This window comes from Balaenoptera acutorostrata, chromosome 21 (genome assembly GCF_949987535.1).
Source record: "Balaenoptera acutorostrata chromosome 21, mBalAcu1.1, whole genome shotgun sequence".
Lineage (NCBI taxonomy): Eukaryota > Metazoa > Chordata > Mammalia > Artiodactyla > Balaenopteridae > Balaenoptera > Balaenoptera acutorostrata.
This window is the reverse complement of record NC_080084.1, coordinates 13080105-13150516: the sequence shown is the minus strand read 5'-3', so window position 1 is coordinate 13150516 and position 70412 is coordinate 13080105. Positions and strand designations below refer to the sequence as shown.

At 44.8% G+C, this 70412-nt stretch overlaps 4 protein-coding genes and 1 non-coding gene across 9 annotated transcripts in view; 2 read left to right on the top strand and 3 right to left on the bottom strand.

Annotated features, from left to right (window-relative positions):
- Positions 1–5161, top strand: part of MAK16 (MAK16 homolog) — an 11841-nt gene extending 6680 nt beyond the window's left edge. Inside the window, exons 7-10 of the mRNA XM_007170091.2 lie at positions 623–697; positions 1435–1548; positions 2302–2367; positions 2529–5161. Coding sequence (XP_007170153.1) covers positions 623–697; positions 1435–1548; positions 2302–2367; positions 2529–2723 — 450 coding nt within the window. The 3' untranslated portion in view covers positions 2724–5161. The remainder of the gene's footprint in view (positions 1–622; positions 698–1434; positions 1549–2301; positions 2368–2528) is intronic.
- Positions 3159–16196, bottom strand: TTI2 (TELO2 interacting protein 2). Its single transcript, XM_007170089.2, has 7 exons — positions 15156–16196; positions 13899–14085; positions 13291–13383; positions 6366–6553; positions 6144–6287; positions 4297–4459; positions 3159–3372 (listed from the first exon to the last, which is right to left on the bottom strand). Exons 1-7 carry the CDS (start codon positions 15800–15802, stop codon positions 3268–3270), a joined length of 1527 nt encoding a protein of 508 aa, XP_007170151.2. The 5' UTR covers positions 15803–16196; the 3' UTR covers positions 3159–3267.
- A 336-nt stretch (positions 16197–16532) lies between these two features.
- Positions 16533–16636, top strand: LOC114236297 (small nucleolar RNA U13). The gene has a single exon (XR_003622265.1). It is a non-coding gene; the product is annotated as a small nucleolar RNA U13 (small nucleolar RNA).
- Positions 16637–36851: 20215 nt separating this feature from the next.
- On the bottom strand, positions 36852–53522 carry RNF122 (ring finger protein 122). Of its 2 annotated transcripts, none has more exons than XM_007170092.2 (6): positions 53084–53522; positions 46008–46164; positions 40409–40454; positions 40061–40102; positions 38318–38400; positions 36852–38047 (listed from the first exon to the last, which is right to left on the bottom strand). In XM_007170092.2, exons 1-6 carry the CDS (start codon positions 53106–53108, stop codon positions 37933–37935), a joined length of 468 nt encoding a protein of 155 aa, XP_007170154.1. In that variant the 5' UTR covers positions 53109–53522; the 3' UTR covers positions 36852–37932. The 2 variants fall into 2 exon arrangements, with proteins under 2 accessions (XP_007170154.1, XP_007170155.1); XM_007170093.2 differs by having other exon boundaries at positions 38318–38397.
- Positions 53523–69496: 15974 nt separating this feature from the next.
- Positions 69497–70412, bottom strand: part of DUSP26 (dual specificity phosphatase 26) — a 6861-nt gene continuing 5945 nt past the window's right edge. For all 4 annotated transcript variants that reach the window (XM_007170096.3, XM_007170095.3, XM_028163487.2 and 1 more), the window contains one exon: positions 69497–70343. In XM_007170096.3, the coding sequence (XP_007170158.1) occupies positions 70144–70343 (200 nt within the window). In that variant the 3' untranslated portion in view covers positions 69497–70143. The remainder of the gene's footprint in view (positions 70344–70412) is intronic.

The window sequence follows — 70412 nt, the reverse complement described above, 5'->3', positions numbered from 1 at the left end:
TATCATTTCCTACAAAAGACCACTGAAGAGATTTTTTGATCTACTTTCTATCTATCACATGGAATCTAACGTGGTTTTAGAAAATGTAAATGGGTGAAGGTCTCTGTTTCCTTTGCAGCTTTTATGGAGTCTGCTTCAGGACTTCTAATTTTCTGAGACACTTAAATGTATGTAGACCTACTTGCTTTGTGTATCTGTCAAAGGCTTTGTAGAATGTAATTTAGAAATCTATTCGTAAGGGACCTCCCTGGTGGCGCAGTGGTTAAGACTCCATGTTCCCAATGCAGGGGGCCCAGGTTCGATCCCTGGTCCAGGAACTAGATCCCACACGCATGCCACAACTATGGAGCCCACGAGCCGCAACTAAGACCCAGTGCAACCAAATAAATAAATTTTAAAAAAATTAAAATAAATGATCAAACTATTTAAAAAAGTCTATTCATAAAACCATAGGAATTCTTAAAAAGATATATATATATCTGGTTGGACAGGCAGAAGTTCCTATTACAGTAAGAGGGAAAAGGGGATTACACGTTTCACATAAAAACTTGATTTCTCCGACTTCTGCAGGCTGAAAAATGAGTCTAATGAAGTAAATGGGTTTGCTCTTTTTCTCTTATAGGAAAAGGCATTAATAGCTGCTCAGCTGGACAACGCCATCGAAAAGGAATTGCTGGAGAGACTGAAACAAGATACGGTGAGAAAGCTAGGAACTCTGGGGTGCAGATTTTATTTTTTAGGTGGTAATATGCTAGGAAATGTAGGAATAGTGGGAAATGTGTTTTACTTTTAAAGATGCTAGAAAGATCTTCACCTTGATTCTATTACTGGAATAAAATAAATATCATATAGGCCCTGGCTTCCTCATTTTAGTTCCTTGATCAAGCACATAAAATACTTTAGTTACCCTTGATACTTCAGTAGAGAGACCTTTCCTTTTTGCCATTATTCCCAACTCCTCCTCCCAAACACAACAATTCCAGATCTCTCTATAAAAGCCACACAGTGTTGGTCCTCCTGCCTAGTCATCCTAGTCTTTTAAGGTTCTTTAAAATGAATTTTTATTGTCTTTTGAAAAATTAATGTCATTTACAGAAACAACATGAATAAAATTTACTTTTTCCTTACTATTTCCCCTTTATCAGCAAAATTACATTTGTTCCAATCCATGGGTTTTATAGACTATTAAGTTTTAAGTGATCTGGTATCCATCCTTCATGGAAGGTGCCTGTTTGGTATTGATCGCTGATTATTTAAATGTCAAATATGGGTTTTTGAAAGACACTGCTGGCTCTAGGCCTGAAAATAATATAGTAAGTAATATTACTAATTATTCTTGTTTAATCACTGAGGAAAATAATACACTTGTTGGACAGTGGACTTCAAGCATAAGATCCAAATGTGGTTAAAGCTGACCCACTTTATGTTCTTTAGTATGGCGACATCTACAACTTCCCCATCCATGCCTTCGACAAGGCCCTGGAACAGCAGGAGGCAGACAGTGACTCTTCAGTTGCTGAGGAAAAAGATGATGAAGAAGATGAAGAAGTAAGCTTTGTGTTTTTGCTGTGTCAAGCAGTAATCTATGGGATGAGATCTATTTTTATGTAATTGAGACAGAATATCATTTTCATTTCCCTAATCCAAAATAGATATTTGATTATTTTTTCCTATCATTTTTGATTAATTTGGTTCAGTAGTGGCTGCTTTGTTCTCCAGCTTCAGCCAACAAACTATTTATGCGTTGACAATTTGATCTTATTTATTAGCATTCTAAAATTTTTCCTGCAAGATGACAAATGAAGGGTCCTTATTAGCTGAGGGAATATAACATTAAGGAACCTACTGAAATTTACAAAGGGCTTAATTTTACTGTTAATATAGGAGAAGTACTTAAATGATAGTATTTTTAGGTACAGGGCAAATTTAACAAGTAGATTTCACAATAGACTCACACAGGTACACAGGTGTAACTTTTCCTAGTAGTAAACTATTTTTTAATATTTGAACTTAATAGTTTTCATTGAATGTGCAAAGAATTGTTTGTTCTTGTACTGTTATTGACTTTAACCATTTAAAATTAGGATGTTTTATCTCTAATGATTTAAATCAGGCATGAGAATTGATATCCCTAAAGTGTTTTAAATTCAGAAGTATTAAACTTGGAAATAAGTTGATTTTGGTTGCCTAGTAAGTAGACTCTCATTCTGTTTATGTTATTGATGCACTTATCAAAGAATAAAACCAGATGTCTAAATTTTCATTATGTATCTTGAACATAACAGTTACATTTTATTTTAGGATGTGGGAAAAAGAGAGTTTGTGGAAGATGATGAAGTTGATGAGAGTGACATAAGTGATTTTGAGGTGAGGTTCATGGGTAAAAATCTGTCCTTTGGCTTCAGACAAAAAAGAGGAAGGGAAGTTCTGGTCACACAGAGCAGATAAATTCTCTAATTTTAGTTCTAAATAGGCAGTTTGGGGAATGAATCTAGTGTCTTTCCCATTTTTTTCCCTCCCCATATTAGGACATGGATAAACTGGACGCCAGCGGTGATGAAGATCAGGATGATAAATCCTCCAGTGAGGAAGAAGAAAAGGCCGTTGACACTAAACACAATGGCAAAGCACCCTTGAAAGGACCTTGGAGGAGGAAAAAAGCATATGTAGAGATAGAGTACGAGCTGGAGACAGAGCCCGAGGCCAAGGCCAAAACCACGTGATTTCCCTTCAGACGTTTATAAACAGGACTGGACATCTTGAACTTCTTCCCTTTTTTTTATCTTAAACACATACACACTTCTGGGTTTTGCTCTTTATCTTGTTTTTAACACAATATTTGTGTTTTTAATATTTATGCTACTTCTGTGGGGCAAAAAATCTGGGAGGGAGTGGAGAAAAGCCTAAATTGTGAACAGAGTATTTTTATAGCATTGTTACATGTGCTGAAGTAACAGCTTGAGCCCAAGAAACGTAACAGATGAGTTTGTGGGTGTAAATATTTCTAAATTTTAAATGCTACCCACCCGTTTCCTTGGTATCCTCCCCCTGCATTCCTCCCCCTCCCCCCTTTATTTAGAAATGTCCAGACTTCAATTTTTTCATGTTCTCTTTTCCCTACTTCTATGGGAGTAAAAAGGAAAGAAGGAAAAAGAAGATCTAAGTTATAATGTTTAATATAAATATACATTTTTCCTGAAATAATTCCATTTAAAACAACTGGAACAGAAAGAAAATCTTTTCCTCTTCAGGAAAGTAATACAAGTCTTAAGTTGCATTGTAGGGAGCGCCTTCAGAAACCTGCTGCACTCTTCGGATACAGTTCCCCACCTTATTGTCTTCACAGCTTTGGGGGATTTTAGCCAGGAGACCCTGAAACATCAAACCAAACAGTCTTTGTTTTTTTTTGTTTGTTTGTTTGATATGTGTTTTCCTTCTACCTTGGTTGTTCTTTCTTGGTACCATACTCAAAGAAGGGAAGGACGGATGACACTAGGGCACAGTTCACGGAACAGGTGTAACTTTAGAAACGGAAATGTCCTACTGGAGCACAAAGAAGCAGCTTACTACCAGTCAGGGTGAATCAGATTAAATCTAGGGCTTGAAAAGTGGCCAAGATTAAAAAGCCAAGATGAAATAATTTGAATAAACCATGCTACCCCTAAATATTTTTAGGATATGAATTTCTTTTCATGCTGCCTTATAACTTTCAAGTGAAGATTTCTAAATGGGGTAAGAAATGAGACAATAATTTATAAATTATGTATACGTGGATACACAGCTATTATATGCTATGGCTTTGAGAAGTTAACTGCTGCGGAATATGAGACCAAACGAAGAATTCCCACGTGGATAAATAAGCATGTGGAAAACACAGTTGCCTCTGAAAAAGTGGAAACATTTCTGGTAACTGAATTACTTATTCTACCTAAATTATTACTCCTTGGTGGTTTATAGCCCATTATTTCAACCTTTTTATTTTTTCACTCAGACCATTAGAACAGAACTTAAATTTTACAAATTCTTGATCATGATCCTTTTGCCCATTCTCTGTCCTGGCTCCAGAAATATCCACTGATCCTCTTGCCTTTTGGTCTAAACAGTTCTGAATAGCTTTAAAGGAAGAATAAGGTATTAATCAAACTCCATTGAAGGCTAGAAGGCTCAGAGGTAGAGACGCGAACCCCCCATGTTCATTTACAGACGTGGTCAGGCACATAAATGTAAATTAGAATCACAGGAATTACCTGAGGATGAAGAAGCCTATCTGAAACCAAGTCGCAGACTGTCCCTTACCTTCACCTGTCCTTGAGAGCAGCGGTCCAGGAGAATCAGGCAGTCTGTGGCCTCTTCTAACAAGGTGCTCTTAACAGATTCGGGTGTGAGGCTTGAATCCGTTGCTACGTCACATATCAGTTTCAAGAGAGCCTTCAGTAAGACCACAAGTCTACAGGGAACTCTGGAATCAAGAAGAAAAATGATATTCAGGCTCCGAATCAGGTTATTAAAACTGAAAGAGACTTCAAAGGCCATCCAGTAGAAAACCCTCATTTCATAAATGAAGGAACTGAAGTCAAAATTTAAGACCACAAGCTGGAAGCAGAACTAGAGACCAGACTCCAGATTTCTGAACTTTAAGGCCCTTGTTTTTTTCTACAGCACGCTGCCCATACACACTGACATTCTGGCCTGCCCAGGGATACCTAGTTTCTTTCCAGGAGCATGGTCCTACCGTAAGGAAACAGCCCCTCCTGGAAAGGGAGAACTGGGACCTTCCTTACCAGGGGCCTATACTTTTGACCAGAGAACAGGAAATGGCCCATAGTTCTTTAGCTTTAATGCGGTCTTAGGCCTGGAGATTAAAAATACAGTGAGGGAAATAAGCTTGGCTTTTGAGACTTGTCAGTTTGAGTTTTCTGTCACTATATTTCTAGATCCTAGATTACCACCAGTTAGGCCCAGTCTATTTACTTCTACTTAGTGTTTCTAAAAGTTTTTATGATAATGATTACACAAAATTGTAAATGCACTTAATGCCACTGAATTGTACACTTTAAAATGGTAAATTTTATGTATTTTTTAACCACAATAAAAAAATAAAAAGCCTTAAGGAAGCTGAAAAATAATTTAACTTGTAGTGTGAAAATATAAATAAACTATATTTGTGGGCAGAAATGTGACTGGGAGAAGAAAAGTTTGCATCCCTCATCTTGATCTAAAAAACATCAAGTGGTTTCCTGTAACTTGTGTGCTGCTCAGCCCTCCACCTGTCATCACTCAACACACAACTTGCTGTTTCCCACTCCCCAGGCCCCGCCCCCTCCATAATTGACATTCATTTTCTGACCTCTACATTTGCTTGCTGACCTCTTCTACTTGGACAGTATTAGTCTGATTCAATTTCATTCATGCATCTATTCCAGTCACTTTAAAAATCTGTGTACTTAATACCAGGTTGTGAGTAAGTTCTGGAGTTCTCAGTGTGCTAAAGGGGTCAGTCCTCCATCCTCCTGGAGCTTCTCGTTCAGCAGAGGAGAAAGACAGTCAGCAAATAAATGCAACCTCGTTACAAATGTGACTGGGGGGTACATTATGAGGAGATGAGAGAATACGGCTCAGAACAGAGACACCCACGTGTTGCTGAGGCACTGGACTCTCGCTGAATTAAACACTGTTATTTCATGCAAGAGGGCCTTCTGCAGACCCAACATGTTTGGGTTCCAGCTTGCTGTTCGGGACACCCACCTCGAGCCAGAGTTGGAACGCTAAGCAAATATATCCCAGGTCAGTATTCTGATCACCGCAGATGTTCAGTGATGTGCTGTGAGTGCTCCATTCTCAATCAGGTTTAAGAAGCATCAGGGTGAACAAAGTTAAGCACGTCTACTGTAGCACTGCTAAACGGCCTTTAAAATTCTAATATGCATTATAAATCCAGAGGAATGGGCACCTGAAGGAACTGACCGTAGCTTTTCAGCGCCACTGCCCCAGTTCAAACCCCAGCTGGCGCGGAACAACAGGAGGCGTTCCAGTACATGGCACGTCCTTGCTGCTCAGTACTGAACGCGCCCCTGGGCAAGTTCTGAAGGGGGTATGGGCTGAGGTCTGCGCCTCTTAGCACACCTGTCTGCTGCCTGTCATACCTGGGCCACGTGTACCGCATGAGAAGTTTTAGGGCTTCCAATATCTTCAATCTAGCCTCCTCCTCGGGTCCATCATAAACCTCCAGATAACCAATGATGACTCGCTCCAGCCTCTTCAAGTGCCGGACAGTTAAGATCCCCAACCTAAAAATGACAGAGAAAATGTGACTCCAAAGAGTGAAGTTGAGGACTATGGCCACGCCCAGCTGCCCTGGGGCTCACCTCTTCACAAAAGCCGGTAGGCTTCTTGCGTAAGTCCTGCGTAGGAGAAGGCGGTGCTCGGGCTCCATGTGCATCAGGATGAGCTGCAGGACCTCGTCACAGTGTGTGCTGGGTCGGGCTGCATCTCCCTTCCAGTGCAGGGCTTTCTCCAGGATGGGGAATAAATCCAGCAGACACAGGAGCACAGCCTAGGAGGAAGTAATACAAAGGACCTGTAGTAAACTAATTTGTGTTCACAACACTCAGATTTTTCTAGCAACTTCCACTAATCTACCATCCTTGGGGTCCATGTCATAGAATTCTAAAACAGTCTAGTAATAAGTTTAATGTATATTACTTTACATTTTCAAACTTTTTTTACATTCTTTTATCTCCATCGGACCGTCTCAAGTTAATACCTTCTCCTCAGGATGATTCTTTGCTAATCTATAAAATTGGAAGAATAGCAGAGCTAAGACTTTAATCCAAAACTTAGGAGTCTAAGTCTACTGTCAGTCAATTCCTGAGTCTAACTGATATTCACAAGTATTTACAATAAAACCACTCCCAAACAGAATCTCAGATGATCCTATTTGTATCCACTTTGACAGCCCTATCTGAAATTTCAGTGTCTAGGCACTCCCTTTTAGCTCTCCTGGGATCTTTGTTTATTTCTTTTACGTCTTTTTTCCTTTTTCCTTTTTTTTTAAAAATCACCATCTCGGGCTTGCCTGGTGGCGCAGTGGTTGAGAGTCTGCCTGCCAATGCAGGGGACACAGGTTCGAGCCCTGGTCTGGGAAGATCCCACATGCCGCGGAGCAACTGGGCCCGTCAGCCACAACTACTGAGCCTGCGCGTCTGGAGCCTGTGCTCCGCAACAAGAGAGGCCGCGATAGTGAGAGGCTTGCGCACCGCGATGAAGAGTGGCCCCCGCTTGCCACAACTAGAGAAAGCCCTCGCACAGAAACGAAGACCCACCCAACACAGCCATAAATAAATAAATTAAAAAAAAAAAAAAAGAATATGCATTTAAAAAAAAAATCACCATCTCAAGAGCCCTAACACCTTTCTGGCTGTTAGCACAGCCTGGGTTCTCAAAACCAAAAATAGTATTTAAAAAAGAAAGGTGACAGACTGAGGTGGGAGGAGGGAGACTAGGCATAAAATAAGAAACAAGGTAATTTCGACCTCTGATTTTATATAACTTGTTTCTTCTGTCTTCAGAATGTTCTCTGCACACCCCCCATAGCGGAAACTTTTTTTTTTAACATCTTTACTGCAGTATAATTGCTTTATATTGTTGTGTTAGTTGCTGCTGTATAATAAAGTGAATCAGCTATACATATACATATATCCCCATATCTCCTCCCTCTTGCATCTCCCTCCCACCCTCCCTATCCCACCCCTCTAGGTGGTCACAAAGAACCAAGCTGATCTCCCTGTGCTATGCGGCTGCTTCCCACTAGCTTTCTATTTTACATTTGGTAGTGTATATATGTCCATGCCACTCTCTCACTTCATCCCAGCTTACCCTTCCCCCTCCCTGTGTCCTCAAGTCCATTCTCTACGTCTGCAACTTTATTCCTGTCCTGTCCCTAGGTTCTTCAGAACCTTTTTTTTTTTTTTAAGATTCCATATATATGTGTTAGCATATGGTATTTGTTTCACTCTTTCTGACTTACTTCACTCTGTGTGACAGACTCTAGGTCCATCCACCTCACTACAAATAACTCAATTTCGTTTCTTTTTATGGCTGAGTAATATTCCATTGTATATATGTGCCACATCTTCTTTATCCATTCATCTGTCAATGGACACTTAGGTTGCTTCCATGCCCTGGCTATTGTAAATAGAGCTGCAATGAACATTGTGGTACATGACTCTTTTTGAATGATGGTTTTCTCAGGGTATATGCCCTGTAGTGGGATTGCTGGGTCGTATAGTAGTTCTATTTTTAGTTTTTTAAGGAACCTCCACACTGTTCTCCACAGTGGCTGTATCAATTTACATTCCCACCAACAGTGCAAGAGGGTTCCCTTTTCTCCACACCCTCTCCAGCATTTATTGTTTGTAGATTTTTTGATAATTGCCATTCTGACTGGTGTGAGGTGATATCTCATTGTAGTTTTGATTTGCATTTCTCTAATGATTAGCGATGTTGAGTATCCTTTCATGTGTTTGTTGGCAATCTGTATATCTTCTTTGGAGAAATGTCTGTTTAGGTCTTCTGCCCATTTTGGATTGGGTTGTTTGTTTTTTGCATATTGAGCTGCATGAGCTGCCTGTATATTTTGGAGATAAATCCTTTGTCAGTTGCTTCATTTGCAAATATTTTTCCCCATCCTGAGGGTTGTCTTTTCGTCTTCTTTATGGTTTCCTTTGCTCTGCAAAAGCTTTTAAGTTTCATTAGGTCCCATTTGTTTATTTTTGTTTTTATTTCCATTTCTCTAGGAGTTGGGTCAAAAAGGATCTTGCTGTGATTTATGTCATATAGAGTGTTCTACCTATGTTTTCCTCTAAGAGTTTTATAGTGTCTGGCCTTACCTTTAGGTCTTTCATCCATTTTGAGTTTATTTTTGTGTATGGTGTTAGGGAGCGTCCTAATTTCATTCTTTTACATGTAGCTATCCAGTTTTCCCAGCACCACTTATTGAAGAGGCTGTCTTTTCTCCATTGTATATTCTTGCCTCCTTTATCAAACATAAGGTGACCATATGTGTGTGGGTTTATCTCTGGGCTTTCTATCCTGTTCCATTGATCTATATTTCTGTTTTTGTGCCAGTACCGTACTGTCTTGATTACTGCAGCTTTGTAGTATAGTCTGAAGTCCAGGAGCCTGATTCCTCCAGCTCCATTTTTCTTTCTCAAGATTGCTTTGGCTATTCGGGGGCTTTTGTGTTTCCATACAAATTGTGAAATTTTTTGTTCTAGTTCTGTGAAAAATGCCATTAATAGTTTAATAGGGATTGCATTGAATCTGTAGATTGCTTTGGGTAGTATAGTCATTTTCACAATGCTGATTCTTCCAATTCAAGAACATGGTATATCTCTCCATCTGTTTGTATCATCTTTAATTTCTTTCATCAGTGTCTTATAGTTTTCTGCATACAGGTCTTTTGTCTCCTTAGGTAGGTTTATTCCTAGGTATTTTATTCTTTTTGTTGCAGTGGTAAATGGGAGTGTTTCCTTAATTTCTCTTTCAAATTTTTCATCATTAGTGTATAGGAATGCAAGAGATTTCTGTGCATTGATTTTGTATCCTGCTACTTTACCAAATTCATTATTAGCTCTAGTAGTTTTCTGGTAGCATCTTTAGGATCCTCTGTGTATAGTATCATGTCATTGGCAAACAGTGACAGTTTTACTTCTTTTCCGATTTGGATTCCTTTTATTTCTTTTTCTTCTCTGATTGCTGTGGTTAAAACTTCCAAAACTATGTTGAATAATAGTGGTGAGAGTGGGGAACCTTGTCTTGTTCCTGATCTTAGAGGAAATGGTTTCAGTTTTTCACCATTGAGAACGATGTTGGCTGTGAGTTTGTCATATATGGCCTTTATTATGTTGAGGTAAGTTCCCTCTATGCCTACTTTCTGGAGGGTTATCATAAATGGGAGATGAATTTTGTCGAAAGCTTTTTCTGCATCTATTGAGATGATATGGTTTTTCTCCTTCAATTTGTCAATATGATTTATCACATTGATTGATTTGCATGTATTGACAAATCCTTGCATTCCTGGGATAAACCCCACTTGATCACGGTGTATGATCCTTTTAATGTGCTGTTGGATTCTGTTTGCTCGTGTTTTGTTGAGGTTTTCTGCATCTATGTTCATCAGTGATACTGGCCTGTAGTTTTCTTTTTTTGTGACATCTTTGTCTGGTTTTGGTATCAGGATGATGGTGGCCTCATAGAATGAGTTTGGGAGTGTTCCTCCCTCTGCTAAATTTTGGAAGAGTTTGAGAAGGGTAAGTGTTAGCTCTTCTCTAAATGTTTGATAGAATTCGCCTGTGAAGCCATCTGGCCCTGGGCTTTTGTTTGTTGGAAGATTTTTAATCACAGTCTCAATTCCAGTGCTTGTGATTGGTCTGTTTATATTTTTTGTTTCTTCCTGGTTCAGTCTCAGAAGGTTGCGCTTTTCTAAGAATGTGTCCATTTCTTCCAGGTTGTCCATTTTATTGGCATATAGTTGCTTGTAGTAAATCTCATGATCCTTTGTATTTCTGCAGTGTCAGTTGTCACTTCTCCTTTTTGATTTCTAATTCTATTGATTTGAGTCTTCTCCCTTTTTTTCTTGATGAGTCTGGCTAATGGTTTATCAATTTTGTTTATCTTCTCAAAGAACCAGCTTTTAGTTTTATTGATCTTTGCTATCATTTCCTGCATTTCTTTTTCATTTATTTCTGATCTGATCTTTATGATTTCTTTCCTTCTGCTAACTTTGGGTTTTTTTGTTCTTCTTTCTCTAATTGCTTTAGGTGTAAGGTTAGGTTGTTTGAGATTTTTCTTGTTTCTTGAGGTAGGACTGTATTGCTATAAACTTCCCTCCTCGAACTGCTTTTGCTGCATCCCATGGGTTCTGAGTCATTGTGTTTTCATTGTCATTTGTTCCTAAGTATTTTTTGGTTTCTCTTTGATTTCTTCAGTAATCTCTTGGTTATTTAGTAATGTATTGTTTAGCTTCCATGTGTTTGTATTTTTTACAGATTTTTTCCTGTAATTGATATCTAGTCTCATAGCGTTGTGGTCGGAAAAGATACTTGATACGATTTCAATTTTCTTAAATTTACCAAGGTTTGATTTCCGACCCAAGATATGATCTATCCTGGAGAATGTTCCATGAGCACCTGAGAAGAAAATGTATTCTGTTGTTTTTGGATGGAATGTCCTATAAATATCAATTAAGTCCATCTTGCTTAATGTATCATTTAAAGCTTGTGTTTCCTTATTTATTTTCACTTTGGATGATCTGTCCATTGGTGAAAGTGGGCGGGATGGGGTTAAAGGAGCATCTTATTCGGGGGCTCTGGGTCACTCAGGCCGGGGGGAGGGAGGGGTACGGATGCTGGGCGAACCTGCGGCAGCAGAGGCCAGCATGACATTGCAACAGCCTGGGGCTCGCTGTGTGTTCTCCCAGGGAAGTTGTCCCTGGATCACGGGACCCTGGCAGTGGTGGGCTGCACAGGCTCCTGGGAGGGGAGGTGTGGAAAGTGACCTGTGCTTGCACACAGGCTTCTTGGTGGCGGCAGCAGCAGCCTTAGCGTCTCATGCCCGTCTCTGGTGTCCGAGCTGATAGCCGCGGCTCGCACCTGTCTCTGGAGCTCGTTTAGGCGGTGCTCTGAATCCCTTCTCCTCGCGCACCCTGAAACAATGGTCTCTTGCCTCTTAGGCAGGTCCAGACTTTTTCCCGGACTCCCTCCCGGCTAGCCGTGGCGCACTAGCCCCCTTCAGGCTGTGTTCACGCAGCCAACCCCAGTCCTCTCCCTGGGATCCGACCGAAGGCCGAGCCTCAGCTCCCAGCCCCCGCCCGCCCCAGCTGGTGAGCAGACAAGCCTCTCGGGCTGGTGAGTGCTGCTCGGCGCCAATCCTCTGTGCGGGAATCTCTCCGCTTTGCCCTCCGCATCCCTATGGCTGCGCTCTCCTCCGCGGCTCCGAAGCTTCCCGCCTCCGCCACCTGCAGTCTCCACCCGCGAAGGGGCTTCTTAGTGTGTGGAAACCTTTCCTCCTTCACAGCTCCCTCCCACTAGTGCAGGTCCTGTCCCTATTCTTTTGTCTCTTGTTTTTCTTTTCTCTTTTGCCCTACCCAGGTACGTGGGGCGTTTCTTGCCTTTTGGGAGGTCTGAGGTCTTCTGCCAGCGTTCAGTAGGTGTTCTGTAGGAGTTGTTCCACATGTAGATGTATTTCTGATGTATTTGTGGGGAGGAAGGTGATCTCCACGTCTTACTCTTCCGCCAGCTTGAAGGTCTCTTCACAGCAGATGCTGTGCACCGCAGCCTGCCCAGGACCCTATCGTTTACATCTGTCCTGGTGTGATTCCAAACACCATGCCTGAAACTCTTATTCATCCTTTATAAGCAAATATCACCTCCTTACCCGATCCTCTTAAAACCACCCCAATACCATCAAACCTCGTTAGCTGCCTACTGTTCAACACCCACTGCACTTTACAGAAACCTTTTAATAGATTTATTACTCTGTATTGTATTTACATATACAGTACATATATTTGCATAAATGTCTCTCCAAAGGATTTCTTAAAGTCAGAAACCCTGTCCGACTCATTCATTCTTGGAACCTACAATGATTACTGGCACACAGTAGGTACTCAATTTCTACTGGATGAAAGAATAAATGACACAAAAAACCCAACATACAAGGCGCTCCCAGAGTGTGTGTTGATATAAAAGCAGCCCAGAAGGAAGGACACTTAAATTAATAAAAATGGAACTTTTCTGGGAGTTCCTGGTCAGCCCAGTGGTTAGGACTAGGTCCTTCCACTGCAGGGGGCTCGGGTTCAATCCCTGGTTGGGGAACTAATATCCTGAAAGCTGTGTGGCCAAAAAGAGAAAAAAAAGAAAAAGGAAAGAAAAAAAAAGAACCCATCTCTCTTTTGCTCATAAATAGGTGAGACTAAAAAAAAGTTAAAAATAAAAAATAGAACTTTTTCAGACATAAAGCTGCCCCCAAGTGATATATAATTGACCCAGATGAAGACAAAACACTGGCTTTTCTGTGGAGACTCAGGAATGTGGATGCCTCTTGGGACTGAGACATTTTCACTAGTCACTTGCTACCCCCATATTTTCAACTTGTCAATGGCTCTCGGTTATCATCTTCACCTTCCAAGAAGACAAAAATGTGTACCAACTATTCTTATTCACATAGTGCCACCTTCTACTCAAATTTGAGAGCTCAGACTCAAGAGTTATGAACAAATCTTATCATTACCTGAATGAGGTGGTGCTCCCGTGTGTACAGGTGGTTGAAAAGGGCATGGTATAGGACTTGGGCCCTGTTGTACTGCAGCAAATCAGCAGCTGGCTGCAATCAAACAAATTACCCAATTAAAAGCTTCCCAAGGTTGGCAAAATGTTGATAATTTTTGAGATTGAACATGGTACATGGGATTCATTATACCACTCTCTCTACTTCTGCGTATATTTTAAAAGATCCATAATACACAGCTTAAAAAAAAAAAGCAGTTTCCTTGAGTAATATCTTGCACATTTGGGTATAATCCCTTTCAGCTTCTGAATTTTTTGTTCCTTGAAAGTCAGTTGTTAATGACTCAAAGTCTGGTTCTTCAGTTTGACGATGGTCTATGTTTCTTATATATATCACCTATGAGATACAACCTACTAGGTTGGCAGAGGAAAATACAGAGAGAAAAATATAAATTAGTGAATTGAGAGTCACATGACAGCATTAAATGAAAGCCAGTTAATAAAAGATATAGACATAGGCAACAGTAGAGCAGTGACGACATGAACGAGGAATGGCCATGATGACTCAGCCTGCACCATCGGTACAGAAGACAGAGAATGGAGGCCACTTACCACATTTAGCACAATGTGATGGAGGCAGTGGACACCCAGGATTCTGTTCTCGGTTTGATAGTCATCTGAGATGAGCAATGATGGGGGAAGTACCCTTTCCAGATGTTGGCTCAGCCAGGGTCGAGTGACCTTTTGCAGAGTCCATGAGAAAACATGTTTGGTGGCTGGGTTATTCTTCCAGGAGTCCCTAAACGGAAATGTGAAACCACATTAAGTGACATGGTGTCCAGTTCAAGCTAAATGTATTTTCTTGTACTTGAAGAAAAAATACATCCCCCATAAGATAACTCTTGATGTTAACAACATACATTTTTAAGATTTAGATCAAAATAACTTACAAAACTTACACTAAATACATTTATCACCCAGGGCTCTGGGTCTAAAGAATATCCGATGAAAAGTAGCCAGTTATAACCACAGCTATGTAAAGAAGCTGTGGTGATGGTGGTGTTTACAGTGAGAAAGTGTTGAGAAGGGAGAGAGGAGGAAAGGAAATGTCTTCAGTATCACTATTATTATTATTATTACCACATGGGAGCAAATGAATCAATATTCAAACAGCAATTTATAGCTTATGAAGTGAGTTTACACACATTACTCAACCAATCTTCAAATACGGTGTAACAGGTAGTGTTATCTTTATATTGTAAATAATGAAACTGGTCCTATTCAGAAGCAATAAAAAGAAGCACCAGACGTCCTCAAAACTAAGGCTTTTACCTCCACGTTCCTGGTAAAAAAACAGTTATGTACTCACTTTTTTCTCATCGCTCCAGGGTCACAAACACAAATGTACAAAGTAGCAAGTGGAAACTCACAGAAAATACTTTAGCTAACAGCAATCTAAAGGACTTTTATTTTTTCATCCCAAACATGCTTCCATATCTAATAACTAGCGATGAGTTCCAAGATCCCTAAGTTTAAATTCAAACCGTAAGTTTAAATCTTCTCAAAGTTTAAATCTCCGAATCCCCAACCCCACCTAACTTCAGAAAGTTAAGTCTAAATAAATGGGACAGAACTTCCAATTTCACGGCAGTTGTCAGGACTGGAAAAAGCACTAGAAAATCAAGTCTGAAGACCCGGGTTCTAATGTCGAACTTGCCACTACCGAGTTAATGTCATCACAATCACAACCGTTCTGGGCTTACAACACCTTTATGTCGCTGATGCAGAAACAAGACTCCTTTGAGCTCTAACCGTCTAAAACATTGGGCTGAAGCTTAAGTCGGTGGCCCTTACGGCCGGAGTACTCACTTATTCAAATCGGGTTTGAGAAGCCCCATGACCGCAGTAAATCTCCCTTTCTCATCTTCATTTTCTCCGTGGAGGAATCCAGCCACAGAACCACACTCAGTAACCTGAAGCAGTAAGGCGAGCACCTGTCCAGCGACGCCCTGAGATTTTGGGCTGATCCATGGTTGCTCCAAGTTGTGTGTGACGGCAAAAATATAGACGGGTCCTGCCAAGTGACGGAGGCCTGCCTTCCATGCAGGGCAAACCAAGGAATTCTTAGCGGTCTCAACTTTCCTCAACAGCTTAAGGAAGAGTAACCCAACTGCTGCCGCTTTCTCGGCCACTTCGGAGTGACGATCACTTCCCCCTTCCGGCCCCTCGGGAGGAGCTGCATACTTCTCCAGGGCTTTTGCCACCTGCCCCAGCATCTCGGGCATTCCACGGAGCGAGGTGTCACTCCCCTCAAACAACTGATCACATTCTTTGGCTTCTAGTAGAGCACTGAGGTCCCGAAGAGCTGCATTTCTGGCCTTGCCCCGTCGGGATTCCTGGCCGGCAAACTGGTGCAAGATGTGAGAGAAGGCCTGTCCGAGGGCGGAGGAAGGCCACCGTCCAGGAAAGGAAGAGCCCTCCCGGGGTGGGGATTCCCGAGAGCCGTGCGGTTCCATGCCTCAGACCGAGGACGAGGATGGAGGCGGGCGGGGATCCGCTAAAGAGGGAAGGAAAGATAACTCCGGGGCTGGGATTCTCTCAAAGAACAGAACTAAAGTCAAATAAAACGGCGAGACGTCTTGGAGGACCGAGGGAGAGTCTAGCCCGCAGAAGAGTAAAGGTATAAAGGAAAAGATGCGGGAAAGGGGGTTCTCTGGGAGTAACAGAATCTCAGATTCCCAACAGTGGAGGGGAGAAATTACTCTTGCCTCTCTGAAGACTCAAACAAACAAACAAACAAAAAATCCCAAAGAGCCTAAGAAATAAATCTCTAAGGCGTGACACTAACACGACCGCCGTTACCTGCAGCCTTTCCCACACGCCTGCACCTAACAGTATCCGACTTAGCAAACGGTGTTACCGCAAAGCACAAGGCTAGCTTCCGCCCTTACCGCGGCTACGCTCCGTCATTTCACGACATACTACCGTAAAGCAATAGCGACCCGGGTTCAAGAGAGGGTGGAGCTATGGAGAGTATATTTGCATGGATAATAGCCGCATCGCTATTTTGCTTCTGTTTTCACTTACTGAGGTAGAAACAAAAGAAATATCAGGCAATATCGGTGATCGTGATAAAATATACAGGATTTTTAATATCAAGTCTAAGTAAATATGCACTACATCTGTCACCTTTACTGTAAAGTTAGTGGGTCGTACCCGGGGCTCCTTAGCCGAGCAGTCACGTTGATCCTTTTGTAGTTCATAAGCGTGATGATTGGGTGTTCACGCGCTTGTGTGACGTGTGCCTCCTTCCAACCTTGTTACGACTCTGGCACATTACCCGTCTGACGTGAACTATGAAGGATCTTTTAAATTTTGCGATGATATAGATATCGCTTGGTTGCTGATGTTAGTTATTTTTTTGTGTCTAGTACGTGGTTGCAAAGCGTGCTTGTCGAGTTCTACGTTGGCTTTGGTTTTAATTCTACAGCTAGCTGTTTAATGTTGATTACCGTGGGCTTTCAAAAAGGAAAAAGCTTAAGTCGCTGGGAAGCGAGAAGTTTAAAAATCGTCTGCGACGACGGGAGTTTAGCTAGAAACGCTGCTAATCGGGGTGCGGCTTAGGTTCGCCCGCGGGTGTCCCGGCGGCTCTCGGGGCGGGGTTGGCACTTCGAAGTGATAGGGGAGGGGGGAGCGGGAGGAGCTAAGGGCCCTGTGCGAGTCCTTGTCTCGGCTGGTCTCTTGCTGCGGGTTCTCTGACGATGAAGCTGAGAACTTTACACCTTGGGTTCCCCATGGGCCGGTCACCGTCCCCGGCCTTCCCTGGGCGTTTGCCGGTGACTTCTCAGAACTTCCGTTGTGTGGTAGGTGCCCGGGGAAGCACACTGTATTTGCGCCAAGGCGTGGGTGGGAGCGCTGAGAAACGGGCGGCGGACACGGGGAGGAGTCGGAGAGCAGGTCTCGTCGCTTCTCGGGGAGGCATTCGCGGCATGCGGCCCCCCGCCGAGGCTCAAACCCACGCTGCCCGGGCGGCCGGCTTAGTTTCCGCCCCCCGTCCCGCAGGTTGCTTCGGGGCTTTAGAATTCTTCTGGTCTCCGACCCCCAAGGCGTCTAGAGCATGACCTGCGGGGTTTTCGGATCTTGGGGCGGAGGGGCCGCGCCGGGGGTGTGTCAAGAGTAGGCTCTGGTCCCCAGGGGGCTATTGGAGTGAAGGGAGACTTAAGGGCTTTCGTCCCGCCTTCGAGACGGCACCGCTCACAGATATTCTATCTGCGGATCTTGACTGCAAGTGCTTCCTTGCTACCCACCCCGCGCCCGTTCTGTGACCTTGATGGAAATTTCGGCACCCTCTCCGTGCCTGAATTTTTTTAAAAGGTAAAATGTGGGTAGTAATAGTCCCTACTTCTTAGAATTGTTAAAGTTGAATATACTTAAACGGCTTAGAGCAATTTTTGGTCCGTGGTAAATTTTATACAGGTGTTAGTTCTTATTGTTAAACCACAGCTTCTGTATTAACTTACATTTTATCTTTTCAGGGGAATTTTATGGTTAGGACCCTTCCTCTCTACGTCTTTCCCTTGGTCTTCCGTTCTCCGACCAACTGGTGGCACTCATGAGTTTCTAAGCAATATCAAACATTGATTAAAAACTCCTCCCAAGGGGATTCTCCCATATCAAGATTTCCCAGATATTGACCCCTATGGGAGCAAGATGGCAATCCACAGACAGTTACTGTATCCCTCCTGTGTGGGACACTGTCTTCCCTGTTCCACGTGCCCTTTGTGCTAAGTGGATCCAAGATCTCACTCCCTTAGGAAAGTACTTGTATTGCAAGCGTTCACCCCCTCTACACTCTGAGTTTCCTGAGGCCAGACACCATGCCTTGCTCTGCAGTGCCTGGCACAATTTAGTTATGCAGTAGATGTTTGTTGAACCCATATGTCCATCCACAGAGGACTGGCTGAATAAAGCACGGTACAGCCACACAATGCAGTTCTGTGCCGCCGACAAAGGAATGAAGACCATCTCTGTGGAGGCCATGGAACGCTAGGATATATTGTTTAAGTGAAAAAAGCAAGGCTGAGACCATGTATATGTCGCTTCTCTCCTAAGAAAGGTGTGGTGCATTTGCTCACATTTTAAAGAAGCAGCAATGGCAGACTAAATTACAAACTAATAAAAAAGGGTTATATGTAAGAAAAGAACAAGGTGAAAAAAATGGGTGTGGAAGCTAGCCTTCTTTCCATATACTCTGTCTTATAGTTTTGACTTTGGCATCATGTAAGTACTTTACATAATTATTTTTTAAAAGAAAATGCAAAGTATTTCCTAAAAGAAAAAGTCATGAATCAAAGTATATTTCAAGTTACTGGCATAGCTGCATGGAAAAATAAGAAACTGACTTTAAAACTCATGATTTTGACTGTATATCCTTAGTGGGACTTATCCTCAGAACAGAAAGGAATGGCAAAGAAATCAAACTGCATTTAGTAATAGTAACTGTTAGTAATAATACCGGTATTGTTAATTATATGCTGTCGCATGTATATTTTACAAATATCTGTGTATATAAAATAGGAGGTAAGTATCTTAGTGTTGTTAGAAACCAAGGTCTGCGGTGAAAGATAAAGAGATAACAGGTATCAAATCAATGAAATTAGATGTAAATTCTATAAGCAAAAATTTGAATTGACAATGGTAGTATGAATTCCTGATTAATTTTTCTCTATCTACAAAATACATATATCCTAGCTGTGTCCACTGAAAAGGCCAAGAAGCAGAGACAATCCAATGGCTATGAGCAGCCCTAGTGTCCAAATTCATAATCTAAATGCCATTGCCCGCTAAGAAGAACCAGGACTCCTTTAGGAAATGACTGATTTTAGAACGGGGGCAAGCAAGGATTGTGTAAGATGAGCTTGTGGCATTTTATTATGACAGAAAGCAAAGTAGCTATCAAATACTCCTGAGGTTATGTCAAAAGAACCCAAGAGCAAGGTTGAAGGGGCACCCTTTGGCCAAAGTGGAACAGTTTGGGCTTAAAAAAAGAATAATGACTAATGGATTGAAACATAATCTAATATATACAAATCCATTAATTCATTCACAGTAATACTAACAAAGAAAAAAAATCATCATTCATGCTTGGATCACCTAAGGAACCAACTCTTTTTTTTGGAAAATTGGTAAAAGGAAAAAATCAAGCATTTATTCTGCTATATATTTCATGGTATCCAAATAGTTTGTAAGGGCAACAAATGACACAGAAGTAGTAGAATTAGAAAGTTACTGTTCACAGGTCCTAATGAAGCACTGGGCCTAGGCAACAATCATTCATGGCTATTAGAATTATGAAGTGGAACATTGATGGGAATCTTTTTTTTTTTTTTTTTAATAAATTTATTTATTTATTTATTTATTTTTGGCTGTGTTAGGTCTTCGTTTCTGTGCGAGGGCTTTCTCTAGTTGTGGCAAGCGGGGACCACTCTTCATCGCAGTGCGCGGGCCTTTCACTGTCGTGGCCTCTCTCGTTGCGGAGCACAGGCTCCAGACGCGCAGGCTCAGTAGTTGTGGCTCACGGGCCTAGTTGCTCCGCGGCATGTGGGATCTTCCCATACCAGGGCTCGAACCCGTGTCCCCTGCATTGGCAGGCAGATTCTCAACCACTGCGCCACCAGGGAAGCCTGATGGGAATCTTATAATAGCTGGATCAAGCTAACAAAACCTGAACCCATCGATTTATCTTAACATCACTAAAAGTGAGACAACCAGATACCGCGTGCCTCTTGATGCAATGCAACGGTATATACCCACCATCTATGAAATACTGTTGCACAAAAATTGACCCTAAACCTAATCAAACATCTAGATCTAACTACAAAATGGCAAGAAATAGGAAGGACACAGAGACAGATTAAGACACCAAGACGATATGATCAGCCAAGCTAAGGATACAGGAAATTCCACAAATTACCCAGTTTCTTCAATAAATAACTAGCATGAAAGAAATGGAGTGGAAGAGAGAATTGATATAGTTTTTAAAGACACCTCAATCAAATGCAATGTTGGATATTGTTTTCAATAAACATATTGTAAAAAGATATATTTAAGACAACTGGGGAAATCTGAACATAGTTCTGTTACAGGGTGTTCATATAATTATAATTTGTCATCTAAACAGGGCATATTGAGAGTAAAGGAGACACTTTTAATAGTTATGCTGGTACAAAGGTGTAAATTGGGTCTGTCCTAGGCAAGCTTGATTACCCAGTATCACAAAACTTTGTGAAATTATTGTTAATTTGATAGTGTTATTATGTTTATTTTTTTAACATATTAGTTTCAGCTGTACGATGTAATGATTCAATATATGTATATATTGTGAAATGATCACCACAAGAAGTCTAGTTAACGTCCATCACCACACAATTAAATGTTTTTTCTTGTGATAAAAACTTTTAAGATCTACTACTCTCTTAGCAACTTTCAAATATACAATGCAGTGTTTATTAATTATATCACCATGCTGTACACTACATCCCCAGTACATATCTATTTTATAACTGGAAGTTTGTACCGTTTGACCACCTTCACCCATTTTGCCTGCATCCTTCCCCACCTCTGGCAACCACTAATCTGTCCTCTGTTTCTATGAACTTGTTATTTACAGAAAATGCTTTCATGTTTTTTTAAAGTTATTTGTTAGAAAAACAATTCTCAAACACTTTAGCCTCAGAACCCCTTATACGCTTTAGAAATTATTGAGTCCTACAAAGATGACCAGAATCAAAAACACTGAAAATAAATTTTGGTAAGGATGTTGAGATAGTGAGACACTCATATACTGGTGGTTGAAATGTAAAATGGTGCAGCTGCTGTGGAAAACAGTTTGATGGTTTCTCAAAAAGTTAAATATAGAGTAACATAGAGTTAATCGAATGACCCAGCAATTCTATCCCTAGGTATGTAGCCAAGAGAACTAAAAACATGTATTCATACAAAACCTTAGACACTAATGTTCCTAGCAGCATTATTCATAATAGCCAAAAGTGAAAACAACCTACAAGTCCACCAACTGATGAATGGATAAACAAAATGTGGTATATAGGTACAATGGAATATTATTCAACCATAAAAAAGAATGAGGTTTTGATATCTGCTGCAATACGAGTGAACTTTAAAGGCACTATATTAAGTGAAATAAGCCAGACACAAAATACTTCATTTATATGAAATGTCCAGGATAGACAAATCAGTGGAGTCAGAAAGGGGCTGAGGAGAGGGAAGAATTGACAGTGACTATTAACAGGTATGGGGCTTCTTTTTAGGGTGACAAGAATGTTCAGGAATTAGCTAGTGGTAATGGTTGCCCAACTTGTAAGTATACTAAAGCCTACCGAATTCTACTGGAAAGTGGTGAATCCTATGCTATGTGAATTAAATATCAGTTTAAAAACTAATTTTAAAAAGTATTGAGGATCCCAAAGAGCTTTCTTTACATTAAATATTTTGATAGATATATTTTTTCTACGTTAGAAAATAAAACTGACAAATTTTTAATATATCCATTTAATTATTTTAAATATAGCAACAATGAACCCATTACCTGTTAACTAAAAACTTATTTTTATGAAAAGTGGTTATATTTTTCAAGACAAAACAAAAATAGAGGGGGCTTCCCTGGTGGCTCAGTGGTTGAGAATCTGCCTGCCAATGCAGGGGACACAGGTTCGAGCCCTGGTCTGGGAAGATCCCACATGCCTCAGAGTAACTGGGCCCGTGAGCCACAATTGCTGAGCCTGCGCGTCTGGAGCCTGTGCTCCGCAACAAGAGAGGCCGCGATAGTGAGAGGTCCGCGCACCGCGATGAAGAGTGGCCCCCACTTGCCGCAACTAGAGAAAGCCCTCGCACAGAAACGAAGACCCAACACAGCTATAAATAAATAAATAAATAAATAAACCCAAAGTTTAAAAAAAAAGACAAAAATAGAGAAGAGTAGCATTATTTTACATTTTTTAAAACAGATCGGTAAAAGTTTGCAACTCTCATACCTGGTTTAGTAGGAGAAAGCTGGATTCTCAGATCTGTTGCTGCATTCAGTCTGTGTTGGAAAACTCCACCATACATTCATGAGAGAATGAGAATGAAAAAGACAAACAATATATTAATATTAGTATAAAAATAGTTCTGACCTGGCAGACCTCCTGATAGGGTGTTGAAAACCCTCAGGGTTCTCCAGATCACACTTTGAGAACTGCAACTGGAAATTTACACAAGTATTTAACAATTGATATCATGTGATATCTGGGATTCACTTTATTTTTTTTATTTTTTTAATTTTTTAAAAGATTTGGAGTTTTCCATACTCTAGTCCTTTTTTTTTTAATTAATTAATTTATTTATTTAGAATTCTGTGCTTTCATTGCTGAGGGCCTGGGTTCGATCCCTGGTTGGGGAACTAAGATCCTACAAGCTACAAGGCAGAACCAAAAAAAAAAAAGCAAAAAACCAAAAGGTCATCAATGTGTTGACAATGTTGAATGTGGGAGTGGGTCATGGGTGTTCTTTATATTAGTCTCTCTATCATAGTGGAAGTCTGATATTTTCCATAATAAAAGAATTGTTGTTCTTCCTCTCATTTTTAATCAATGCTGGTTTAACTGGGCAAAAGACCTTAAGGTAGTTGGTAGAAGGGAAAACCAAGTGAGGGACTGGATATATAAAGATGCAGCGAGGAGACTTCCCTGATGGTCCAGTGGTAAAGATTCCGAGCTTGCACTGCAGGGGTTGTGGGTTCCATCCCTAGTTGGGGAACTAAGATCATGCCATGCAGCTGAGGGTGGGGGGAAAATGCAGCGATGAATTCGATGCAGTTCCTGCCTTCAACAAGTTTTCATCTGCTGGGGGAAAAGATATAATGAAGGCATCTGAGAAAAAGTGGCACCTGTAAGGAGCACCAGGCACTCTGCTCAGGGCCTCCAGTCCGTTGCTTCCTCGTCACAGCCACCCGAGGAGGCTGGCATCATTATCTCCATCCTGCAGATGAGGAAACTGAAGCTCTGAGAAGCTGAGAAACTTGCCCAAGATCTCACAGTGGAAAGTGGTAAAGATGCAATTAAAGCTGAGTCCGTTGGACTTCCAAGGCTTTGCTCTTCCCGGTTCTACCCCTTTTTTGTAGACCCCCCAGGTATACAATCCCAAATGTCACTCCCACTGTGTACCTCGTGAATGCCCTCCACCAGCAGAGACCCAGGTGGTGACCTGGGGAGCCCACAGTCTTTAGGAAAAGAACTAATAATAATTGTCAACTGTATTGGTCTTTACTCTGCACCTGTCCCTTCATTCAATCCACACAATTTAAATTCATGGAGTAGGCGTGTTATCCACATTTGGCTTCCTTTCCTTGACTCTCCTCCTCCAGCTTTTGGAAACCAATCTGCCAACATCCCTTAAAAGAATAAATGAATTCAGTGGCAACTGTAGTCTTGAGACTCTATCAGATACAAATAACTCTATGTAAGGATATGGGTTCAAGACCACAAGGATGAACAAGTAGGTTCTTTGCGTGACTGTTCATAGGGCAAAAACCTGAAAACAAAGTGAAGGTTCATCAAGGACACATCCCCACTGGAGAATCATCTAGCTATTTACTAAAAGAGTAAAAAGTGGAGCTAAGCCAGAGGACCAGGAGGAGTTTCCACAAGACATTGCTCGGTGATGAGTGTAAGATGCAAGAGATGCTATGATATCCCAGTTATAAGACAATGCCTTAAAAAGTGAATGCCAGGACTTCCCTGGAGGTCCAGTGATTAAGATTCTGTGCTTCCAGGACTTCTCTGGTGGTGCAGTGGTTAAGAATCCGCCTGCCAATGCAGGGCGCACGGATTTGAGCCCTGGTCGGGAAGATCCCACATGCTGCAGAGCAACTAAGCCCTTGTGCCACAACTACTGAGCCCGCAAGCCACAACTACTGAAGTCTGTGTGCCTGGAGCCTGTGCTCTGCAACAAGAGAAATGATAAGCCTGCACACCACAACGAAGAGTAGCCCCCGCTCGCCACAACTAGAGAAAGTCCGTGCACAGCAACGAAGACCCAACACAGCCAAAAATAAATAAATAAAATAAATAAATCTTTTAAAAAATTAAAAAAAAAAAAAGACTCTGCGCTTCCACTGCAGGGGGCCCAGTTTCCATCCCTGGTCAGGGAACTAAGATCCCACATGCCGTGTGCTGCAACAAAAAAAAAGTGAATGCCTTCAGGTCTAAGAATACTTGCATAAGGAGGACATTTGCGAGGCTACATCCCAGGTTCTCTGCACAGACAAACTTGGGTGCTGTTGTGAGGTAAAGAAGGGACAGGGGAAGATGGAGGAGATCAGCAAAACCAAACCAAACAGAAAGAAAAAATGACCGCATATTTTTACAAAGCATATATGTGGTTATATTTTTATACTTACGTAAATTTATGTATGAATGTGGTTATGTATAAAGAGATTAGAGTTTTAAATCTTTCTTTTAAGGAGAAATGGAAGAATGCAGTAAATTCCAGAGATTTTGTGGCTAAACATTTAGTAATACCTCTCAGTTTTTCAAAGACCATAGGATTGACGATTTAAGGTGAAAACCTCTTCATAAAGAAAAACAAAAATGAGAGAAAGTAAAAAAGAAATGTTTGCTCCCTTTCATTCAACTAAGAGTAAAAACTGATGTGATTACAGCTTTACTGTATTCCAGTCATGTCTTTCAAGGTTCGTATGGTCTAAACATGGTTAATAATAGGATTTGCAAACACACTGTAAGATTACTGCTTGCAGCAGAGTGACATTTCTGATTATAGGCCAAATAGAAAAATGATAATATAATGTTTACAACCCTTGAATACCCGTGGAGAGTGAGGTGACCACTAGATCCTTTTGCATACGAGCCTATAAAAATTTTTTTTTTCTGTGTCCCTCTGGATGTAGGGAGGACACTTTTTTTTTTTTAAAGTAACTATTTCTTTTTTTAAATTTTATTTATTTATTTATTTATGGCTGTGTTGGGTCTTCGTTTCTGTGAGAGGGCTTTCTCTAGTTGTGGCAAGCGGGGGCCACTCTTCATCTTGGTGGGCGGGCCTCTCACTATCGCGGCCTCTCTTGTTGCGGAGCACAGGCTCCAGAGGCGCAGGCTCAGTAATTGTGGCTCACGGGCCTAGTTGCTCCGCAGCATGTGGGATCTTCCCAGACCAGGGCTCGAACCCGTGTCCCCTGCATTGGCAGGCAGATTCTCAACCACTGCGCCACCAGGGAAGCCCTAAAATTTTTAACATTGATTATGACTCTAACTCTTGGGCTAAAGAATATACTAATTATTTTGAAGGTTCATATATTCATTAAATTTGTAGAACAAGCACCAAATGGCTCTTAATGAACCAAAATTCTTTTGAAACAGTATAGAGAGCTATAAACCAAAAGAATCTTGTAAACATGGAATATCCATCAAAATAACAAAAGTCATAGCCATGTTGAAAATTTGACTAAATGAGTTGGCTTTCACTGTGACAAGAGTCCATTACATCTCCAATATACCTTTCTCCCTCCTAAAATTCTGAGTTCACTTACCTTCCTTTCTGTGTCTGTGCTGTCAGTTTAATATTTCTACAATCATTTCTTTTATTAAGGTAGTATATGATCTAAGAACATCTTACCCACGGGCTGTTCCTTCCTCAAGGGGTGTGGATCCTGCCCACTTGTTTTTCCTCAAGGACCTCATTCCAATGGCATGACCTTCCTATGTTCTCTACTCCATCATTCCCATTAGTTTCCAAAAGGCTCACTCTATTCCACCATTAAAACATTCTCCCTGGGACTTCCCTGGCAGTCCAGTGGTTAAGACTTCTCCTTCCAGTGCAGGGGGTGCAGGTTCAATCCCTGGTTGGGGAGCTAAGATGCCACATGCCTCGCAGCCAAAAAACCAAAACACAAAACAGAAGCAATATTGTAACAAATTCAATAAAGGCTTTAAAAATGGTCCACATCAAAAAAATGTAAAAATTAAAAAAAATTCTCCCTAATGCCATTTTCCTCTGGAGCTACCACCCTACTTCTCTGCTCAGCAAAATGTCTTAAAACAAAAACGAAAACAACAAACATATTCATGTTGTCTCCAACTCTCCACTTACCATTCACTTAGATTTTTTTTTTTTTTTCATAAATTTATTTATTTATTTATTTTTGGCTGTGCTGGGTCTTGGTAGCTGCGTGTGGGCTTTTCTCCAGTTGCAGCATTGTGGTGAGCGGGCTTCTCATTGTGGTGGCTTCTCTTGTTGCGGAGCACGGGCTCTAGGCACGCAGGCTTCAGTCGTTGTGGCACGCGGGCTCTAGACCGCAGGCTCAGTAGTTGTGGTGTACGGGCTTAGCTGCTCCGCAGCATGTGGGATCTTCCCGGACCAGGGCTCGAACCCTTGTCCCTTGCGTTGGCAAGCAGGTTCTTAACCACTGCACCACTAGGGAAGCCCGATATTTTTTTTTAATTATGGAAAGTTTGCACCTGGTTGTATCTCTTAATTTTTTTTGTTTTGTTTTGGTTTTGGTTTTTAATTAATTTATTTATTTATTTTTGGCTGTGTTGGGTCTTCGTTTCTGTGCGAGGGCTTTCTCCAGTTGTGGCAAGCGGGGGCCACTCCTCATCGCGGTGCGCGGGCCTCTCACTATCATGGGCTCTCTTGTTGCGGAGCACAGGCTCCAGACGCGCAGGCTCAGCAATTGTGGCTCACGGGCCCAGTTGCTCTGCGGCATGTGGGATCCTCCCAGACCAGGGCTCGAACCTGTGTCCCCTGCATTGGCAGGCAGACTCTAAACCACTGCGCCACCAGGGAAGCCCTCTCTTAAGTTTTTAAAACTTTATAATACTCCCCACTCTTTTAAAAAAAAAGGCCATTGAAGAAGGAGGGCCATTTGTTCTGTAAAAGGACCCAAACTCTGAATTCGGCAGATTGCTTCTTCTTGGTGTCATTTAAATTGTTCCTCTATCTCCCCCACCTCCTATGAAGAGCTAGTTGGATCTAGAGGCAGGATTACATTCAGGATCAGTCTTGGAGGGCAGGGCTGTGTACTGACTGTATCACAGGAGGCATGTAATTTCCCACTGTTACTGATAAGAGAAATATCTGATATAAAGTTCCTTATCAATCTCTACCCTGGTGGCATTAACAGCCATAGATGATCTTTGCTTTATTAGAGGTTACAAAATGGCAATTCTCTAATTTTATTACAGGCAGACCTCGTTTTGTTGCTTTTTGCTTTATTGCACTTTAAAGATAGAACGTTTTTTACAAATCGAAGGTTTGTGGCAACCTTGCATCAAGCAAGTCTATCAGCACCGTTTTTCTAACAGCATTTGCTCACTGTGTGTCTCGGCATCACATTTTGGTAATTCTCGCAGAATTAGAAGTGGAGCCTGAAGATGTGACTGAATTGCTGCAATCTCATGAAAAAAGCTAACAGTTGAGGAGTTGCTCCCTATGAATGAGCAAAGAAAGTCGTCTCTTGAGATAGAATCTACTCCTGGTGAAGATGGTGTGAACGTTGTTGAAAAGACAACAAAGGATTTAGAATATTAAGTAAACTTAGTTGCTAACGTCATGACGGGGTTTGAGAGGACCGACTCCCGTTTTGAAAGAGGTACTGCTGTGGGTTGAATGCTCTCAAACAGCAGTGCATGCTAGAGGGAAATGGTTCATGAAAGGAAGGCAATGGATGCGGCCAACTTCACTGCTGTCTTAGTTGAAGAAATTGCCACGGCCACTCAAACCTTCAGCACCCACCAGCCTGATGAGTCAGCCGCCATCAACATGGAGGCAAGACTCTCCACCAGTCACGTGAAATAAATTTCTTTTTCTTTATGGCTATGTGACCAACTTGATATACATTTAGATTCACTTTTTATTTCTTTTCAGTTTTTTAGGAGTGGCTTCTTTCTTGCTTCTCAATCACTTTTCAACACGCTCAAGCATGCCTTCACCCCCCGAATCCAGCAAAACTGCTCTCGTTCAAGCCATCAGTGGCCCCCTTATGGCCAGATTCAGTGGGCACTTTCATATCCCTCTTATCTGGTCTCTAAGGAACATTTGGCTCTTGACCTTCCTCTCCTTAACACTCTCTTCTCCTGCTTGTGGTCAGCCCACCCCTCCTGGTTGTCCTTCCATCTCTCTGTCACTCCTCCTTTCCTGGATCCTCTGCTTTCTCCTGGTCTTGAAAGCTTCTAGTTCCTCAGAACTTGTCAGGGATCTTTTTTTCATTGCCAACCCTCTCTCCTGAGGTGATCTCATGCCTCCCACGGCCTTCAACACCATTGATGTGTCCAAACCCCACTGTGGACATCTAGCCCATACCCATCACTGAGCTTCAGAATCACACATTCAAATTTCTACCTCTATCTCCTTTTGTAGTTCTCATGGGTAAATTTAACATTTCTTGTTTTTTTCTTTTTTCTTCTTTTTTTATTTTTGGCCGCACTGTGCTGCATGCAGGATCTTAGTTCCCCGACCAGGATCGAACTCATGCCCCCTGCAGTGGAAGTACAGAGTCCTAACCACTGGACCACCAGGGAATTCCCTAAATTTAACATTTCTAAACTGAAATTTGAACCTTCGCCTCCAAAGCTTTTCTTTCTATAATCTCATTCCTATTGAATAACTCTTCCATCCACCAAGTCATTTAGCCAAAAACCTGACTGTCATCCTTGTTATTCTCTCCCTTCCAGCTGGCCTGTGGCTTTCATTCTTATCCACCACTCCATCTCCATTAAACAACTAACTCAAACAATGTCACTTCTGTTCTTAAATCCCATTATCATAAATTAAAACTCCTCTCTGTGGCCCTTACATGATCTGACCCCTGTGTCCCTTCAACCTCGTTTTGTACTGTCTTCCCCCCCCCTCATTAAGTTCCAACCACATGGAATTTGTTCTCCAATAAGCCAAGCTCTATGTTGCCTCAAAGTTCTCACATATGCTCTTCTGTCCGGTCTTTCCCCAACTCTTGCCATTCTTCTGGTCTCAGCTTAAATGCTTCTTGCTCAGAAAGGCCTTTCCTGGACTCACGTCCACACCCCCTCCCAGTTTAATTCAGGAAGGCACTGCATACTTTTTCATGGTTGGCACATGTATATGTTAACGTTTGTTTAGTCTCTGTCTCTCCTGTTAGACCGTAAGTGTCTTAGAAATAAGGACCATATTGGTTTTTGTGTGTTGGCACAGGGAACAGTGGCTAGCACATAGTAGGCACTCAATTAATATGCGCTGGCAGTTGAATAAATAGGAAAATTTTGAAATATATACTTTTCAACATTTGACTCTAAGTACAATTATCCGTATCAGACTTCTCTACAAATGGCATATTCAGTAGGTATCAGCTATGCCCAGGGAAGTAAAGCAAATCCTTTTTATGCAAAATGAATGCAGCACCTGCAACACAGTATATGCTCCATAAAGGATGCTGTATTCATTAGGACAACTAGGGGAAATACACAAGCTTTCTTATTTCTGCAGACCTATCATTTAGCCCCCTTATTTTTGGAGACTTGACTTTAGAAACAAAAAGAGCTTATATTTGAGAATGACTTTGAGCCTTTATTATGCATTCTTTATTTTTGAATTTTATTTAATTAATTTTTTTATACAGCACGTTCTTATTAATTATCTATTTTATACATATTAGTGTATATATGTCAACCCCAATCTCCCAATTTATGCATTCTTTTATATACTCTTCCTGACCACACTCTGAGGCAGTTATTATGATCTCCATTTTACAGAGGAGAAAAGCGAAGCTTAAAGAGAGTAAGAAACAAAGCCAGGGCCTCCCAGCTAATTAGAGGCAGGGTTGGGTTTAAAACCCATTCTTTGGATTCCAATGCTGGCTTTGTTTATTCCACTATACAAATGAACCTCATAATGAGGAACAGAAGGGAGAGGGCCCCTGATTTCCTAAAACACAGCCCCAGTTCATCACTGACTCTTACCAGTGAATCTTTTGTTTCTCAACTACTGAGCCCTTACCCCTTTTAGAATGAATAACTATGGACAAAAATTGTTCATTCAAAATGGCTCTTTCTTGATCCGTGCTAGCTACATGCATTGCTCTTTGTAAACCAGACTTTAAAGAAATTCCTTCTAATTTATTTTACTCTATAGGCACGGCTCACTTTAAAAAAAAACAAACAGATTTTATATGAAGATTTTCATGTTTCAAAGTATGTAAATGAAAAAGTGAGAGTCCTTAGATCTCATTTTAAAGACTTTTTTAGTCATTAAACACTCAGAATTCCTTTTAAATCATGAAATCCACCTGGCACAGTTAAGTCAATTATTCAATTCCGTGTGCACCGTGGCCAGAACACACAAAGCCTGGAATGCACGGCCTGTTTCTCAATCTGAATGTATAAGTTTTTAATCTTACACACCTGTAATGAATTTGCTGGGGCACTGTCTTTGCTCTATCCTCAGCATACGATAGAGGAGTCTGCTTCTCTGCAGAATTAAATTGAGGCCATTGGGCTTCCCTGGTGGCGCAGTGGTTAAGAATCCGTCTGCCAATGCAGGGGACACGGGTTCGAGCCCTGGTCTGGGAAGATCCCACATGCCACGGAGCATCTAAGCCCGTGTGCCACAACTACTGAGCCTGTGCTCTAGAGCCCGTGAGCCACAACTACTGAGCCCACACGCCTAGAGCTGGTGCTCTACAACAAGAGAAGCCACCACAATGAGAAGCCCGCGCACCGCAACGAAGAGTAGCCCCCGCTCACCGCAACTAGAGAAAGGCCGCGCAAAGCAACGAAGGCCCAACTCAGCCAAAAATTAAAAAAAAAAAATAAAAAAAATAAAAAATAAATAATAAATTGAGGTCATTGCATCCTAACCACAAGGAAATGCAGATTTCCCCCTCCTCAGCGTCTTCCTTTCGAAAAGATTGCTTCAAGTGGCGCTTAAAAGATAATTCTAGCTTGCTAAATTTAGGGTGTGGAAAGAGTCCAAAATGAGAATGTTCCATGGGTAATTGTGCAAGAAATGTTAATATGTGCAGTAAGAGGAGGATGTCTTACACTTCTGATGCGCTTCTCTGTCTCTCTCACCCTCTCTCTCTTTTTGCCTTGACACCCAACATATAATTTAGCAAGGTGAGATGCTACCTGAGGCAGTGAAGGATGCTTTTCCACTGCGACCGCATTTTCTGTATAAAATGATTTCAAATCGGAGTTATTTCTCAAACCAGCCTGAGTCAGAGCCACTCATCAAAATTTATCCACAAGTTATCAGAAAAGCTTATCTTCGTCATATTCGAGGTAGATTTCCAGTTATACTCAGTTCACTTGTTAAAAAAAATAGTTAGCTGTACAATTTAAGTTACCTGTACAACAAATGTACTGGTATCTGAAGCTTGCTTTGAAATGCATTGAAAGGTACCTGGATTAAGGCTAGATGGATAGATAGGGGATAAAACAAATATAGCAAAACGTTCATTGTAGAATACAGGTGTTCACTCTACAACTAACACTTCCAATCTGAAAAGGATAAAGATGGGCGGTCCCCATGGATTCTGCTAAACATCCTACAAGGCAGCCCTACAAGAAAGAAAGAACCAGTCCCAAATATCACTTGTTCTGACGTTGAAAAAGCCCTGAACTAGAAAATCTTAACATAGATTAATAGTAAGACTTTTAATTAGCCAGTAACTGGAGAGAACAGGCATGAATAAATGAAAAGCTAAGAATGAAAATAAAATGTTGTCAGTCTAAGATTTATATGGGATTCCCTGAAATCACTCTAGATGATTAAATTCATATCTACTAGCAAATAATATTTTGACTTGGAATTTTGTCACTGTGATTTGAGACTTTCTGCCTTTCAATCTGTAAACATATTTTCAATACTGTGAATAATACATCTGAATACATTCTTGGAAAAAAAAAAAAAAGGTGGCTGGTCCCAAGGTTAGTGGGAATCTGCACCTTAGCTCCTAGGTAGCACCCAGGAGATGGTGTCGGTGGAGGCAGCTGTGTGGGACATGGACAAACTGGGCCCTTGACATCGCAGCAAGCTTCCCATACTGCAAATGGGGCACGAAACCAGTGATAGAGGCCGGGTCTCTGGGGACCAGCAAATGGACCTCTCCGTGGTTAAATAGTGTTTTCAGAAGGATGGAGGGAGAGGGTTGATCTGTGTAAGACTCTGACTCATGAATAATTTGGGGAGGAAGGCAAGCACTGCAGATGGAGAGAAAGTCTGTGACTCAGGGTCAAAGACAACTTAAAGAAAACTATACATTTCTGGAACGTCTGAGTTTGTGATGGAGATGCATGCTTACAGCATAATGTTGAAGGTCACCACTAAGTTCTTGCCCCTTGCTCTTTATCCATCCACGCTTAAAATACTCCAGCTGCTTTCTCATGGTACTTTTTATAGCTTCTGGTTTTTTGCAGACATAAAATCTGAGCAAAACAATCCCATAGAGATCTGCTCAATACTGAAGAAGGCCAGAAGGATGACTCCCTGGCTGGGTATAGTCGTACTATTGCACTTTGGATTTGTTTGGATTTTTTTTCTGACTTATGCCCAACTTGACAGCCACTGTGCTTCCAGATCCATTTCTCCCACTGATGCAAACCTGGTTTTTCCTTCTTTGGGGTTTGGATTTTTTAGCCTCTCTCACATTGCATCGTGTCTTTAATGTATCAGCATCACCATGGATTCTATTTCTGCCTTTGAGGATATCAGCCGCCTGCTTGAGACTTAATGAACATATATAATATTAAATATATAGAAACTCAGAGGTGGTCCCTGGGGTTGCTTACACAATCATTTGGGTATAAACCCTTTGGAACTGGTGTTTCTTTTGAACCATTCATGACAATGATGACCTGTCAGGAGGACTCTGCAATGGCTTTGGGGCTCTCTGTCGTATCAGAGAATAGGCTGGGATGAAGCAAAAGAGGGTAAAGAGAGGAAGAGGGAGAAAAAAGGAATGAGAGAAGAGAGAGGATGGATAAGAAAAATGTGCTGGGACTTCCCTGGTGGTCCAGTGGTTAGGACTCCACACTTTCACTGCTGAGAGCCCAGGTTTGATCCCTGGTCGGGGAACTAAGATCCTGCAAGCCGAGAGGTGTGGCAAAAGAAAGAAACAAGAAACAAGAAAAAAGAGAAAGAAAAATGTGCTGAGCTGCAGCACCAGTGGAGAGGTGATAGATTGTGATGAACAGTCAGAAGCTGTCAAACACGTTTTCTTGGGCTTCCAGGTGCTGTTAGCTTCCCCTTTGTCTGCAGAGCACAGGCCCTAGTTTACAGCTGAGACTGTCACATGGAGACAGGATCCAGGGCCATGACAAAGCACGAAGGTGACATCGGTGACGTCCTCCCTTGTCCACAGAGTCTGCCAGTTTATCAGGGAAGGAGCTAAATGCCCATGATGCTTTTTAAACTCGGATCAGTAGGAATCCAATGCCGTTATTGGCCTGGGGCATGGCAAACAGCTAGTCTCTTTTCCCATGAATGGCTTTGTTGTACAAGCTTGCATGACTGGTCATCAGTTTGTCCTTCTTGCCTCCAGTTTGGTCACATCTGGCCCTCTGGATCTATGTGTATGGCTTTAACAGAAGATTCACCTGTGAGTGATAAGGTCAAGGGCACTCCAGGTGTTATTCCGATGCCCAGGGAGATAGAAGAGGGTGGTAGAATGGAAGTCAGAGGATGGGTTAGACTTATGGGGAAAACATGGCACAACTGGGGAGGCATCAAAGGTCCTAGTGAGAAGGGGGAAAAGCCCCAGTGGGGATGGAGGAATTGATGGGAGAAAGGGGGCATGGGAGGGCACAATTCTTCAACATCAGTTGCCCCATTCTCTCCAAGTCAGTGATTTTCAAATTCTGCTCTGAGTTCTCACCCCACTTTAATTAACCATTTTGTCAATGGTAGATCCACATAAGATTTCTTTAAAAGAAGCAATCCACTGCAGAGTTTAAAAAAATCTGTAATCCTGGATAATGGCAAGCACAAATCCTTTGACAGTTACCTGGGTTTCCTGTCCTCCCAACTGCATCAGCCCAGGAACCAAAAGCACCTGCTATTTTGAGTATCTTCATAGCGAGCAATCTGCTGCCAGAGCTATGTGGGGCATGGAAGCCAAGGATGCTTAGATCTGCACGAACGGAGTTTGTGCCTTGGTTCTGATGCTTATGTCTGTGTAATTATGAGTAAGCCATTTATTTGCTTTCCAACACTCTTTTCCTGATCCCAGACTCAGAGGGATATACATAGAAAGGAAAGCAAAATGTATTTTGTGAAAGAACTTGGTAGGCAAGTGCTTATCTTTTGAATGATTGATGGTGTTTGCTTGACATAAATAAGCTCATTGAAGTCGGAATCCTGGTCTGTATGATTATCACCCAGCTTCTTTCCGTTTTTTACCCTTTGAAAGATGTCTAGAGTCAAATTTTTCAGTAATGGGAATAGTACTAAGCACAGTAGTTGCCCATGAATATTGTGTGCGTGGATAAGATCATTGGCTTTGCTCCCAACTGATGGGTGCAGGTTTTAAAGAAACTTTAGGATTCTCACCCTGTCAGGTCCCAGGTTCCTTGCACTACACAGAACTCTCTAACCCCCAACCCTTCCGCGCTCCCACTTCACATGAATTCTTTGCACTCTCTGGCACCCACGGCGGTTAATCCTTGTGTCTTTTTCTCCATGTTACTCTCTCAAGCTCCAGCTCTCGTAATGTTTCCTTGCAGGCACCCCTGCTGTCACTTCCACACCGGTTGAGCTAAGAGTCTCTCTGCCATATGAGCTCCTCACCCAAATTAGTGTGCTTATGCCCTTCCCCAAGGCAAGGGCTGTCCTGTCTTCCAGCACCTGGCACAGTGCCTGGCCAAGGCAGCAGATGCTCTAGAAACTCTGAACTGAGTAACAAGACCACATTTATGACTATAAAATTGGGACTTGTGACTATTTAACTTGTGATCAGCTATTGATCGAATTCCACCTGATCAGCCAAAAAATACCCAGTGTTCCTGTCTCTGTGTGCTGTAACACCATTCTACCAAGCTGTGTTGAAGCCTCAAAGGTAACACAAGGCATTCTTACCATCGTTTTGACGTCAGGACAGTGCTATTCAAATTTGCAACACAGACATTCTGGTGCCAACATTTTACTCAGAATACGCCAACACTGATGAGTTTTCCTTGAGATGAAGGGAAGTGGTGAGGGAGGGGCTGGAGAGGTTGAGGCCCACCTGGAGACCACCTGTTTCCCACCTCATTCCTGTGATGCATCCACCAGGAGGCCGCGGCAGGAGCTAGAGGGAGGGCTCTTTGTTTTGCCTGGGAAATGCATTGCACTCCCTGCACTGAAGCAAGCAGGCCCACCTGGAGGGGAGGAACTGGTGCTCTCAGTGAAGAGATCCAACCCTGCGGGGTTGGCAGCAACGAGCTGCGGGTAGAGGCTCTAAGGAGCAGCAGTTACTTCTCAGCGTGTGAAGAGGTGGCAAGAACAGGCGCACCGTGGGGCAAAGGACGCCACCAAGACAGGTAGCGACAAGTTCACCAGGACTGTCAGATGCCCAAGGGGCATCTCGGGTCTGCCCTGCCATGAGCACCAACTGTGCCCACAGGCTCCATGGTTCAACTGCAGGGCTGGGAGGGCAACACACCTAACCTGTAGGTCTGGCTCCTCTGGAAGCACAGGCATCTCTTGTATGTCTGTGACCCACCACTACACTAGACTTTGCTCAAGACATTCTGGGAAGTGGAAGGTGCGTTCCTAAGCAGCATAGTTGGGGAAACACATGAGTTTGTGTTCTGTTTTACTGCAGCACTGATTTTTTTTTTTCTGTTAAAGACAAACAATAATGCATTTTACTTCTGAGATATTGTCTCAAATGACTTTTTTTTAAAAGAAAATAAAATCTTGGCAGTATGAGGAAAAAATAAGAGATGCTGGGATGACCATTGGCCCTGCCCTGTTCCACTGAGCGGGGCCCAACCACAGCCCCGCTGCTCCCTCCTTGTGATGGCCACGAAAATTGTTCCTGGCTCTCTCCACCCATTTTTGCAAACCCACGATCAACTCAGCACCCCTTTAAGACGTTGACAGAGCACCGTTGGAGGGCGTGGGTGCCAGGTCTGAGTGCAGCTGGGAACACAAAAAGTTAACAATACTTCTAGATGTAGTACACAGGGTAGGATGAGTCAGTGATTATCAGCCAGTGGGTAAGAAAAAAAGTCTAATCAGAGAAAGAAATCAAGCCTCTATAGTAGCAATGTGGACCTTTCCTGTGTTAAGAGCTCAGTGGCTTGAATTACAGGGAGAATTCTATGAACGACAAGTCTTGGTAGCTGGAATGCTGTGATGCCATACATCAGCTTTCTTCAAAAATATTCTAGAAATCATGTGAATGAGCCTGGCTCAGTCAGGTCTTCAAGCATATTGATGTTAGTCCTAACCTATGCTGAACAGGTAATAATAAATACGAATTCTTCTTGTCAAGGATCGGGCACCTTTGTGCACATGTATCTCTGCTCTGAGCATGGGAAAGTGAGAAGAGGCAGCTCGAGAACTTTGTTCCCTCTGTTGGCAGAAAAGGGCCAACGGACACAAGCCACAACCACAGGCAAAAGGTTAGAGAAACTTGTTATTAAATTTAATCTGCTTTAAATACATACCTTTTTCCCCCACCCTCACCCACTTGGGGGAGGAACAGAAAACCCCTACCCCTTCCATTTGGGGGATTCCATGTATAAAGCCTGAGATGGTGAGGATGAAGTATAAAAATACTATTTACAAAGGGGAAGAGGGTGTCCACCGTGACCTTAATATCCAGACACCCCCATCCCCAGGCCCCCCTTTTTGCTCCTTTAGAAAAAACCCCTGGGAATCCATTTGGGTGTAGACCAAGCCCGTCCTCTGGGGCGGTGGATACTCAAACCCCACAGGGAATAGGAAGCTCTGAGATCAACCGAGGAACAGTGAACAGGTAGCACCTCAGATCTAGGAGGGGCAGGGGCTGCCCTCCACCCCCCTGTAGTCAGCAGGCCGGCCGGCCAGCCTTTGTTTCCATAGGTCCCATGTAAACATTGACTTCTCTTCTGTTCATCCCTGCTCTTTCCTATTTCCTACAGAGCCTCCCTCACTTCCACTGGAGGCACTTGGTTCCTCCATCTTTCCTTCCTTCCCTTCTAACCTTCCTCTGGAAGGAGTGGGGAGGGGGGCGGGCAGGTCACAGGTCGGGCAGAGCCCATCTCATCCCTTCTTCTAGGTCAGGGCAGCTTGTCCTCCTCAGGGGAACCCTCAAGGGGGTGTGCTCCAAGTTCTTGGCCAAATAGGAATGGATTTCTTTTCCCAGAGCAGGGACAAGGCAGGCAGAGAGTTCAGTACCAGGATACAGTGGTCCTGATGGGCAAGACCATCAGAACTGAGTAGCAGGGAAGCAGGCTTCAGGAAGCAGAGAGGTGGGCAAGTCTAGTCTCACCCTGAGGCTGGAAGACCAGCCCTGCACCCCCGTCCCTCCAGGTGAGCATGCCCATCACCACCCGACAGTCTTGTTCACCGCGGCTTCGCGGGAGGACCAGGCACCCGCGAGGCTAGAGGTCTTCTCCAGGCCTTGGTACGGAGGCAGCACTCACACCAGCTCATCCAATAGGATCCCGATGCTCTGGGTGGCCTCTGAGGGACCAGCGATGGGCTTGTTACACATGGGGCACACACAGCGTACTTCCAGCCACTTCACCAGACACCTGCGGGCAAGAGACGACCTGTTTTTCCCTAAGAAGATACCAGTCTGCTCCAGCTGTCTTTTCACGGAGCCCACCTGCTTCTCAGGACAAGAACCTCTCTATCCGCACCCCGGTCTAACCCCTCTGGCTTGCCTGGTGTCCAGACGGGATGAAGGGCATCACTGGCAAAGGGTAAATGGGAGGGGTCGGGATGGGAGGCTCTGGAAGATGCTCCCTGCTTCTTTCTTTCCAAGCCACCCCGGGACACACATCCCCACTGTGCACACTTACTTGCGGTGAAAGGCGTGTTGGCATGAGAGCACACCCAGATCATCCTTCCCCTTGAAGTCTTCCAGACAGACTGCACAGGTCTGCTGTGGGAAGAAGGGGGCCGCGTGAGAGGAGATGGGGGAGAGCCTCACTCCTCCATCCTGAATACCCAGCACCTCATCCTCACCCAAGAGAGAACTCACCCTGACAGGGCGGTAGCCATGAACCACAGGGGACCGCCTTAGATTTAAGTCGACCCAAATAAGAGGAAATTCAACATTTAGTTCCTCAGTCACACTAGCCACATTTCAAGTGCTCAGCAGCTGAGAAGTGGCTAGTGGTCCCCACACCGGATGGTCAGAGAGCATTTTCAGATTTCCACTGGGCAGTGCTGTTATAGAGGAATCTTTTTTTTTTTTTTTAAACTTAAGTATAGTTGAATTACAATGTTGTGTTAATTTCTGCTGTACAGCAAAGTGACTCAGTTATACATATATATGTTTTTTCATATTCTTTTCCATTATGGTTTATTATAGGATATTGACTATAATAGTTCCCTGTGCTATACAATAGGACCTTGTTGTTTATCCATTCTCTGTATCATAGTTTGCACCTGCTAATCCCAAGCTCCCAAATCCATCCCTCCCCTACCCCCCTTCCCCTTGGCAAGCACAGGTCTGTTCTTTATGTCTGTGAGTCTGTTTCTGTTTCGTAGATAAGTTCATGTGTCATATTTTAGATTCCACATATAAGTGATATCACATGGTGTTTCTCTTTCTCTTTCTGACTTACCTCATTTAGGAGGATAATCTCTAGGTCCACCCATGTTGCTGTAAAGAGCGTTATTTCATTCTTTTTTATGGCTGAGTAGTTATGATTTTTAAGCCTTTCTAGCCTAGGACCTTTGGTGAGGGGGCACTTATCAGTAACTAAAAGATGGGGGTCTGGTGTATGGTTTACATCTTTAAATCCAGCCTTACATCCCAATATATTATAACCCCTTCGATCCCAGCTGAATTACTCTTCTGGAGGAGAGCTAAAGAAACACTGGAACTTGTGGACATCATGACAGTGGACCCCAAAAAGAGGGATGAGATGAGGCCACGTCCAGGCAGAGTCTTGTGTGTAGTGAGACCTGTGATCCTCCCCACTCAGACAACCACACACACACTCTCTGCAGGAGTGTCTATGGTTATGGAAGGAAGTCTTGGGAAATGAGTTAGGTGACCCCAAAGGCATAGGTGGGAAAGGAAGAGGAAATGGTGTAGTCCTAAAGGAGTCAGAGTTGAGGGGCCCCAGGGAGTGGGTGTGATGGGGAGGGGAGGGGAATGGGGGGAAACAGGGAAGAACCTCAGGGCTGGACACACGCATCAGATCCACAGTCACTAGGACAGAGCATACACAAAGGTAACCTCTTTCAGACCAATACCTGGGGGGGTCTGAGCAGGGGAAAGTTGCTGAAATCTGGCATGGAGTGGTCTTACCGTCTTCCCCATTAAGATTATGCCTAGTGGGCTTCCTGGGGCCATGGGTCACTCCATGTATCCAAACCCTTTTGTGATCCTTTTGTTTTCTGCCTGCGCTGGTTCAGTTACAGACATAACAGATTCTGCATATTGATCACCTCCTGGGATGAGTTTTATTTCGCCCAAGGAAATAGGAAGGCAGGGACTAAAAAGGTTCCTGAAAAGGTCAGGCTGAGATTGCTGGAGAAGGTTTGCCTTACCCTCTGGGCACTCCCGCGACCTGTCCCAATGCACTCACCCCATATAACTGTAACTTCTTGGCATCACCTTTAAGCACCACCTGGGGAAAAAAGGGGAGGCCTGGTATCAGGAGCAACCAAACACAGGGGCCAGGTGGTATCAGCCGCCAAGGAAGGGAGCGAGTCCCTGGCCCCGCACAGGAGTGCCCCCGTGACCCTCCCGTGAAGGAGGAGGGCTTTGGGCCCTGCCTGGGCCCAGCCAGACTTGAGGACGGGGAAAGGGGTTAGCCTCGGAGGGGACCAGAGGGGAGGCCAGGCCAGCTTAAACCCGCTCTCTGCCCGCACCCCCTCCCCAAGCAGGGCTAATAGTGGATGAAGTCTCGGGGCAACACGTAGACTTCATTTACCTCTTTATATCCGTACCGTTCGCTCTGTGCCTGGTTCCGGAGTTTGCTGGGGAAGCAAGAAAGAGGGGAGAGAAGAGGTCATTATGTCTTTGCACAAACAGCCATTCAGAGCAGGAGAGGCCGGCCGGCTGCTTGGGGCGTCCTTCTGGGGGTGGGGAGGTGTGCTTCCCATAGACACACGGAGTATGCACGGCGCCCTCTGCAGGTCACCAGACTGGGTTAAGGACTCAAGACTCTTACTCAGGTTCAACTGCCTCAAAACTCACTGCCAGCTCCCCCAGATTGGGGGCGTCTCTGCAGAGCACCCTAATATTGAGTTGGCCAAAAAGTTCGTTCGGGTTTTTCCGTGTGATGCGATGAAAACCCGAACGGACTTTTTGGCCAACCCATAGTTCATTCACCCTCCCTGCTGTCTCTGGTAGGTCACTCACTTCCTTCAGGCTCCCCAGATATACAGATCAACCATCTGCTTGCTGACTGTACAGTAGTTAGATTTTTTTTTTTTTTTTTTTTTTTGGCCGTGCCACACAGCTTGCAGGATCTCAGTTCCCTGACCAGGGACTGAACCCACGCCCTCGGCAGTGAAAGCACGGCGTCCTAATCACTGGACCACGAGAGAATTCCCAGAAGTTAGATATTCTTAAGAGGGACATTTCCACCAAGCCAGGGCAGCAGGATAAAGTCTGTTGAGCCTGGGGAATTTTCCACTCAGAGAACACAAGTATTCTGGAACCAGAGCACACGCCTTCCCCACTTCACAGCACCAGGCCAACACAGGCAATCCCTTCTTTGTTTTCCTCTTTTTGTTTCAAGCTGGTGGCCCGCATACAACCGGACTCTCAATGGCCAAAACACAATGGCCAGAACACGCCGTTACTAATGGCAGGAGCATAATTGTGATGGAGGATTTGCTACGCCTGATCTCTGCACCAATTCCAAACAACTTCCAGGGGGAGAGACGTCCCTTTTTGCAGATGAGGAACACGGCGTCCAAAGAAGTTAAGTAACTTGCCCAAATGCCAGAGCTGGGTGGCAGCAGAGTCTGGATTTGAATCAAAGTCGATCTGATGACAGAGGCCGAGCTGTTCAACACACACTGTGGCCTGCTTCACCAATTAGGTGGCACATACCATGGTCCTGAGAATATGAGATGGTTTTGGGAAACGCCCTTTCATCAACAAGCCTCCGACTCTGAATGGCTTACTATGCAGATGGCTGGGACCATGATTACACATTGATCATAATTTTTTTTTTTTTTCTGTTTTATTTTCAGTGAGGGAAACCTTCTGAATTGCGCAGGGAGCTCTATGGCCTCCTGTACTTGGGAACTAGATGGGGCTTTCTCTCCCACGGATCATTTCAACCAAAGAGCTGCGTTATTGGAAGGACACATCAGAAAACCACCAGGTTAGGTAGGATAGGGGTAGCAAACCACGGCCTCCTGAGAGCCAAATCCAGCTGACTGCTTGCTTCATAGGGCCTAGAAGCTAAGAAAGGTACTTATTCTTAAATGGCTGATAGCAGGAATCCAAAGAATATGTCATGCCATGTTAAAATTATATGAAACTCAAGTTCAATGCCTATAAAATTTTACTGGGGCAGAGCCACGTTATACTGGGTTGGCCCAAAAGTTCATTCAGGGGTTTCCACATCTTACAGAAAAACCCGATCTTTTTTTGGCCAACCCAATAGCTTAGGTACCGTCTACGGCTGCTTCTGCACAGTAGGTCTGGGTGGTTCAGACAGAGATCATATGACCCGCAAAGCCTATAATATCTGGCCTTTTGCAGAAAAAGATTGCTGGCCTGGGTTAGAGGAAGAGAATCTCCAATCACGAGCCTCAGTCGAAGGGAGCGAGGTAAGATGCCCCAAGAGCAACACCGAGATGCTGGAACCAGAGCGGAGGGGGGTGCAGAAGGTCTGGAAGAGCCGTGCCTGATGCACAGCCAGGGGGCAGATTAAGATCGGGCTGCCGCCACCTCCATGGCTCCTAACAGGAGGTCAGGGAACAGGTGGGGCGGGTGTCCCCCTTCCTTGGTCTGAGGGTGGCATCGGACAGTTTCTGGTCATTGGAGGGTTGGGCTAAGGGCCTAACCAGGACTTGCACCGTCCCACCCTTACCTTTGCACTTTCATATATACACTGTGTCCCCACTTCCAAATGAGAGGGGCGGGGAAGGATGCACCCAAAGCTTAAGTGATCAAGTGCGACCTGCCTGACACTGGGTTAACCTGGGGAAGAAAGAAAGTGATCGCATCGCCGGGGTGCTCACAGCCGCCTTCTGAGGGAGACACTGTTGCTCTGTTAGCAGGTATGCACAGAGTAAATAAGGAAGTGGTGAGGAGTCCACTTCCTGACTCAGAGCGAGGGGTTGTCCGTCTCTTGAGCCTCGCCTGCCTCGCCTGCAACATGGCTACACCTACGGAGTACGTTCAGGGCCTTTCTGCTTGCTGTGTCGTAGGGTGCCTGAGGTGCCCTCCTTCTCCACCCTCGGCCCTTCTATCTGCTCCCTTTAATGGTCTCACCTGGGGATCCTCCAAAAGCCTGACTCTTAGAGCCTAAGACTATCTGTCGGAACAGTCAAGCGCTTCAGGGCCACGTTCTATATTCACTCTGCATGTAGATTTCCATATCAGGAAGGTATAGATTGTGATGAAATGGGGCCAAAAGGGTTGCAAGGGAAACAAAGCAAAAAGCAGAGATCCTGGGCCATCCCAGCAGGGGACGGAGTGCCAACAACTCTGGACAGGTGGCCTTCTCAGCTGTTGGGTGAGCAAAGCAACTAAAAATACCCTGAATTCAATGAGACCATTTCTAGCCGCTGCCAGTGGGCTCTCCCCAGCTTTTCCCTTTTGCAACAAACAATGCAGCCAGGTCCTGAAAATAATGGTTCCTTTCCTGCCCAGTTGTACTTCACGGGCCCCTCCATCCTGTGTAGGGCAGAGATCAGCTCCTGCGGTCGGGGGTTGGGAGTCAGGGAGACAGAGAGAGGGGGAGCTGGGGAGCAGAGGCTGGCCTTGGCCGATGAGCTCACCAGGTCAGGAGGGGGGGTCACGGGCCTATTTTGGCTGAGGAGGAAACCGAGAAGCAGGGAGAGGAAGTGGCTTCTGTGCTTGTGTGTCTTTCTATATATAGACACTCCCAGGCTGCCACATGCCAGCAAGCCAGGGTCAAACTGGCTTCAGGCAGGCTGCAGGACAGAGGGCAGGGTGGCAAAGGGGCAGATTACTGCAGGAGGAACAGGTGGCGCCGAGCAGCCCCGCAGTGGGGAAAGCTTCTGGTATCATGTGGTTGCAGCTCTGTTCTTTAGCTCCAGCCAAACAACAAATAAATCAGCCATACCCAGAGCTCCCAGCCCGTCCTTCTGCAGGACCACGATCTCTAGCTGCAAGGGGGTGGCCATGGATGCCACAGCTGTTCCCATTCAAGGAAAAGAAATCAGAGAAGACCAACATCTAGAATCTGAAAGACTCTCCCTAATTGTCATCAGACTAGCTCACCTCTCCATCTTCCTGGATATAGGACCTGCGGCAGATCTTTTACTGTCTGAGCATGCATTTCCTCATTTATGAAGCAGAAGCAGGCTGATACCGAAACTGGAGGCAAGTTCGGAGGACTAAGTAAGCTAAATGTTTTACAAAATGCTGACCATGATACCTGGCACACAGAAGGTACCTGGTAAAGAGGAGCTAAAACCCTAAGATCGGGCTTCCCTGGTGGCGCAGTGGTTGAGAGTCTGCCTGCTAATGCAGGGGACACGGGTTCGAGCCCTGGTCTGGGAGGATCCCGCATGCCGCGGAGCGGCTGGGCCCGTGAGCCACAGCTGCTGAGCCTGCGCGTCTGGAGCCTGTGCCCCGCAACGGGAGGGGCCGCGATGGTGAGGGGCCCGCGCACCGCGATGAGGAGCGGTCCCCGCACCGCGATGAAGAGTGGCCCCCACTTGCCGTGGCCAGGGAGGGCCCTCGCGCGAGCCGAAGACCCAACACAGCCAAAAATGAATAAATAAAGTAGCTATAAAAAAAAAAAAAAAAAAAAAAAATTAAAACCCTAAGATCACACCTATTAGTGGCAGCATCAGGAAATGAAGCCCGGTCACCCACATACTGGCTCAGAGTGATTTTGTAGATTTTCTTCTCTTGACCACGTTTGCAGCCTGGCATGGGTGTGCCTCTGTGTGTGCGTGCAGGGGCCAAACAGAGTTGGTTTTACAGCCTCCTGCCAGCGTCACACAAAAATCTTTGCTATGTCTCCATCTTCCGTCTCTGGGGAGTTGCATAAATTGCTTCATATGGGGAGAGCGCGGTGGTTGGTGGTCAGGAAGACGAAAGAGTTTGCAGAAGAAAACTTAGGCTTGGGGAAAGGGGAGGGGTGGTGAGATACAGGAAATCTACCCTCACTTACTAATTAGATGCAAATTTTAGACTCTACCTCTTCTGCAAAGACTTGTAAGTGGAAAATTTCAGTCCTGGGGGCTTTCTAAAGTCCTGAGAAAGAAGGAGCCCAAGGTAGTAGATGGGGAGTACAAGAGAGCAGGGCCCACGGGCACCTCCCCTTCTTAAGAGGGAGCTCCTCCAGCCCGAGGAATTCGGACAAGTATCTACTTTCCCTCTAGCCTCCTGCCAGGTGAAGCACTCAAACCCACTGGGACATCTCAGTGGGGAACAGGAACTCCTTTTTCCTTCGTCTTAATTTAATCTTCTTAGGTGATTTGATCAGACGCCAGCCTAGACCCCAGCTGACATCCGTCTACCCAGGCGTTGGGTGATCATGTGTTTGTGTATGTGGGGTTGTGTGGCTTGGTTATCACAATGGCTCTCAGGACCATTAGCACATTCTAATGGTCAGGGGTGTCCAGTGTTCCCCAAAGCACAAGACAGTCCCATACAATGAGGAATTGTAAATACCAGTAGGGCACCCTAGTCAGAAACACTACTGTATTTTCCACTCTGAATACCAGGCATGCCCCACATTTTTTTTTTTTTTTTTTCCTGCCCCACATTTTTGATAGAAAACAGCCACCAGTTCCCTTGTCTGCAAGTGAAGAAAACAGTTCCTGGAGCTTGGCTAGCACTGCCACGCTCAAGAAGTGATGGTTTTCAGTTTTTTCTCTCTCAAACATAAGAGCTTACAAGGCAGAACAAACAAGCAGCTCTGCAGACACCAGCTTGCTAATATTAGCATCTGGAGGGATGACAGCAGGATTTCCCAGGAGGGCAGAGGATCATGACATTGGTGTAACGATGCCTCCCATCCCTGGCCATCCAGAGAGTGCGAATGGGCGGAGAGAGACAGCTAGGGACCACTGATGATATTACTTGGACAGTCATTCTAGGCAACCTGAGAATAACTGGCCAAAGGGTGGGAATGCAGCCTGACCCATGCTGACCTTATATGCTCTCCAACAACTTGATAGGCTGATGTAAATAGAAACACCAGGCCTCAGGGGCCCAGCCAGGGGCAGGACTAAGTCCTGTCCTCAAAGCAGCGGCCCCAGCTGGAGGCTGGTGACTCTGTGACCGGAGCCTCGCTCAGTTCACCCTCCCCATGGCCGCCGCCTCCTAGACTCCCCCAACCCCAGGTCAGCCAGCAAGCCACCCACCTGATAAAATAGCAGCAGAAGATGAGGCTGAGCATGAAGACGAAGATGCCTGTGCCGAAGATGACCATGTAGATGTTGAGGGGAAGGTCTTGGAAACTGATGGGTGGCATCGAGCAGGACTTGTTGGTGCTCACCAGTCCCAGGCCGCAGAAACACCCTGCAAAGAACGGGGAGGGAAAGTATTACAATAGTGGGAAATTTACCATCGGGGCCACTCTGTGTGAGCAAGGATGCAGGGAGAAATGGCAAACCTCTGACTCGGGGGCTTACTTTTTTTTTTTTTTTTTTTTTTTAAATTGGAGTAGAGTTGATTTACAATGTTGTGTTAGTTGCTGGTGTACAGCAAAGTGATTCAGTTATACATATACATATATTCTTTTTCATATTCCTTTACATGATGGTTTATTACAGAATATTGAATATAGTTCCCTGTGCTATACAGTAGGTGCTTGTCGTTTATCTATTTTATATACAGTAGTTTGTATCTGTTAATCCCAAACTCCTAATTTACCCTTCCCTGATTCCCTTTCCCCTTTGGTAACCATAAGTTTGTTTCTGTGTCTGTGAGTCTGTTTCTGTTTTGTAAATAAGTTCACTTGTATCATATTTTAGATTCCACATACAGGTGATATCATATGCTATTTGTCTTTCTCTGACTTACTTCACTTAGTATGATCATCTCTAGGTCCATCCATGTTGCTACAAATAGTGTTATTTCATTCTTTTTTATGGCTGAGTGATATTCCATTATGTATATATATATACCACATCTTTATCCATTCATCTGTGGATGGAGACTTGGATTGCTTCCATGTCTTGGCTATTGTAAGTACTGCTGCTGTGAACATTAGGGTGCATGTATCTTTTCGAATTAGAGTTTTCTCCAGATATATGTCCAGGAGTGGGATTGCTGGATCATATGGCTATTTTTAGTTTTTTAAGGAACCTCCATACTGTTTTCTGTAGTGGCTGCACCAATTTACATTCCAGGGGCTTATATCTGTACCCTAGTTCCAACACTTACTAGCTACATCATCTTGGGTAAATTATTTAACCAATCTACGAAATGGGATCATACACACAGTACTTAAACCAGCATCCCCATCTAGGGGATCAAGGATTCAGGCAATGGGCGGAAAATGGAAAACTCACTTCCATCAGGGAGAAGCCTATACAGTGCAGTAGCAAAGTGAAGAGCCTTAGGTGAGGAAAGGTACACTTGGGCTCCAATCCCACCTCTCCCTAGCTATGTGACCTTTAGGAAATTACCTCGCTAAGCTCCACTTTGTCACAGGAAAACAAGCAATTTGCAGAGAGGACCGAAAACCATGGTGTAAGAAATACGCTTTGTAAATTGCAAAGTGCAGTTGCAAAGGTCATTTGTCATTATTAAGCTACCTGCTCCAGAAGCCAAACTGCACCAGGACCAGAATAGAAATTGCTCACTCTGAGGCTGGGCCAGCATTCCAGAAAGGGGCAGGGGGTGAGGGCTGGGAGCTACAGCTAACTTTTACTGGCCACCTTCCCCCTTTCTACTCAAAGCCTTGCCGTGCAGTCCCCTAATGGCAGTGGCATCCCCAGAGCTCGTCAGAAATGCAGACTCTCCTGCCCACCCCCACTGAAATGAATCAGAATCTGTTACAGTTTAACAAGGTTCCTTCAGCTTGGGAAGCACTGGTGGCCACTGGATGCTTCCCTTTCTCACATGACTCAGGGGTAAATCCTGATTGGTCCAAAGGTGGTAATCACCTTGTCCTTGCCAGGGGTTTGGTTTTGGGGTACGTATGTGACAGGGCTCTGGCTGAAGAAACAAAGAGCAGGTCTGTTGGAAAAGACAAGATTTTCTTTTTTTTTTTAGGGGGGGGTCACATCTCCCCAAAATACCTGGAAAGGTGGCAGCCAAGTTATAGCTGGAAAGAGAGAAGTTCAATATCAAGCTGGTGGCAGAGAGGACAAGGAAAGAAGAAAGATGTTGTCAGTTGAGTTGCTGGATTAAGCAATCCTAGAGCCACTATCTTGGGACTGCTGGTTCTGAGAATTAGTAAATTTTCTATCATGTTTATAAAGAAAGAAAAAAAAAAAAAGATAGGGCTTCCCTGGTGGCGCAGTGGTTGAGAATCTGCCTGCTAATGCAGGAGACACGGGTTCGAGCCCTGGTCTGGGAAGATCCCACATGCCACGGAGCAGCTGGGCCCGTGAGCCACAGCTGCTGAGCCTGCGCGTCTGGAGCCTGTGCCCCGCAACGGGAGGGGCCGCGATAGTGAAAGGCCCGCGCACCGCGATGAAGAGCGGTCCCCGCACCGCGATGAAGAGTGGCCCCCACTTGCCGCAACTAGAGAAAGCCCTCGCACGAACCGAAGACCCAGCACAGCCAAAAATAAATAAATAAATAAATAAATAAATAAATAAAATTTAAAAAAAAAAAAAAAAAGATAGATTTAACCACAAGCCAGTTGAGTGTTTTTTCCTGTTTGCAGGCAAAAAATATCAATGATCTGAAAGGTAAGCCTCAAACTCTTGGATTTCAGAAAGTGCTGGGACAAGAAGGCTAGACTTTACCATACACCTGCTATCACCCAAGCACATTCTCATGCTATAACTTAACCTTTGTAATAAGGCCACTGTGAAATGTTACTCCCCACCCCGCCATGGGGAAAAAGACTCAATCATCATTAAACAATGTGTCTACAGTCAAACAGCTAAGAAGGCCTGGCTTCAAAGCCCTCTGGGGAATTCCCTGGTGGTTCAGTGGTTAAGACTCCATGCTTTCACTGCCGAGTGCGCGGGTTCAATACCTGGTCAAGGAACTGAGATCCTGCGAGGTGTGAGGGGTGGGTGAACCTCTAGACTCAAGCCCTCAATGTGGGTTTTAAGTACTTTCCTGACATCGTAGTTAGGAGCCAGACCACCATTAATACACTTTGGAATCCTACACCGCAATTAGCGAAGCGACCCCAACTCAGCGGAAGACTGGCTTGAAAGACCGGAGTCATCTTTGACCTCATACATCTCAGCCCTCCTCATCCCCGAGATCAATCTAGTGATCGATATAATGAACCTCCCTCCAAATCTCTTTCAGATTGTGTGCCAACTGTACTGCCAAGTCTCTATTCCAGACAGACTTGGAGCCCAATTCTACTCCAAGTGCCTATTAATTGATGTCTAGTCCCTCCTCTAATTTAGCCCACATGTCTGACATTTCCTTCCACTTGGTTTCTAACATGTGTTTCCCAGACTCATGACTGGCTTCAAGTCCTCCTAAACACACGTGCATTGGGTCCCCTCTTTACCGCCCTGACTCAGTATCCTCCAGCCTCACCCCAGGTGGGCCAGCCTCCTCTCTAATTCTTGCCCATCTCTGTCTTCAGCTGCCTCCACACCTTTGTTCATGAAGCTTTCTCTGCCTGAAACTCCCTCTCCTTCCCCAAAGTCCCCCAAACCTGGTCTTTGTGATATTCCAGGGACTCCCCCACCCCGAAATCTATAGTGCTCACAGCCTGTATCACGTGTTCCGGCTCTGGCACACTCTGTAACTGTCTTATGTTGCCCCACTGTTCCTAGAATCAACTTCATTTAACTCGAACAGGCATTAAGCAGTGATTACATGACAAGTACCACAACAGACATTGAAGATAAAAAAGCAAAGAAGAAAGACAAGATAATTTTATTGTCTAGGGAAGAAGACAGACACAAAGGTTTTCACCATACAAAGTGAGGCCCATAGTAGAGGTGTGATTATATACAATCCTGAGATCAGAGATGAGGAGCTCTAACAAGCCTGAGTGCTCCTAGGTCTAAGGACAGTGAAGTGGACTTTTGTACATTCTCCAGTGCCTACCCTCGTGTTTGGCTTGTTTTCAATAACTGGTTAACAGATAAATAACTCCTGATTTTTCTCAAGACGATCTGGTCATCTTGGCAAAAGCTCCCACTTCAAAGTAAGGAGACTGAAGTTTGGGAAAATTGCCCAGAAACTGCCCTCAGCTAACAGATGACCAGTCAACCAACAAGTACTGCTGCTGGCTTGATTTACACACTGACCTAGACACTGTGGGGAAACAAAAAGTAAAAGTAGTTCTTATCCTGAAAGACTTTTTGGCTAAAGTTGGAAAAAAATTAATTCGCTACTGAACTTTGCTCAGCCCTTGCTTCTGAGCCTCCAGTTTGGGTTAGAAAGTTCTCACCACCCCTTCACCCTCCACTTAAATATTTGATCTCTGTGGGCCAAAGGAGATCAATTTTCCATGAAGACATCATGGTGGGCTGGCCAGGGAGGGACAATTTTCCGTCTACTCGAAAAGGGCCTTTGGGCTTCTCTTCCATGGAACTCTGTCCTCAATGCCAAGAGGGCTTCTTCCCCACCAGGCACATCTCCCTAATCCCTGTCTCATCAATTGTTGATGCTGTAAGAGGGTCTAACCCTCAACCTGCCTTTGCTCTCCACGCACCTTTTATGAGCTGGATCCTGGCATCTTTAGGGTCCCAAAGAACTTCACTGGGTTCCCTGTTCTGGGAACTTGCACAGCAATGGCCATAGCGAATACAGAGGGTTTACATGTATTCACTCTGGAGGCACTCTGGCCTCAGCACTTTATCAGTTTATCTTGACCAGGTTATCTTGCTGAGAGAAGCTTCCCCTGGGGCTCCAGGATTGAGTCAGTGAGTTTGGGACTTTCTGTGATAAAGTATGGTTGAGAAGAGCTTCATAGCTGAGAAGAGATGGTCCGTTTGCTTGCATTCTGATTAAAAAGAAGTGAGAAAACTATACCTTGGGCTAAAAACTGACAGTGGAGTAGTTTTTTTTCCTCTAAACTTATAAGGACAGAACACCAACCCCAGGAAAGAGGGGTTTTAGATATTTTTCACAGAGGTGTGTGGAGGAGGATTGCTTCTTCACTGGAGTCAGAACAGTCATCTCTCTGTCACTTTAAGAAGTGACAAGAGGGACTTCCCTGGTGGCGCAGTGGTTAAGAGTCCGCCTGCCAGTGCAGGGGACATGGGTTTGAGCCCTGCTCCCAGAAGATCCCACATGTCGCGGAGCAACTAAGCCCGTGCGCCACAACTACTGAGCCTGCGCTCTAGAGCCTGTGAGCCACAACTACTGAGCCTGCGCTGTAGAGCCCGCGTGCTTAGAGCCCGTGCTCTGCAACAAGAGAAGCCACCCCAATGAGAAGCCCGGGCACCGCAACTAGAGAAAGCCTGCACGCAGCAACGAAGAACCAATGCAGCCAAAAATAAATAAATAAATTTAAAAAAAAACTATTAAAAAAAAAAAGAAGTGACAAGAACAGGGAACTATATTCAGTATCCTGTGATAAACCGTAATGGCAAAGAATATAAAAAAAGAATGTCTATATGTGTAATAACTGAGTCACTTTGCTGTACAGCAGAGATGGACACAACATTGTAAATCAGCTACACTTCAGTAAACAAAAAAAAAAAAAAGAAAAAAAAAGTGAAAAGAAACACAACACTGTAAATCAACTATACTTCAATAAAAATTAAATAAATTTAAAAAAAAAAAGAAGTGAAAAGATAAAGCAGCAAGTCCTCTGCTGGTCTAAACCCTCACAGGAAAGGGGGCTGCCCAGAAGAACCACCTTGGTTCTTCTCCTGAAGTCTGTTCCATTGTTTCCGCCGACCTATGAAAGCCTTGACATCAGAATGTTTCGTGTCTGAGCAGCGGGCCGGGAGCTGGAGTGACGTCAAGAGAAGGGCTGGCCAAGAAAGACCAGTGGATCTGGGAAACGCTTCTCCTTCCCAGCCAACAGGAATCTTTCCCAGATGCTGGGATGCACCGTCCTTCCTCACCCCACCCCCTCGTCCCCACTCCAGCAATGCTGCCTATCACACGCACAGCTTGGTTCATTTTCAGGAAATCAGATCCTACCAGCAAGAGGAAGAGGGGGATGGGGGCCCCCTTATACACATGCTGCCCAAACCCTGCCTTAAAACAAAAGCCTCTTGAAATAATTAATGCAAGATCTGGAAAGAGTCTGCTCTCAAGAATGGATTTTTTTCCCCCCCTAACTAGCCAGCCTACCCTACTCAGGGATAAGGCCTGCTGCTTTGGTCCCCCCGGTCCCCTTCCCCCTTTCAGCAGAAGAAGTGCCTCCGCCGCGCTTCCCCCTTTCACCAGAAACTCTCCAAGCTTTAGAACAACGCAGTCAAGATTCTAGGGCCACTGGAGAGCATTAGGAGCCAAAGTTTTGAACTGACCCGTACAGAAGGGCCCTCTTTTCAGGTAGCCTGGGCGAGGAACCAGACCCAAGCCCAACCTCTACGCATCACCTGAACCGCTAAAAGCCTCAGGTGGGATGAATTTAGCATCACCCAGGCCGGGGTGGGAGGGGTGATCGGGTCTGGAGGCGCGGCCACCGCCGAGGCACAGGAGCTAGTACTGTGGTCTGGCCTCGGGGCCCGTGAGCACAGCTCCCCAGGCAAGCCCTGCTCTCAAGGGTAGCCGGGCGCCGAAAACTCTGCAAGGCTTTATCAATCCAATAAAGCCACGCTCATTAGTCCGGCGTCTTCCACCGTCACAAAGCCCCCTAAGCCGCCGGTGCGAAGCCAACAAAGGCGCAGAGGAAGCCGCCCCGGCGCGCCGCCCCGCACGCCGCACTGTATACATATTTAAAATAGCCTGAAAAGTTTCAGGCCAGGAACTTGAGCTCCCTCTAGGAGATCCGAGCCCGAGCGCGGATTTAATTCTCCTCCGACAACCACAACAAAGAACAGAGTTTGAGCGCACAAAGGCAAGGGAAGGGGGTAGGAGTGCGAAGCCGCCACACAAAGGCCGGGAACCCCTCGGCTCCCACGCCCCCTCCCCGCCCCGCCCGCCCGCCGCCAGCTCAAGAGATCCTTCCCAGCCCTGGAGTTAAACCTGAATTTTTTTTTTCCCCCCCAAATTCCGCGGTGTGCAGAGCAGAGTCGGGCGCCAGGACGCCTCCCCGCCGGTCCCGTTTCAGGAAAAACTTGGCTCGAGAGGGAGAACGAGCCCTCGGATCTGAAGCCTGGCGCCCCGCTCTCCGCGTCTCCGGCCGGCTCCGCGCCCCTCGCCCTCCCGGCCCGGGACTCACCGTTACACCACTGGAATGGGTGCATCAATGAACTCTCGGCTGGCTTCCTCGGGCGAACGAACGCAGGCGGCGGGTCTGGCAGGCGGGGTGGGCGCGCCGGCTGGCGGGGTCGCAGGAGGGGCGGATGCGGTGCGCGGCAGCCGCCTTCCTCTGCAAGTCGAACTCCCTCCGCAGCGGGGGGCTTCGGCGAGGTGGGTTTTAGAGCAACAAAGAGGAAAGAAGAGGAAACAAACAGAAAGGCCCCGGGATCAAAGCACCGCGGAGGAAAGGCAGGAAGGGCCCCGGGGCTGGTGGGGGGCGGGGAGCTGCGGGGCGCCGCAGGGCCTGGTGGAGGCGCCCGGTGGGCAGAGGAGGGAAAAGCCTTAGCGCGAGGCGCGATCCAGTTGCCTGGGCGCAAAGGGTAGAAGCCAGGGACTTCGAAACTGACACGGTGCGCGCACACCCCCCTCCCTTATACTCCCCCTCCCCCTGCCCCGGGAAACTCCGCCCCCCCGCCGTCACCCGCCCTCTGGCCAATGAGAGCCTTTCTCTGGTCCCCGGGCATTATTTGCAGGTCTGCCCGGATCGGAGGGTGGGGAGCATCTTTGCTCCTCGGGCGCCTTCCCCCTTCACCTTCCCAGTCCTCGGGATACTTGAGTGGAGAAAGAAGCGCGCAGCGCGGTGGGATGGCCGGAGCAGCCGGGGCCAGTCTCCCCCGCTAGGAAAGCGGAGGAAACGGAACAATTAGTGCCACATTGTTTTCTGCCTCCAGATCTGTTACTGTTTAGCATTTCTATAGCTCTTTGAGAAGCCAGCTCCGGGGAGTGGTTACATTTCTGCCCAGAGGGCAAGAACTTGGTCCTAGGTGGCGGCTCGCACGTTCCTTTGCTGGCTTCCAAAGAGGGAACTTTGCAGCAACAAGGTTGGACCCAGAGATTATCATGCTAAGTAAAGTAAGTCAGATAAAGACAAATATCGTATGATAAACCTTATATGTGGAATCTAAAAAAATGATACAAATGAACTTAATTACCAAACAAATAGACTCACAGACAGAAAACAAAGTTATGGTTGGTTACCAAAGGGGAGAGGGAGGGATAAATTAAAAGTTTGGAATTAACAGATACACACTACTATAGATAAAATAGATAAACAACAAGGACCTACTGTATAGCATAGGGAACTATATTCAACATCTTGTAATAACCTATAATGGAAAAGAATCTGAAAAAGAATATCTGAATCACTTTGCTGTACACCTGAAAGTAACACAACATTGTAAATCAACTATACTTCAATAAAATAAATAAGTAAATAAAATAATAAAATAAAATAAATAAAATTGCTGAATAGAATTCTGTTGTATGACTATAACACAACTTTTTTGTCTGTTCACCAGTTGTTGGATATTTGAGTTATTTCCAGTTTGGGGCTATTAAAAATAAAGGTTTTCAGGACAAAACAAACAAAAAACAAAAGAGGGAACTGAAGCCAGGATTTGAAGCAGATGAATTCGGAAGGTGAGATCTGGAAAGTGCTTTAGCTGTCTTCTTATTTTTGGAGAGCCGTCACCCCACCACACGCCCCCAGTTTTATAAACAAGGAACTAAGGTCTGAAGCTTAAGCTTAAGGTAGACTTATCAGGGCTCTAAGCTCCTGAGCAGCAGAATCAAACCCAGACATCCACATTGGCAATACCATAAGGGCAGCATCTTCAGCATCTAGCACCACACAGGTGTTGAAGAAATAGTACTTGGAAGAAAAGCTGAATCTCTTAATTTTCTGTCCAATGTGATGATTTCTTTTACCTGACATTGCATTGTTTCTTTCTGTCTCTCTTTCTTTCCCTTTCTTCCTGCCTTTCTTTATCTCCCTTCCTCCCTCCTTTCTCTTCTTTCCTTCCTTTCTTCCTTCCTTTATCTTCCTTTCTTTCTCTTTCTTTCTTTCTCTTTCTTTCTCCCTCCCTTCCTTCCTTCCTTTCTTTTCTTTCTTTCTCTCTCCTTCTTTTTCTATCTTCCTTTCCTTCTCCCTCCCTCCCTCTGTCCCTTCATTTGTCTCTTCCTCTGCCTCCTTTTTCCTTGCTTTGTCTTTCTGTCTTTCATTTTTTCAGAACACATTCACTACGAGCCTACTTTATGCCAAGAACTGTTTCACTGGAGACCCATCAATGTCCTCAAGCCTGCTCTCCTGGGATTTACATTGCATGAGGAGGTAAACAGTAAGCAAGCAAGAAAACAAATAAGAATGACTCAATCTAATCTTCCTATTAGACTTAATGTCTTAATTGAAGGTAAGTACTTTCCCTGACTCTTGAGAGTTTGTAACACTCAGATAAGACTATGAGGATCAGTACTTTGTCATTTAAAAGCATGATGGTTAAGGTATCAAATGACTTGGCCAAGATCACTTAGCAATCTGCAAAAATAGTTCAGCGCTTACGTAATTGTCTGAAAACAATTGTTTTTCTTTATGAGCTACTCTGGAAGGGCATCATGGACAGATCCAACTAATTTCATCTCCTAATTGGACACTTACAAAAGCTTCCTAATTGGTCTCTCTGTCTCTAGTCTATGTCTTAGACTTTAGAGCCTGCAAGAATCACTGTTATGTGAGAGATGTTACACATGCAGACTCCCGGGTCTCAAGCCTGGAGATTCTGATTCAGTAGTTAAAGGTGGTCCCCAGAAGTGTTCATTTACCATGCCTTCCCCGCTCCACCACCAAATTCTCATGCAGTTATGCTGAAAGAAATAATGCTCTGATCTTACTCTCAAATCCATCCTCTCTGCTGGCCCCAGAGTTATCTTTCTAAAATATAAGTCTCATCATTTCTTTCTCTTGCTCAGCAACGTCTATTGGTTCCTGGTGTTTACAGGACAAAGTTAAACTCTAGAGTACGCCATTCAAATCATTTCTTTCTTTTTTTTTTTTCTGCAACACGTGGCTTGCGGGGATCTTATTATAGTTCCCTGACCAGGGATTGAACCCGCCTGCTTGGCAATGAAAGTGTGGAGTCCTAACCACTGGACTACCAGGGAATTCCCTCAAATCATTTCAGTCTGGCCTTTGCTTGTCAACCTAATGCCAAATGCACCCTCTCCTTCTCCATACACTTAATCAGCCACGAAGCTTCTACTGTTGTTCCTTGAATATATTCTTTCTTGACTGCGATTTTGTCCATGGTAGTGCTTATCTTTGGAATGCTCTTTTTCTTTCTGTGCCTGACATTTTGTAAGATTCGCTAAAAATTCACCTCTTCTGTGGCCCACCATTGTCAGCTTTCCCCTCTCTACGTCTCTTTGAACACTTTTCATGTACAATGTAGTATGTAGTGGGATTATCAAAATAATTATATGATTTCCTGAATTTGATCCCTTCGTGAGCCCTCCTCATAAGAGATTTTTCAAGGGCATGAATCATTTTTGTGGTGGTTCCAGTGTCTGGTTCAATAAATTATTTTGGAATGTATGTGCGTGTGAGTATATAAATTACCATACAATTTGAGCCAGATTCTCAGCACACTATAGAGGATTAAAACAACAACAACAGTAGAGTTGTTACTTATTCAATAGTTCTTTCTATTGGCTCAGGGGAAAGGTGTTGATAGGTGAGTCAGATGGTATTAAGGAATTCCTGCTAGGTGCCTCTAGGGCACACCTGGGAAAGAGGGCGAGCCTTTGAAGGGAAAATTGACAGGAAGTGAGGAATACCTCTTCCCTGCCTTAGGCTAAGGAACGCAGGTGGGAAGACACTCTAAAGGTAAGAATAGTGGAAATTTTCATGGAGATACAGCTGGTCAATTAGGGCAGTGGACATGGGCCATGAGTACAGTCACCAGAAAGTTCTTTAACAATTCAAGTGTTAAGCCTGACATTTTAAGCATTCACTAAGGTCTTCTGAGGCACTCAAGGACTCTAATTTAGGAAACCCAATGCATCCCTTCCCAATCTCCCACCCTCATCCCTCCTGGCCATTGTGGCCTTAGGGCAGTGCCCCAAATACTGTCTTAGATTGGGAGATATAGGTTGAAGGAAGAGCTTTGGTCTTGAGCATTCTTGGTCCAGTGGTTAGGGCTCCGGGCTTCCACTGCATCCACTGCAGGGGGCATGGGTTCAATCCCTGGTTGGGGAACTTAAGTTCCCACATGTTGTGTGGTGTGGCAAAAAAACAGACAAGCAAACAAAAGGTTAGTTCATTCCAGCATTTTCTTGGACTAAAGGGATGTATCAAAAAGAAGTTGATTTCTCACATCATGTCAATACAATTTAGATAACTCACCTTCCCCCCGACCTCAACCAATGATGCTTCATATGCCCAGCTTCTTGCAAATCAGGAAGACAAGTCTGGTTGTTTTGTGAGGAAGAAACGGAAACAGTAAAGAAGATGATGGATTATACATCATCCAAAGCCAAAGCCAGTTGAGAAGTATGAAGTAGAATTATGTTTCTAAATCTTCCATGGTAAGAGAGAAAAGTAATACTAAACCTCCAGAAAAACTGCTAAAGAGTCAGGGACTCTCTTCATTTTCAAGGCCGCACCTCAACATCCTCTTATACACCCCCAAAGCCCCCTCATTTTAAGGGCTTGTTAGCACTAGAGAAACGTATTTCGGAGAGAGAGTTAATTCTGTGGAGGAGCGTTGAGACCAGAAACCTTAATCCCATCATTTTACCTTTACTAAGAAACTCTCTCTTCCATGGGCCTCCAAAAGCAGCCCTAAAATATGGAAGAGAATACTAACCCTGGTTGGTTGTAAAAAGTGATAATTAACCCCAAATAATCATGTCATACTTCAAAATTAGACAAATTGTCACATTTCCCCAAACTTTTTCATTTCTTAAGAGAACAATTTTCAGAGGAACATGCAATTCTGCAATTCTTTAAAGGGGTTTAGAGTTGTTCATTTTGTATTTGGGCAAATGAGGCCCTTCACTCATTTTTCTTTTTTAATTTTATTTATTTATTTTTGGCTGCGTTGGGTCTTTGTTGCTGTGCATGAGCTTTCTCTAGTTGTGACGAGCGGGGGTTACTCTTCGTTGTGGTGCATGGGCTTCTCATTGCGGTGGCTTCTCTTGTTGCGGAGCACGGGCTCTAGGCACATGGGCTTCAGTAGTTGTGGCGCATGGGCTCAGTAGTTGTGGCGCACGGACTTAGTTGCTCTGCGGCATGTGAGATCTTACCGGACCAGGGCTCGAACCCATGTCCCCTGCATTGGCAGGCTTAACCACTGTGCCACCAGGGAAGTCCCACCCTTCACTCATTTTATTCTTAAAAGATCTGGCCTTCCTCTGTCCAGATACCCTGGAGGTCTCAGTACCAGGATGTTTGTAGGGGTGATTGATGCAACTCTTTTTTTTTTTTTTAATTTTTATTTTATATTGGAGTATAGTTGATTAACAATGTTGTATTAGTTTCAGGTGTACAGCAAAGTGACTCAGTTATACATATACATATATTCATTCTTTTTCAGATGCTTTTCTCATATAGGTTATCAGAGAATATTGAGCAGAGTTCCCTCTGCTATACAGTAGGTCCTTGTTGGTTATCTATTTTAAATATAGCAGTGTGTACATGTCAATCCCAAACTCCCGCTCTATCCCTCTCCTGCACCCTTCCCCCGTGGTAACCATAAGTTCATTATCTAAGTCTGTGAGTCTGTTTCTGTTTTGCAAATAAATTCATTTGTATGATGAATTTGGCCAAAGGTGTTCATAATTTTCCCAGCAAAGCCCAGGTCCTGTCTGTGGTTATCTAGGGAAGTGAAACAGCAATTTCCCCACCCCCGCCCCCAGCTCCCGACCCACCTGGGAAATCCAATAGGAGAATAAGGCTTTCATGTGACCCTGGAGGCAAATCTTCCTTTCTCTCTCCCAGAGGCTCATCAGTTCTGGGGTGACGGCCCAGGCTTTTCCCCAGGTATCTCTTAAGCATCCCTGATGATCATCCTAAGTGCCAGGGGAGGCCGGAAGGATACAGAAGCTATGGGGTTCAAGCTAACCTGGTTTCCCAGGAATCCTGCACGGTCCTGCTATGTCTTTGGATTTCTGGAATGAAGACAATACTCTAGGCCAGAGCTGAGCCATCATCCCTTGTGTGAGAGTGGAGATTGGAGAATAAAGCAGAGGAGGAGAGAAAAACTCCTTTGATTGACCACCTACTGCATGCCAAGCCCTGTGTTCAGTGCTTCACATATTTTCATGGATTCCTCACCAGAACCCTCGGGGTATGATTATTTTCTACTTTCTTATGAGATAAAATAGAAGCCCAAGAAGGTTAGGTTTCCCCCCAAATCACATAAGTGTTGTTGACAGAATTCCAACTGAACTTGTTCTCCATGAAACATGCTCTTTCCCTAAACAGTTAACCGTAATGAAAGCTCTGGAATCTGGCGTGGTATTAACTTATTTTCTCCCCTGGAAGATTAGGGCTTGTCATAACTCCACCACAGAGGGTCATATGAGAAAAAAAATGTTTGATAAGAGGGTCATACGAGAAACAACATGTTTGAAAAATGCTTTGCATGTACCTGGTCCATAAAAAGCCCCCAATAAATGTTCATTATTATTATCATCGAACTATATCGTGAAGCATCACGGCTCAGAAGTCGCATTGGGCCAGGAGCCAGTACCTGTAGTGTATCAATTAGGATACAGGCTAAGCTACTGTGGTGGGTTTGAAAATATGTCCACACATTTTTAAATACTCCTCCCTTCAAAATGGGGAGCCTACTTCCCATCCTCTTTAACGAGAAGAGATTGGGCTGGACTTGCGGACCCTTCTAACAAGCTGAGTGAAGTGGAGGTGACAGTGGTTGATCTTGGAGACTGGGTCATAAAAATGCATTGTGGTTTCCTTCTCTCTCTCTCCCTCCCCGCCCCCTCATCAGTCACTTGCTCTGGGGAAGCCAGGAGCCATGTCACAAGGACACTCACCTGTGAAGTCACATGGCAGGGAACTGAGGTTTCTGCTAGCAGCCGTGTGAGTGGAAGTGGATATTCCGGCTTTAGTCAAGCCTGGAATGATGGCAGGTTCTACCAATGTCCTGGCGGCAGCCTCTTGAGAGACCCTGAGGCAAAACCACACCGTTCAGCTGCGCTTGAATTCCTGACCCACAGGAACTAGGAGACAACCAGTGTTTGCTGTTCTAAGCCACTGAGTCCGCGGGTAATTTGCTATTGAGCCATAGATAAACAATATAGTCACTGTCACAAAGAGACAGAGAAGTACAGGAACGGGACTTCCCTGGCGGTCCAGTGGTTAAGACTCTACGCTTCCAATGCAGGGGGCGCGGGTTCGATCCCTGGTGGGGGAACTAAGATCTCACGTGCCGTGCAGTGTGGGAAAAATAAAAAATAAAAAAAAGGACAGGGGCTCCAATCATCTAGTTTATTTCTGTCTCATGAATATTCCAAAGAAAGGAGGTGGGTTCTGCTTCCCGAGGCCATCAGAGACCCGGGTTCCTTTCTCTCGGTGTTTGGCCACATCCTAAGATACGTTCCTTGTTCATATGGGGAAGCTGACTTACCAGTTACACAGCTGATGTTTTAACCCCAAGGGAGGGGATGAAAGAGTGGAAAGACAGCATTTTCCTTGTAGGAATTCAAGTTTTAACTTTTGTTCCCATTCCACTGGTGAGAGCTTAGTCACAGGGTCACACCTATTTGCAAAGAAGCCTGAAGAATGGAGGCTCCCGCTGGACAGTCGGGCTGAAGCTCGGGCATGTCTGTGATAACAGGAGGAAGTGGAGGATGGAATGTGGTGGATGGAGGCCTAGGAACACCCCTATCCCCAGTCCCAGTGTTGGCACCTTCTCTGTGGCTTGCAGTGACACTTTTCCAAGGCTCAGTTTTCTCATTTATAAAATGAAGGATTGGGGACTTCCCTGGCGGTCCAGTGGTGAAGACTCCACGCTTCCACTGTGGAGGGCTCAGGTTCAGCCCCTGGTTGGGGAACTAAGATCCTGCATGGCGCTGCCAAAATAAAAAAAAACAAAACAAAAAACGATTACTGCACATGATGTTTCTAACCTACTTTATTATTATTATTTTACTTTTCATTTTATGTTGGCGTAGAGTTGATTAACAATGTTGTGTTAGTTGCAGGTGTACGACAAAGTGATTTGGATACCCATAGACAGGTATCTATTCGTTTTCAAATTCTTTTCCCAATTAGCTAACCTACTTTTAAAAAAAATTAAAAATACAATGAAGGATTGGATAAGCTTAGTGGTTTTCAATTTTGTGTGTGTGTGGCAGAATGTTGTTTATTAAATAATATTTAAAAAGACACTGCATGGATTAGAGATATAAAAACAGAGCTGATGTGTTTGAATCATGTGGGGTTTCTGTCTCTACTCTCCACTCCCCTCACCCCATCAGTGGCCCCATGGAAAGCTATTTCAAGCACTAGAGCTCTCTGAGGCACGATCAGTCTCACCGAGTGAGAAGTTCTCCTGGCTTCCTTCCAGTTCTGGTATTTTTGAGGCTCTGATCACTCACCTGTGTTCCCTGCCCTGGGCTGGCGCATAGCCCTGTCCTGCTTGGCAGCTGGGGGCTTGTACCCGGCATGTATTGGCGGAGGAAGATGGAATGAGCCCTTGCCCTGGGTCTCCAGCCTCACCTCATTTCCTTTCATCCCTTTTCTGATCTTGCGACATAGCTCTCCTTTCTCCTAAGGCAAGTGAGGGTCCCCCGTCCCTGGACCAGGGGTCTAGGTGCCCGCCGTGGAGCTCAGGAGTGTTCCGAGGTGCCGGTACACCACCACCGTAGGTGGCCTCGTGCTCCACCCCTTGGATGGGGAAGTGGAAATTCTCAGAGCACACGGGCTCCCTCCCCAGGCTAAGACTTTTGCTAACCCTCTTGTCTCTTCTGGGCTGCCATTGGCCTCATCTGGATTAGGAGCTCAGGCTCTGTCAAGGTTATAGACCGAGAATGTGGACTTGCTCAGCCCTGACCAAGTTTGTGAGTGACCCCCAGGGACCAAAAGGGGACACGCCTCCCCCCTCTGATTTTTCCCTACCCCAATTATCCTCAGAATTCTCAAGAATACAGACTGCCAGGGGGAAAGTTACCTAGGGGGAGGAGAGTTCCTTTCTTTTTTTTTTTTTTTTAATTTTTATTTATTTATTATTTATTTTTGGCTGCGTTGGGTCTCCGTTTCTGTGCGAGGGCCCTCCCCAGTTGCGACAAGCGGGGGCCACTCTTCATCGTGGTGCGCGGGCCCCTCACCGCCGCGGCCTCTCCCGCTGCGGGGCACAGGCTCCAGACGCGCAGGCTCAGTAGCTGTGGCTCACGGGCCCAGCCGCTCCGCGGCACGTGGGATCCTCCCAGACCAGGGCCCGAACCCGTGTCCCCCGCACTGGCAGGCCGACTCTCAACCACTGCGCCACCAGGGAAGCCCGAGAGTTCCTTTCTTTTAGTTCATGACCATCAGAAGCTGGCTCTTCCACAGATAAACATTTCCCTCCCTGCTCCCTGAGGTTCCTTCCAGAGAGTCTGCCACCTTCTCCCAGGCTGGTTCCAGATGCTCAAGGGGAATTTGATAGAGGCCTTAAGGAACAATCCCAGGCTATTCAGAAGACCAGTAACCACTGCCCACAAACAACATTCTAAGAATGGCTGGGACAATCCCACTCCTGGGCATATATCCGGAGGAAACCATAGTCTGAAGAGATACACGCACCCCAGTGTTCATTGCAGCGCTATTTACAATAGCCAGGACATGGACGCAACTTAATGTCCATAGATGGGTGAATGGATAAAGAAGATGTGGTACATATATACCATGGAATATTACTCAGCCATAGAAAAGAATGAAGTGATGACATTTGCAGCAACATGTATTGCCTAGAGATTATCAAACTGAGTCTAGTAAGTCATACAGAAAGACAAATATATGATATCACTCATGTGGAATCTAATTTTAAAAAACAATACAAATGAACTTATTTGCAAAACAGAAAGACTTACAAATATTGAAAACAAACTTATGGTTACCAAAGGGGAAACGTGGCAGGGAGGGATAAATCAGGAGCTTGGGATGAACACACACACGCTACTATATAAGATAGATAACCAACAAGGACCTACTGTATAGCACAGGAAACTCTACTCAGTATTCTGTGACAACCTATATGAGAAAAGAATCCAAAAAAGAATGAGTATATGTATATGTATAACGGAATCACTCTGCTGTATACCTGAAACTAACACCACATTGTAAATCAACTATACTCCAATAAAATTAAAAAAAAAATTTATCTTAAAAAAAAAAAGAAGAATGGCTTGGGGCGGGGTGGGGACTGGGAGAAGATGAGGGCCAGTGGACCACCCCAGGCTTCTTAGGCTTCTTACATTTCTGGGTAAGACATTGGGACACAGTGGTGGAAGGTAGATTTACCCCAGGTTTGGAGACAAATGATCTTCAAGAGTGAAGCAGGTCCAGTGTGAGGAAAGAGTTATGGGCAGTGATGACTGGAGGGCAGTCATGTCCTTGTCCCAGTGGGACAGCCCCTGCTCAGACTGTTGTCACGTGCAAACGTGGGCTCACTGTCACTCTCAACATTTTAAGAGGAGCTGGAAATCCGAATGTTGCATAACACTTCCCGGTTATTGAGAGGTTGCACAGAAAACAAAACACCCTCTGCTGGTGGGTTTTGCTCTGTGATGTAGAGTCCATGCCCAATGCATCTTCTTCCCTGTAGTGTGTGCCACTAGTTCTCAACTTTTAAAACGAAGGTAGAGATTAGTCCTGACATTTTTTTAAACTTTGGGTTTATTTATTTATTTATTTATTTATTTATTTATTTATTTATTTATGGCTGTGTTGGGTCTTCGTTTCTGTGCGAGGGCTTTCTCCAGTTGCGGCAAGTGGGGGCCACTCCTCATCGCGGTGCGCGGGCCTCTCACTGTCGCGGCCTCTCTTGTTGCGGAGCACAGGCTCCAGACGCGCAGGCTCAGTAGTTGTGGCTCACGGGCCTGGTTGCTCTGCAGCAGGTGGGATCTTCCCAGACCAGGGCTCGAACCTGCGTCCCCTGCATCGGCAGGCAGATTCTCAACCACTGCGCCACCAGGGAAGCCCAGTCCTGACATTTTTAATGTCATGTCCCTCCCCGTTCCCTCTCCCCACTGGTAACCACTAATTTGTTCTCTATATCTGTGAGTCTGTTTCTGTTTTGTTCTATTCACTAGTTTGTTTCATTTTGTATTTATTTTATTTATTTATTTTTCATGTTTCATTTTTTAGATTCCACATATAAGTGATATGACACAGTATTTGTCTTTCTCTGTCTGACTTATTTCACTTAGCAGAATACCCTCCAAGTCCATCTATGCTGTTGCAAATGGCAAAATTTCATTCTTTTTCAATGGCTGAGTAGCATTCCATCGTATATATGGGCCACATCTTCTTTCTCCATTCATCTGTGGATGGACACTTAGGTTGCTTCTGTATATTGGCTATTGTAAATAATGCTGCTATGAACACTGGGATGCAGGTGCACGTGTCTTTTTGAATTACTTTTTTCGTATTTTCGGGTAAATACCCAGGAGTGGGATTGCTGGATCATGTGTAGTTCTATGTTTAGTTTTTTGAGGAACCTCCATACTGTTTACCATGGTGGCGGCACCCCTTTACATTCCCACCCACAGTGCACGAGGGTTCCCTTTTCTAAGGGCTCTGTTTGGAGCGATGGCCCTTCAGTGCGTGTGGTGCCCCTTCCAGCCAGCGACATTCGTAGCTGTCTGTCTGCTTTCTGGCTCCATCTGCTACCTTGGGGCCCAGGAGCAGCAGTTTTCTCTTTGCTGTCGCTCCCTGTGGAACTTCTCAGCTGGGATTAGTTACAGGGGGAAGCACTGGGCTAACATTCCTCCCTCTCCCCAGAGTCGTCAAAGGCCCTGGGGCCTGCCCGGAGGGTTTGAGTCAACATCAGGAGACCAGGGGGGGCAGGCAGGGAGGATGAGGGGACGGACTTGAGTTGCAGCTCCCCAGGAGCACGAGGCTTAGCCGGCTGGAAGCACAGGCTGCAGCTAACAAGAGAATATTTATTCTTGTTCATTTTCAAGTCCTTGGCTTGGGTCCAACTGGTCCACTGCCCAAGAACTGAATGCAGGAGGAAGGCTTTTTTTTTTAAGCATCTTTTTTTTAAAAAATATATTTATTTATTTGGTTGCACTGGGTCTTAGTTGTGGCAGGGGGCTCCTTAGTTGTGGCATGTGAACTCTTAGTTGCGGCATGCATGTAGGATCTAGTTCCCTGACCAGGGATCGAACCCGAGCCCCCTGCATTGGGAGCGTGGAGTCTTATCCACTGTGCCACCAGGGAAGTCCCAGGAGTCTGGACTTTTAATGCCGGTTTTGGAAGGTGGGAGTGAGACCCACCTGTGACAGGTGTCACCCTCATTCCCCTTGAAGGGTAGGAGGACTGATTCCATCTGTGTGATCACCAGGCTGTGCTCTTTCCTTCTCTCCCTTAACCCCCAAGACACACACACACACCCCTAAATGGTGGAGGTGGAGGGATGCACAGCAGTGTGATAACTACACACACAGATTCAGGAGCCAGAGCTCCCATGTTTGAATCTGAGCTCCTCCGCTTACTATTTGTGTGTCCTTGGGAACGTTTCTTAACCTCAGTTTCCCTGTCTCTAAGCAATGACAGTGACACCACTTCACAGGGTTTTAAATGAGGATTAAATGACTTAATATCTGAAAACACAGAAGAGTGCCTGGGCAGAGCCATAATATGGCTTTGTTAAATAATAATAATAATAAATGTATATATATATATATATATATATATATATATATATATATATGAATGATCTGCTCTATGAGGATAATCTGGAAAGCGTTCTTTGGTCAAAGAACTTTGGTAGCTATACATCTGTACTAGAAGTTAGAATTAAGTTCTCAAGTTATTCAGTTTGCAAGAAGTCTGAGGGATTTAGCCGAGGCACATTCAGACTACAAAAATAGGTCTGCGGCTGTGGGTTATATTAGTAGTGATATACTTACTAGGAAAAAGGAGGTGACAGCTCTACTGTAGCCTACATTGGTCAGATCATGGCTATAGTCAGTCCTTCTAAGAGCCTGAGTTATTTCTGGGTTCTTTTTAGTTATACATAAGTTGCCCATGGTTCTGACAGGAAATCAATGCAATCTAACTATCAGGTTGGCCAAAAGGTTCGTTCAGTTTTTTCCATAAGATGGCCCTAATAGCACTTAGTTGTCTTTAACTTCATTCAAAACAATTTTGTTAGATTGTATCGTGACAGCTGTCATATCAGTGTGCATTTAATAAGACTTATCAAAATTGGTGAAGTTTTGTGTAGCCATTTTAATATTGAAGACGGAAGAAAAAAGGCAACATTTTGGGCACATTATGCTTTATTATTTCAAGAAAGCTAAAAACGCAACCGAAATGCAAAAAAAGATTTGTGCGGTGTATGGAGAAGGTGCTGTGATTGATCGAATGTATCAAAAGTGGTTTGCGAAGTTTCGTGCTGGAGATTTCTCGCTGGACGATGCTCCACGGTCAGGTAGACCAGCTGAAGTTGATAGAGATCAAATTGAGACATTCATTGAGAACGATCAACGTTATACCACGCAGGAGATAGCCAACATACTCATAATATCCAAATCAAGCATTGACAATCATTTACACCAGCTTGGTTATGTGAATTGCTTTGATGTTTGGGTTCCACGTAAGTTAAGCGGGAAAAAAACCTTCTTGACCCTATTTCCGCATGCGATTCTCTACTAAAACGTAATGAAAACATTCCGTTTTTAAAACAAATTGTGACGGGCGATGAAAAGTGGATACTGTACAATAATGTGGAACGGAAGAGTTCATGGGGCAAGTGAAATGAACCACCACCAACCACACCAAAGGCTGGTCTTCGTCCAAAAAAGGTGATGTTGTGTCTATGGTGGGATTGGAAGGGAGTCCTCTATTATGAGCTCCTTCCGGAAAATGAAACGATTAATTCCAACAAGTACTGCTCCCAATTAGACCAACTGAAAGCGGCACTTGATGAAAAGCGTCCAGAACTAGTCAACAGAAAACACATAATCTTTCATCAGGATAATGCAAGACTGCGTGTTTCTTTGATGACCAGGCAAAAACTGTTACAGTTTGGCTGGGAAGTTCTGATTCATCTGCTGTACTGACCAGGCATTGCACCTTCACATTTCCATTTATTTCGGTCTTTACAAAATTCTCTTAATGGAAAAAATTTCCATTCCCTGGAAGACTGTAAAAGGCACTTGGAACAGTTCTTTGCTCAAAAAGATAAAAAGTTTTGGGAAGATGGAAGTATGAAGTTGCCTGAAACATGGCAGAAGATAGTGGAACTAAAGCGTGAATACGTTGTTCAATAAAGTTCTTGGTAAAAATGAAAAATGGGTCTTTTATTTTTAGTTGAAAACCGAAGGCACTTTTGGCCAGCCCAATAGAATCAACATTCATAGCGAAGCCCTCACTTTTTCCCTTAGATAAAATTGTCTCTCGATGATAATAAAAGTGTGAGGCCCCAGCCAACAGATCTTGCTGGCCTCTCATCCCACAAGTCTTGCCTGAAACATTGAGACCAGTTCTAATTTTGGTTGCCACAATTAGAAAGAGGTACCAATACTGGCAAGGCTGGGGAGGAAACTTGAAATATGACAAATTTGGACTCGTGAAGACAAGCATAGCTGTTAGGCTGAAAGTGAGGGGACACAGGAGAGTCACAAGAGCTGCCTTCAGACCATGGAAGGGCTGCCATGAGAGATGGAGCTAGATAAAGAACACATTAAATACTGAGTGTGCTCAGAGCTTCCCATTGCATATCCAATTAAATGCCCAGAGCACCCCTGCGGAAGTAGACAGACTATTGCATGTAACCGGGGGGCGGGGGGGCGGAGAGAGGTAAAGTGACCATCACCAGTGCCCTGATGGATATGTGCCAGGGCCAGGGATCCTAGGCTGTCAGATCTTTCGGCCTCATCTCACCACCACTGTAACGTGATCGCAGGATGCAAGTGTAATATTAGAGCTTTCTAATACTGTGTGTGGGAGTTATGCAGTGATTCCTGACCATCAAAGATGGCCAAGCAGGGACTTCCCTGGTGGTGCAGTGGTTAAGAATCCACCTGCCAATGCAGGGGACATAGGTTCGAGCCCTGGTCCGGGATGATCCCACATACTGCAGAGCAACTGAGCCCGTGCGCCACAACTACTGAAGCCCACGCACCTGGAGCCTGTGCTCCGCAACAAGAGAGGCCACCGCAATGAGAAGTCCGTTCACCACAACGAAGTGTAGCCCCCGCTCACCACAACTAGAGAAAGCCTGCGCTCAGCAACGAAGACCCAACGCAGCCAAAAATAAATAAATAAATTTATTTAAAAAAAAAAAAGATGGCCAAGCAAATTAATGCTTGATAACTATCGTCAAGTGATTTATTGAAAAGGCGACATATTTATGCCCTGTTGGAGAGTGGAAATCGTTCATCTGTGAAGGTGACTTCTGGCTTTGAGATTCTGAGTTTCTGCACTTTGGGGTAGAATATACACTTTAGATATATTAAGTGATTTTTTTCCCCCTGTATTTTTCATTTCCTCTTACATCCTATCCCGTTCTCCCACTCATGTGGATATTCTGTTCTGGGAACATACCTATTTTATTTTATTTATTTGGCTGCAACGCGCGCGGCATGCAGGATCTTAGTTCCCGGGCGGGAATCGAACCTGTGCCCCCTGCAGTGGAAGTGGGGAGTCTTAAGTGCTGGACCACCAGGGAAGTCCAACACACCCTTTTCAAAAAGAGGGATGTGGTGGCCAGCAGTTTGACAGTTGGGATATAAGATCACACTATTCTCTCTAGTGGTGGAGTTTATTTTTTACTAAATTTACTAAGGAGATTATGTTACACTCCTCAGAGGAAAACTTGGAAAGATTAGAAGAGGAAGCAATCACATCACCTCTCCTCCCCTCCCCTCCAGTTTCCTGCCACCAGGCAAAACTCAAACCCATTAATGTGGGATTTAGGGCTGGGATTGATTTAAGATTAATATTTTGCTCTCCTACTAGCATGGGGGACTTGATATAGAAATCAGGTTGACTCTTTGAAAATAAGTTATATTTCTTACACCCCTGAGCTTGTGAACAGAGACCTATTTTAAGCTTGGGAGATGCAGGGTGTGCTCCGAGTCCTAACGCAGTTTGCAAATCTGAATTTTTTGGTCCTCTGCTTCCCCCGTGTGGACATACACGGAAATAAGTTCAAGATACCACTTGCCCCAGGAGTGTGAAATTGGACTGGGGAGAAACCTCCCCTAGGAACTGGTGGAGGTGTGAAGGCCGGTGAGGGCTTATGACACTAGGAGGGAGTCAGGAACTGTTCTCAGGGGACAGGTTCCGACCTCGTACAAGCTGTCAGTGATTCAAGAGGCTTGCTTCGTATTCACCATTTTTATTTTTCCTGGAGACACTTGGATCCAGTAAGCGAGGGATTATCTGCAGGCCCCAAGTCATGCACCTCTGCAGTTCTGGGCCACGACCAGCACCCATGGGCGCCATGCCAAGCCTCCCACGCCTCTTCTTCCCGGGGTTTGGAGTAACAAGTCTGTGGGTTTCTCCCTTAGCTTTTCACACCCTCTCTTCACCGTCTGTCCCTGAGCTACCACCTCCACACGACTCGACACCATCACGTTTGTGTTTGCCGCATCCCTGATTCCTGGCAGAGGTACAGAGCAGGGCTGGTCCTTCTGTTCTGATACGCGGGGAAGGGGAGCACTTGAGCACAAAGAGGGGCTGTGAATCGCCAGGACCACCCTGGCTGGGATCCAGGACTGTCTTCTACCTGCAGCCTACCTGCCTCCTTCCCTGGCCAGCTCCCTCCTGGGTGACTGTCACACTGCCCAACCTCACCCCATCCCCCTCGACAGATAGATAGCAGCTGTGGCCTGGGGCCACGTCCCAGCCCTCTCAGGAGAGAATGGGTTCGCTGGGCTGCCTCCAACCTGCCCCCTGGGCCTCCGCTCTCCAGCTGGGATCCAGGGACCCACAGGCCTGGCCTGACCTCCCTCCCTCCCTCGGCCCCCTCACGCCTCCAGACGCTGCCGCAGCCTGCGGTCCAGGGCCAGGAGCTGCCTCAAGAAGCCCCTGTTGGGGATGATGCCTCGGTGGTCCTTGACTTTTCTGATGGCCTCCACGAGGGTGAGGCGGTGGTACAGCATGAGGTAGGCCAGCACCAGGGTGGCCGAGCGGCTCACCCCCACGGCACAGTGCACCAGGATCCTCCCTGTGAACGCAGACACGAGACACAGCTGGGGACCCTGCGGTGGGCTGGAGGAGGCTGGGGAGAGGGCCC

Excerpts from the sequence above, each read along its gene's own strand:
- TTI2 (XM_007170089.2), bottom strand. The coding sequence starts at position 15,802 with ATGGAACCGCACGGCTCTCGGGAATCCCCACCCCGGGAGGGCTCTTCC. Across the intron at positions 14,086-15,155 it reads CTCAAACCCGATTTGAATAA|GGACTCCTGGAAGAATAACC; the intron begins GTGAGTACTCCG and ends ATTTCCGTTTAG. Across the intron at positions 6,288-6,365 it reads CTACCGGCTTTTGTGAAGAG|GTTGGGGATCTTAACTGTCC; the intron begins GTGAGCCCCAGG and ends TGTCATTTTTAG.
- RNF122 (XM_007170092.2), bottom strand. The coding sequence starts at position 53,108 with ATGCACCCATTCCAGTGGTGTAACG. Across the intron at positions 40,103-40,408 it reads AACGGTACGGATATAAAGAG|GTGGTGCTTAAAGGTGATGC; the intron begins GTAAATGAAGTC and ends TTTTTTCCCCAG. Across the intron at positions 38,048-38,317 it reads CAACACGCCTTTCACCGCAA|GTGTCTGGTGAAGTGGCTGG; the intron begins GTAAGTGTGCAC and ends TCTTGCCCGCAG.